The sequence below is a fragment of the Gossypium raimondii genome, chromosome 2, assembly GCF_025698545.1.
Source record: "Gossypium raimondii isolate GPD5lz chromosome 2, ASM2569854v1, whole genome shotgun sequence".
In the NCBI taxonomy this organism is placed as follows: Eukaryota; Viridiplantae; Streptophyta; class Magnoliopsida; order Malvales; family Malvaceae; genus Gossypium; species Gossypium raimondii.
Window position 1 is genome coordinate 13347514 of NC_068566.1, and position 72089 is coordinate 13419602.

General features: G+C 32.0%; 3 protein-coding genes and 2 long non-coding RNA genes across 8 annotated transcripts; 4 read left to right on the forward strand and 1 right to left on the reverse strand.

Annotated features, from left to right (window-relative positions):
- Nucleotides 1–21078: 21078 nt before the first annotated feature.
- Nucleotides 21079–24843, forward strand: LOC105777835 (nuclear pore complex protein NUP50A). 2 transcript variants are annotated; one of them, XM_012601340.2, is made up of 2 exons: nt 21079–21193; nt 23076–24843. In XM_012601340.2, exon 2 carries the CDS (start codon nt 23147–23149, stop codon nt 24470–24472), a length of 1326 nt encoding a protein of 441 aa, XP_012456794.1. In that variant the 5' UTR covers nt 21079–21193; nt 23076–23146; the 3' UTR covers nt 24473–24843. The 2 variants fall into 2 exon arrangements, with proteins under 2 accessions (XP_012456794.1, XP_012456785.1); XM_012601331.2 differs by having other exon boundaries at nt 21083–21197.
- A 19885-nt stretch (nt 24844–44728) lies between these two features.
- On the reverse strand, nt 44729–45503 carry LOC128035922 (uncharacterized). Its single transcript, XR_008192517.1, has 2 exons — nt 45358–45503; nt 44729–45273 (listed from the first exon to the last, which is right to left on the reverse strand). It is a non-coding gene; the product is annotated as an uncharacterized LOC128035922 (long non-coding RNA).
- On the forward strand, nt 45244–45962 carry LOC128035923 (uncharacterized). Its single transcript, XR_008192521.1, has 2 exons — nt 45244–45390; nt 45503–45962. It is a non-coding gene; the product is annotated as an uncharacterized LOC128035923 (long non-coding RNA).
- Nucleotides 45963–47203: 1241 nt separating this feature from the next.
- On the forward strand, nt 47204–54608 carry LOC105777801 (protein MLN51 homolog). 3 transcript variants are annotated; one of them, XM_012601298.2, is made up of 13 exons: nt 47204–48026; nt 49546–49648; nt 49766–49968; nt 50067–50893; nt 51384–51498; nt 51881–52003; nt 52647–52702; nt 52805–52862; nt 52974–53044; nt 53125–53204; nt 53680–53730; nt 53841–53929; nt 54028–54608. In XM_012601298.2, exons 1-9 carry the CDS (start codon nt 47488–47490, stop codon nt 52999–53001), a joined length of 2052 nt encoding a protein of 683 aa, XP_012456752.1. In that variant the 5' UTR covers nt 47204–47487; the 3' UTR covers nt 53002–53044; nt 53125–53204; nt 53680–53730; nt 53841–53929; nt 54028–54608. The 3 variants fall into 3 exon arrangements, with proteins under 3 accessions (XP_012456752.1, XP_012456726.1, XP_052482008.1); XM_012601272.2 differs by lacking the exon at nt 53680–53730; XM_052626048.1 differs by lacking the exon at nt 53680–53730 and having other exon boundaries at nt 53125–53200.
- Nucleotides 54609–55481: 873 nt separating this feature from the next.
- On the forward strand, nt 55482–59230 carry LOC105777784 (uncharacterized). The gene is made up of 4 exons (XM_012601249.2): nt 55482–57288; nt 57828–58606; nt 58694–58750; nt 58828–59230. Exons 1-4 carry the CDS (start codon nt 56343–56345, stop codon nt 59101–59103), a joined length of 2058 nt encoding a protein of 685 aa, XP_012456703.1. The 5' UTR covers nt 55482–56342; the 3' UTR covers nt 59104–59230.
- The last annotated feature ends 12859 nt before the right edge of the window (nt 59231–72089 follow it).

Below are 72089 nucleotides of genomic sequence, written 5' to 3' on the forward strand. Positions count from 1 at the left end.
GATGAATTAATTTTGAATCTGTTTGTAAATTAATTCACTTGTGACGTTCATGGTGTGATTTACCTAAATCCTGAGTTAGTCACTAACCATGCGTATGCAACTCATGTGCTTTGATATAATTGGAGGCTTATGCTCTAAAGATGATCGAGTCCATCGGTATGTTGGGTACGTGACTTGTTTATGACATGGCTTTACTAACAGCAGTGGAATTCATAGCTCAATTAAAGAGTTAATGATACCCTCTCATTGGCATGTGTGGATTGATAAATATGGAACGTGGCCATGAGTTGCTCGTTCTCGAACAAGCAACTCATTACAGTCATTTGTTGATAGTGATCATATTAATCATTAAGAAGACACAATGGTGACAATGAGATAAAATAGGATTGTATTGAGTGAACGGATTTAACTCAAATGAATCAAGGATATCATATGAGGGTAACACACACATGACGAGGTCACTGGATAAAGTAATTGGATGAATTGCTTTCGTAAATGGTATACAATAAGGAGTTTTCAATCATGGTACTTCTTGTGGACTGACTCCATGATTAAATAATTGAGAATTATTTGAACGATACTTCTGGACATAATTGCAATCGCAAGAGCCTAATTGTATATGTCTGATTAGTCCCTCTACTAGCTCAACAAAAGCTTGATTGGACTGCATTTGAATCAAAAGAAAATTCTATGACTTTGGAAATAATTTAATTGAGTAGATTTATTCGATATGGAATTAAATTAGGTGGTCATAAGAATTGTTCAACTAGAGAATTTAATTAAAAAATTTTCTTGAAAAATTCATTTAGAAAAACTAAGTGATTTTAAAAAAAAATTAAGTTTGATCAAGTAAAATTAAATTAATCACATCAATTAAACTTAATATGATATTTTTGGAAGTTAATTTTCAAGTCATACAATTGGCTCAATGGGTAATTGAATTTGAAAATTGGACATGAGATCATAAATTGGGTCTGAGAGCCCAAAAATGATACTAAGATCCAAAAATTGGTCGAACCGGGCCTGGTATGTGAAACCAGGCTAAAAGTCAAACCGGTGGCTAGATCGAACGACCCGACCGAACTGGCAGTAGTCGAATTGGCTCAGCATGCCGTAAGGGTGTCACACCTGCACCACCGGACATGGAGGTATCGATGGCTGCGATGGCTGCGCCCCGGTGGCCGACGGCAGTTGGTTATCGGTGGTTGAGTAATGGAAGAGTTACACCCCTACTGGGATTCTACCAGAGAATTTGATTTCAGATTAATTATTCCAAAAATAATATTATTTTAATAGTTTAAAATTTAATTTAATTTAATTTAATACTTATTTTAATAGTATTTTATTAATTTAATATTGAATTGATTATCTTAATATTAAATATTTATTTTTAGATAAAATTCTATTATTTTAATAAGATTTAATATTAAATTAATATAAAATATTCTACAAATTTAATATTGAAGTGATTAAATTTAACCATAGTTGAACTCTCTAAACTCTCCCTATATAAAGAGAGCCTTGGCTCATTATTTACATACACTTGGATTTAAGAGAAAGTTGTAGAGAGAAAACTCTCTAAAGAGATTATTTCAGAAAATTTCTAGAGATATTTTTCTGATTTACAACTTGACCTAGAAGTTTAGAGAAATTGTAAAATTACCCCACTGGTAATTTTTGTGAAAAATTTTCTAATTCGAAGCGAGCCCACACTCGACAAACGTGAGCTTGAGGATAGCGGAGAAGACTACTCGGTCGAAGCATTCATCCTAGACGAATAAAAAAGGTACAATTTTGATTAAGTGTTTATTACTTTAGATATCACAACCAAGATCTTGTTTTGAAATTTTTTTTACAACTTTGGTTTTTCCCTAAATTTATTTTCCGTTATGTTTTCAAATTCGTTTTTCCAACAAGATGCACCACGAGTTTCCCAGAACCCGTCTACTGAAATCCAAACAGTGGAGCAAAATCTCGGTGTGGATAAACCATCAATATCAGTAATCCAATTAAACTATCAGTAACGATGCGGAAAAGATTCTAGTAATGCGGACAAGCCACCAATATCAGTAATGCAGATAAACTGTTAATAACAATGCAAACAAGTTGCTAGTAAAATCTCCTTGGTACTCTAAGTGCAGTATATGACTCAATATGCATACTTTAAATGCCGTCGGTACTCCACGAAACTCTTCTGTCAACCACAAATACCCATCCATGCAAATGCAATATGTCATACAATCAATGAACAGATCATGCTTAACATTACAATTTCAGTATTATAACATGCTTAAAATGCATTTCATTAAACATAATTATGTATGCTTTGCATACTTTTCATTTAACAGTAATAGTGGCATGCATACATGCTTTCCATACAGTCATTTTCACATATGGTATGTAATTTAAATACATACAAGCTCAATGTCATTAATGGCATATTACATGCATATCAATTAGTGTTTAAAAATTCAGCATGCTATACATGTATACAGTACATACATTTTCATTAGGACTTAGTAATCAGAGATTTGACACCAATGTATGGTCAACCAATTACAGCACAAAGTCATACATCACATACAGCTCATACACAATTCATTCGGTTCCAATATCGCCTTTAACAATCGAGCTATCTATTTAAATACGTACCTCACTCAGCACCTCATCTACTAGCACCTAGGCCATTCAACCATGTCAAAACCAGTAAGTAAATTTACCATTTAAACACGTATTAGGTTTTTAGACTAATTTAGCAAAAGGAAAGATCAACACCTTAATTCGCAAGTCCACAACACTAATCCGTAAAGTTCGTGCTTCCACACTTAATCCTTAGATGTTCCTAAATCAAAATTAGAGCACTTAACATATTAAATTACAGTTAAAACCAACCTTGAAACACCCTTTCAGGGTTCGGCCAAATCAGTGCTACACTAACAATTTCTTAGATCATTTCGACAAGATAACTTACTTTGATTTGATGCGAAACGAGGGTGCAAATGAAATTCAACTTCACTGCTGATCTGGGACATCAAAATCAGTTTCTAAGTTGGAAATAACACACAAAAATCAATAAGTAAAAGTTAACCTAAAGCCTTGAGCATTCGGCCAAAACAGTAACCATTAACGAAATCAAATGACATAAGATCTTGCATAAATCCGCACTTACACTATCCAATAACCAGATCTGAGATGTCGAATGAACGTGTTCGGATACCCTATTTATTTGGAACGTTAAGGGATATTTTAAATAGAGAAAAATCAAAGAACACATTGTTGTAAGGGGTGACAAATGAAGAGAAAACAGCAGCCCAAACCATTGGTGTTCTAAGGGCGGAAACATCACAAACAACAATAGAAAAAGAGGCTAACTTAGGCAGCACAAAGAGAGATCTTAGGGCAGTAGAGGGGATGGTTTTTAGGGCTAGAAATAATAGTAAAGTGGCTGTGAAAACAATAGCAAAATTGACAAGCATAGGAAAAGAAAAGAGAAGGAAAACTGAAACTAATTGGTACCACGACAAGTGGAGGAGAGAGGCGGCTGGACAGCAAAGGGAGGCTGATTTAGGGATTAAAAATGACAATAATGCGGCTAGAAAAATGGCAGAAAAATAATAGGCAAAGAGGTGGCACAACAATGGTGAATTTCACTATGTTTGGAATGGCACAAGGGGAAAAAGAAAAAAATTAGAAGAATGGGAGAGGGAGATGAAAGGGACATCAAAAGCAGAGGAAGAACAGAGGAGAGATAGAAAAAACGATAGAAATAACATATATACCTAGGGTTTAGCTAGGTTGGGCGACATAAAACTAGGGGAGTGGGAACAAAATAGCAAAATTAATTTATTTGCTCGGGAAGGGATTCAAACTCGAGTGTCTAAGCTAATTACACGATCCAGTAGTTCATTCTTGAAATAATTTTACAAACTTTAAACTAAAAATTTGGGATGGTACAGATTGTTACTCTACCGAAAAATAGAGAAAATTTATTCTCAATGTAATGCCTAAATTTTTCCCGGCCATTAATAAATAAAAATAATAAGAGTCCAGTATTTTACAAGCCTACATGAAGCAAATAAAACGGCCCAGAATACATGACCCAATTTAAAACGAGGATCCAAATTATAGTTGGCCTATATGGCCCAGACCCAAAACCAAATAGAGGCCCAAATTAACCCCAAAGGACAATCAGAAATCCTAGGGTTTCAACAACGCCGCAACCAAGCCTCGCCCTCCAAATCTCCACGCGATCTTCACCTGCGCAGCAAGAAACAGTAAAAAAAGAAATGAAATCAAAGATTCGAAAATCAAATAAAAAGAGATTTTGTTGTTTCTTGATATCGTTTGATTTGTCTATAAAAAAGCCATGAATATACTGTAACAAGGATCGAAAAAAATTAATAAAAAAGGGAGCAAATATTTTCACAGCAAAAAACAGAGAATACCAAATAGAAGAAAAATCAATCAAATCGAAGGTTGATATTCTATTTCAAGCTCATGCTTTTGTCTCTTTTAGATTTCTTTGTATTTGTTCATGCGTGTTATGATAAATGAAATAAAATAAAATAAAAGGCAAAAAGGGGATCGAAAACAACTGGGGTCAGGACATGCGCCATCGTCGGAGGCCTCCTCCGTTCATCAAGGCCACGAAAACCCTTTAGGGTTCCCTTCCGGTTGCAATCGAAAGGACAGAGGCCGAAAGGCCATTTCTTTTGTGTTTTAAAAAATACCCCAATCGGGTTTTTTTTTAAAAAAGTATACCTGGGGACGCCTTCAATCTGCGCGAAAAGAGCCAATAAGCCCTTTTGGGATGCGACTCCGACGACCTTCCACGGTGGGATCGTCGCAGAGGAGTGGTGGCGTGGAAGCTAGGGTCAAAACCCTAGCAGAGGAATTGAGATTTTTGTATTTTTTTATTCTTCTCCTGCTGCAAATGATTTTTTTGGAGAAAACTTGGTTTAAATAGTGGTACTAAACGATACCGTTTTAGGAGCGGTTCTAAATGTTAAAAACGACGTCGTTTTGGGTAATCCGACCCGAATCCAACCCTGCTTAGGATCCGCGTGTTTTTAAGCGGAGGGGTAAATTGCGCTTTTAGCCCCTCCGCCTTTTAATATATTTCCAATTAAGTTTTTTTTCTATTTTTTAGATTTACCCTTTTATTTATTTCAATTTCAATTTGGTCCAATTTACAACGGCGCCGTTGTAGAGGAGAAGGGATAATTTCCTTTCCAGCCCCTCTGCATTCTTTGCGTGTTCAATATGGTCCTCCAGTATTCAATTATTTGCGGATTTGCCCCAGATTTTTGTCTACAGTTCAATTTAGTCCATTTTTTTATTTTCTTTATTTTTAAATTAATTGATAATGTAATTATTTTATACATATATGTAATTATTTTATCTATATATGCATATATATTTCTATTTTTTAATGAATATTTTCTACATTTTTTAAATGAATATTTTTATATTTATACGTATATATTTATGTTGTTAAAATGAGTAAATATTTACTTATTTTTATTTTATTTTATTATTATTTTATATATATACGTCTAATTATGTATTTTCTATATTTTCATAAATACATTATAGATTTTGCTATATATAAATTTTATAATTCTAGATTTTATATGTAAATCCATGTGCATTTTATAATTCTTTATTTTTACTTAGTTCTTTCATTTGTTTATTAATTTGTGTTTTCATTTATACTATTTTACTCTTTTATTTGATACTTTGCATGTCATTGTTTTTTATGTATATTAGTTTCATTTATTTATATGTATACATTATTTCTATGCCATTGTTATATTTATTATTGATGTATTTATTATTGTGGCATATATATATATTATAATATTACGTCATCTTTTTACTCGATTTTAAAATAGAACTTTTCAAAATAGGGATAATACTCGTATTTAGGATTTTCAAAAAAATTGAGCCCTAACGTATTGGGTTCCGATTTTCTTCCTAAAATCTAACAATCGAGGATTGCTCTTTAATCAAACAAAATAAAATTTGTCATCGGGAATTCAATATGTTTTGTCCTAACGTATAGGATGTGACACGTTGATTTCTCAAGACAAAGATTTTTTTTTTAAATAAAGAAAATATTGAATGTTTGGGATTTTAAGAAATTGTGCCCTAACGTATTGGGTTGTGATTTCTTCATAAATTTTAAACAATTAGATATTTTCTTAAATTTTATTACACGAGTTTTTTTTTTTGGACTAACTCATCTTGAAGAGAATAAAATGTTGTGCCCTAACGCATTGGGCGTGATATTTTTCTTTTTTTTCAAAATGAGAAAGTTTTAATAAATAATTTAATTTAATTAAGGGTCACATTTTTTTAACTCTCAACTTTAATACATTAATTAATCAATCTGGTACCAATTTTTGGGCGTTACGAGGGTGCTAATCCTTCCTCGTACGTAACTAACTCCCGAATCCGTTTTTTTGAAACTCGTAGACCAAAGTCGTTTTTTAGGTGATCCAATCACACCTTAATAAAAGATTGGTGGCGACTCCCAATTTTTGTTTTTTTAAAGTCGACACCTACTAATTTTTGTATTGTTTCTAAAAATAAAAAATGGTTTCGACACTCAACTATCAAATATATTTTTCTAGAATAACAATTCTACCGATTTTTATTAAGAAAGGAGAATATCTATTTTCACCCTAAATAAAAGAGAGAAAACTTTTTCTAGTTTTATGTTTTGATTTAATTGGTTCGAACCCACACACGAAGCAATTCGTCGTACGAGAATAGTGAAAAAGCTTATTTGGTTGAAAGCTGGGAACAACGAACATTTGCTAAGCCAAAAACACAAGTAAGAATTCGGTTAGGGTTTATTTCTATAAATATCACAAATTGGGTCGATTTCAAAAATTTAATTTTTCGCTGTGCAAGAAACCTGTTTTCAAACCGAATTTTTCCAATAGTGGCTACATAATTTCGTGATTATTTGAGGATCCAAATCAAGGTAAGTCGAAATGAGGTGATCAAGATGAACAACGTGGCAAAACATATCAAATTAAATGGCAACATAAGTACAAGTCTAGAGGACTACCTGACAAAAAGGCTAGTTGGGAATCAACCGAAGCATTGTGGCAATTTTAAGATGAGGTAAACTAGTATCATTATAAAGACGCGATTAGGGCGTTGCTAGAATTGGTAAGGAGAAATGTCGTGGCTCATGCACAAAGTGTTGGAAAAATTGATTATGAAAAACAACTTTGTTGCACAATGAAATTTTAAAAGTTTTCATAAAAACTAGACCTAGGTTGTGTTATTAACAATAATAAATTTCACCAAATCCAATACCTATGTTTCTAAGTTAGGTAAATATGTCAAATCTTGGATCTAGTGTCTAAATCCTTCTGGCTTTCAATGAATGATCTTCTTCGCTATTCTCAAATCCTCACATGTTTAGAGAGTAGGCTCTGTTTAAAAAATCATACACAATATCAAAGTCATACACAAGATTATTATTTAATTGAATGACTAATTAATTTGTTTTTTTTCACTTTGGATTTAATTATTTAATTACATTCAATTAAATAATAATCTAAAGAAATTAAATTAATTTTTAAGTCATCTCCTGTTGTTTCGAGAAAATTCATTCACCACGAATAGTAGTTCATGCAGTTTATTTCTCAAATATCGTTTTCATCCATTTATCATAATAGCTCTTATGTGCATTCCATATAGAGTTGTATTGAGCTAGCGGAGGAAACGATCAGACATATATAATTAGGGTTTAAATAATTTGTAATTAAGTTCCGACTCTTCAACTATTAATCACAAATTATTTGGTCATTGAGTCAATCCACTAAAAATATCATGATTGATCTCCCCATTATATACCATTACCAAAGCAACTTAGATTTTATCCTTTTGTCCAATGATCTTGTCATTTATGTGTTACCCTCATAGGATATCCTTGATCCCTTTAATTTAAAATATGTTCACTCAAATCAATCTTATTTTATCTTATAGTCTCCAATGCATTTCCAAATGAAAAAGATCATTGATAACAAGTAGTAATGATAATCATTTGTCTTAGACGAATGACCCATTACCACGTTCTGTTGTCATAATTCATGTTATGTTGTCAGAGGATACCATTTACTTTTTAATTGAGTTATGAATTTCACTATTATAAGTGAAGTCATGCAATACATAAGTCATGCACCCAATATATCAACTTTTGACTTCGATACCAATGGAACACAAACTTTCAATATATCGAAGTACATGAGTTAAGTATACATGGTCAACAATTTACTAAAGATTGAGGTAAGTTACATTATGAACGTCACAAGTGAATAAATCTATAAACAGATCTAGGATAAATTCTATTTGGGTCTTGTTTGATGTATTGTCAATCCAAATAATCACACCTATACCTCTATTTTTGGGAGTCAATTACTCCATTACCCAAGGCAAGGTAACACCTCAATTGAACTTATAGACAACATAATAGTCCTTATGAATCAATTGCTCATTTTGATTCTAAGGACTATAGACAATTTAGATCCTTACTAATATAAGTTGTCTTCTCGCGTCATTATCCTTCCATATGATGCAACTTAATATTAGTTAAACATTTTGGTAATTAATGAAAAAAATATTTGCTTATACATATTGTTTTTCATGCAAAAATCATTAAAGATAATTGTCCACAGATATAATAAATTAGTTATGGAATTTTATTTATCCAATTAGTTTGAAAAATTACAAGTGATGAAATCACTATAATAAGGGCACAAAATCCTAACACAAAGGGTTCAAAAAATGCAACGAAAAATAAGCTTAAGGGAAAACCAGAGTTTTAATTTTTTTTCCGAAAATAAGAACTTTGTTGTGTTATCTAAAGTAATAAATACTTAATCAAAATTGTACATTTATGATTCGTCTAGGATGACTGCTTCGACCAAGTAATCTTTTTCGCTATCCTCAAGCTCACGTCTGCCGAGTGTTGGTTCATTTCGAATTACAAAATTTTTCACAGAATTACCAGTGGGGTAATTTCATAATTTCTCTAAACTTTTGGGATCAAGTTTTAAATAACAAGAATATCTCTAGAAATTTTCTGAAATGATTTCTTCAGATAATTTTCTCTCTAAAATTTTTCTTGAATTCAAGTGTATGAGAATAATGACTCATGCTATTTTTATATAGAGAGAGTTTAGAGAGTTCAACTAGGATCGAATTAATCACATTAATATTAAATTAATAAAATATTATCTAGAGAAATATTAAATTAAATGTAATATCTCATATTAATATCTAGATAAATATTAATTTTAATTTAATATTAAATTCTTTAAAACAATATTATCTCTGGAAAAGTTAATTTAAAATCAAGTTAACTGGTAGAGCCCCACTAGGAGTCTAATTTTTCCATTGCTCTACCATCGAAAAACTGCCGCCATCGACCATCTGTCGGTTGCTGGATCGTCGTTGTTGCAATCGTTGTACCCAGCAATGCCATCACCGGTGCGACTCCCACGACATCACAAACCATTGCCATTTTGCCCGAATAGACCTGGCTGGTTTGGCTGCTACCAGTTCAGTCTAAGCCAATAACGACTCGACCGGTCCGATCTAGCCACTGGTTGGACCGTCGGTCCAGTTTCATACACAGGGCCTGGTTCAACTAGTTTTTGGATTTTGGTATTCGGGTTTAACTTTCGATCTCGGATCCCACTTTCAAGTTCAATTACCCATCGGGCCAATTATTTGACTTGAAAATTAATTTCCAAAAATATCGTATTTATTTTAATTAATTTGATTAATTTGATTTTTCTTTATCAAAATTAATTTTCCCAAAAATCATTGAGATTGTCAAAATTAAATTTTCAAGAAAATTCTTTAATCAAACTCTAAAATTGAACAATTCACACGACCACTTAATTTAATTTCGCATCGAATAAATCTACTCAATTAAATTATTTCCAAAGTCATAAAAGTTTCTTTTAATTCAAATGCAGTTTGATAAAGCTTTTATTGAGCTAACGGAGGGATAATTAGGCATATACAATTAGGCTCGAATAATTGCAATTATGTCCAGAAGCATCATTCTAATAATTCACAATTTACTTAATCATGGAATCAGTCCACAAGAAGTACAATGATTGAAAACTCCTTATTGTATACTCTTTATGAAAGTAATTCATCCAACTATTTTGTCCAATGACCTCGTCGTGTGTGTGTTACCCTCATATGATATCATTGATTCCTTTGAGTTAAATCCATTTACTCAATACGGTCATTTTTATCTCATTGTCACCGTTGTGTCTTCTTTATGATTAATATGATCATTGTCAACTAATGACTGTGATAATTTGCTCATTCGAGAACAAGAAAACCGGTGACCACGTTTCATATTTATCAATTCACACAATGTCAATGAGAGGATATCGTTAACTCTTTCATCGAGTTATATATTCCATTGTTGCTAGTAAAGTTATGTCATATACAAATCATGTACCCAACATACCAGCTATTGGCTCGATCATCTTTAGAGCATAAGCCCCCACTTATATCAAAGCACGTGAGTTATATACACATGGTTAGTGACTACCTCAGGATTTAGGTAAGTCACACCATGAATGTCACAAGTGGATTAATTCACAAACAGATTCAGAAGTAATCCAACTTGGATCATGTCCAATGAATTATTCTTCCAATGAGTACATTTATGTCTCTACCCGTGGAGTCAATTGCTCTCATAGCCAAGACTAGTCATCTCCCTAATTGGAATTATATACGACATATAATACTTCTATGTATTTGAATCAAATGCTCACTTTGATTCTTTTAAGGGATTACAAACTCATTTAGATTCTCTATTGAAGTAAGTTATCTTTCTCGCAATGTAAATGTTCTTACAGTGCCACTTATCATCAGTTCGAACTTACATAATCAATGAACTAATATTTGTTTGTCATAATTTTGCTATGTATGCAAAATATGAAAGACAAAAATACAAAATATATAATAGTGAAATGTGAAATTAACTTTATTCATTTATTCATCGTTCAAATACATAGAAAACAGTTACATGTTTACTACAATATAAGTACATTTCCCAACAAAAGGATCATGACTAAGGTTCAAAAAACAACAAACAAGGTTTGCAGAATAACCCAAGGCAATCATTCCCAATTCTTAGAACAATGCCTATCTACTTGAAGTCTAGTGTCATAGTAAAACACTTCAGTAAATTATAGTTACCAAGGCAAATTTGTGATCTTAAGGATAATATTATTGTCTGCTTAAACTCCTTAGGACTTTATTTTGTAGATAGGCTTGAATCCAGGTTGTTGATGTAATTTAATCTATATTGTTGGATGTATAGGAGCTTAACTATAAATAAAGATCTTTTTCACCTCATTTATAATCATTCAATCTTGTAATCAATACAGAGGACATTTACTCTAAAAGCCTTCTTATGCTTTCTTTCTTGTTGCGTTGCTTGTTTCGTTTGATTTCTTTTTAGCATTAATGCCTTAGAGACCTCTCTTTCATATTCTTAGTTTTCGAGGGATTAGGGTGACTTAGGTAGTGTTTGGAAAGTCACCAAGTAATTGGATTTAGGTGTAATTGCTTGTAATTGCTTGTAATTGCACAAAAGTGGCATGTTTAGGTAACCATTGTAATTAGTTGGTCTCACTAAATTAGGTGTTTAGTACACTTTCCAATTCTTAAGGGGAGGGTGAGAATTGGAGTTACTACACAGGTAATTACACTCAAATCAATTTACTCTATGGCATAGATGATTTAACTTTAAATTTTTTTATACAATTTTTAAAAATTATATTATAATCATAAACACGTATGAGTGTTTGGGATTATTATAGTTAAAATTTTAAACTTATATTATAAATTCTAAAAAGTTATAATATAAAAATAACTTATGTGTATTTATAAAATTTTAACAAAAATTATAATATTTAAATCTTAAAATTCTAAAATTATGACAAAAAGTATTTTACAAAAATAATTTACATGGTATAAAAATTGTTATAATATAATTATTTAAAAGTTGTGGCAAAAAGTATAGACATAATTTATTACATATTCATGCTATATATTATAAAAAATAATATACTTATTTATAAATAAATAAAAAGTGTTATAATTTTTTGCTTATATTATTTAAAAGAAGTGCTATGAAAGTTATTGGACACTTTACAATACTTTCTTTGTAAAGGTTATTTACTATAAAATTATATTATTTGTAACCTAATTTACATATTATAGAAAAATGGTTATAACCTAGTATAAGTATTTCTTTAAATTAAGTTTATATAAGATTTAATAATTAAAGTTATAAACTATTTGTATCGTGAGCCCAAGTCTTATGTGGTAAATGTTAGTTTTACAAATAAAAAAGGTTTTGTTGCACCATATTGTAGGGTACTGTCACAGCCTGGTTTCAACCCTAATCGGACATAGTGGTTTCGGGACCACGAATCCGAGTCTAAAAAAATATTTTAATATTATTTTCTGTGTTTATTATGTATTAATTTACATGTGTGAAAGTTTCGTAAATTAATTTTATTGTTTGTGTGCTTAATTTAATAAAAGGACTTAATCGCGTAAAATGTAAAATTGACTAATTAATGTGTAAAGTGCTAACTTGCTAATGTCTTTATAATGTGAAGTCCTTAATAGGAAATTAGGCCATTAATCATGATAGTGGACGGCATTATGCTTATAATTTATAGTTTTTATTATGTATAAAGGTTATAATAATATATTATATTATAAAGTTAATATATATTAAAAGACAAACAAATTAAAAGCCACATTTTCATCTTATTTTGACCTAAACTAGAGAAAAGAGAAAGAAAGAAACCTAAGCTAGGTTCGGCCATCTTTTGAAGCTTAATTCAAGGTTAGTTTTTGTTCGGTTTTTGATAATTTTTACGTTTTTGAGATCGTTGCTTTGAATTCTTCAAAACCCATGTCTTAATTTTGTGAATTGTTGATGATTTTGAAATGTGTCATTGATGAATGCTTGAGCTTTGTGATAGTTGAAGATGAAAAAATGAAAGATATGTGAAAGATTAGCATGTTTTGTCTTTGAAATTTTGGTGAAATTGAGTAATTAGGGCTAAATTGTGAAAATAAATTTTTGAGAGACTAAAATGTGAAATAAATGAAATTTGTGAACTTGTATGAACACTAGGAACATTTGGCCCTAGTATGGTGTGATTAAATTTTGTGTATTTTGTGTTTTGTACAAAAAGGACTTAAAAAAAAGTGTAAAATGTTAGGGGCAAAATGGTAATTTTCCCATTTATGTATTTTTGGATTTAATTGAATGATTTGATGGATAAAAAGGCTAAATTTGAATATGTTTAGATCAAGAAACGAAGAAAATGGAATTGGATTGGGGAAAAACAAAAGTAGTCGAATAGTCGAACGTCTTCGTCTATATCCGAGGTAAGTCTATTAGCTATTTAATGATATTAAATTAGTATATATGTATGTATATCGATTGTAGTTGTTGTTGAGCTTTAATTTGAAGTAATTTGATTGAATAAATTAGAATTATAAATGGTATATATATATGTGTATAAAGTGTTCGAATATATATATATGCTTATATAAATTTTTGAATTAAGTTAAAGTGGAAATGCGATAAAGCATATATATATATAAATATATAATGTATTAATATTTATATATGTATCTATATGAATATGTTCAGAATTTAATTGATTGTATGAAGGTTATATATATATATATACACGTAAGATTCAATATGAGAAAATAAATACATGTATAAATTCTTGCTTTGATTAAAGGTATATATTATACTCATATATACATGGGTTTTCGAATATACATATATATATATATATATGTAAAAGCTTTGGGTTTGATTAGTAATATGTATATTGTAATTGTATAGGTAATTTTTTAAATAAGGTGATTATATGTGAGATGGAACATTTATATATATAATTAAGTATTGATTATATTATAAGATATGAATGTTAAGCATGTATGTATAGTTTTGAATATGTTTGGATGTACATAAATATGATTTCATATTGAGCTTAGATACATATATATATATATATATATGTTATGCTCGAATAGGTGTGTATACATAAGTACATGTAAATTATTTGTATTAAATTTATTTAAGTATATTTATATATACATGAATAAGTTGTGAACTTAGGTAAAGGCAAGAATGTGTATATATATAAATTCATATAGGTTCGAATATAAATAAACATACTTGTATGGGCTTTTAATTTTATTTAAAAGGTATAAATGTTAAATATGTATACTGGAGTTTGAATATATCTATATGTACATTTGTGTACAAGTTTTAGATTGAATTAAAGCATAAAAGTTTATGTTTTTATAAATGAGGTTTGAATATATTTATATGATTATAAGTTATTAGTACTTGAATTGGATTGAAAATATGATTTGCAAACTCATTTATGTTTGAGCATAGACTACGGTGAATATGTGTTTGTTTGTTAATAAATATTTGAGGAATTATTCGTATATGAGAAATTGAAATTTTCAGGTTTTAAAACCTAGCGTGCTAAGTGCTTGGTGAACTGAATCAGCTATAAGCCTAGCGTGCTAAGTGCTTGGTGATCTAAATAAGGCTATAAGCCTAGCAGTGCTAAGTGCTTAGGTGATCTGAATCGAGGCTATAAGCCTAGCGAGGCTAAGTGCTTGGGTGAACTGAATCGGGCTATAAGCCTAGCGAGTGCTAAGTCTTGGTGATCTAAATCAGGTTATAAGCCTAGCAGGCTAAGTGTCGGTGATCTGAATCAAGCTTTAAGCCTAACAGGGCTAAGTGCCAGTGAATCTGTTTAAATTAAGTGATTATTTGAATTGGGTATATATATGATTTTGGTTATATGTAATGGATAAATATATGAACATTTGTTTCTCAAGATTTGATGAGCATATAAACGTTCGAATCTTTGTGTTTAATGAGTATATATATATGTTAGTTATCATGAAATTTTTGGATACATATATGTGTATGCACTCGACATATGTGGATTATAGTAAATATATATATGTGCATTCGCACATGTGGTTGATAAGTATAAGTATATGCTTTTGGCATATGTATTTGAACAATATATATATGCATTCGATGAAGTGCAAGCGATAAGCACATATATGCATTTAGATATATCCAGTGATAAATACATATATACATTTAGTTATAATAACTGTATATACATTTGGAGCTAATATTTGTTAAGCATATATGTATATAAGCATTCGACTATTCATGTTTATGGTGAATTTACATTCGGTTTTAAGAGTTGATAATTAAGTATGCTTTTGACTATATGTAATAGTTACCAATATAGTATTTGCGAATTCATTAAGTGTATCAAGAAATTACATAATTATTTTTATAATTTCTGTTATGCTATAGACTAACTAAGCTATAAAAGCTTACTTTGTTTGTTTATGTCTTTCTGATTTTTAGACTTAAGATCAAGCTTCAAGCTCAGGGATCGTCAGCAAGTTCATCACTCTATCTACTGCCTCGGTATTAAACTGTTTAAATTTTAACTTTGGCATGTACAGGCTAGATAAATGTTTTGGAAAGTCTTACTTTGATATATTGTATATGAAATTAATAGCCATACGAAAATGGCTTATTTTCTTATGGTTTAACGGGATCAAAATGTTATGTTTTGTTTTAAAAAGGTTAAAGTAGAATTTATAATTATACTTACTTAAAATTTGGCTAAGCTTAATATATTTCAATTTATATATATATATATATATATATATATATATATATATATATATATATATACAATGCTTATATTTTGAATTAGAAACAGTTGATTTAAACCCGTATTCAAACGAATTGCATATCAATGTTAAATTCTTGAATTCTATTGAACGTTTGTATTAAGGTGTGTTTTGTTCAATAATGCCTCGTAACCCTAGTCCGGTGACGGATACGGGTTAGGGGGTGTTACAGGTACGATACCATTTGGGAGAATAGAGTTAAATACAAGCACTAGAGATGGCTCATGAACTTTTTAATTTGAGACATTCAAAGCTTTGAAATGTGGTTGAGAGAGGACATTTGGTTTTCTAAAAAATTTCTCATATTAACATCATCACCTTAATAAAGCATTAAAAACAAGGTTAGATTGTACTAGCATGTTGCATACTTTATAACTTCATTCGCAAATGGAATTGAGTTATTCCATACTTTGAAGAGTACATGAAAGAAGGAGAATTTGATAATCTTACAAATTTGGATTTAGATGATGAAGAATTTGGTTAAGGCCAATAGATGAAGATGAGGAGTATATGTTAAATGTTAAGAAGGAATAGCCCTATAGATATAGAATGCTAGAGCAATTAGATAAAATTGCATATGATGTTTATTTTTCTTGTTATTTTTATTAGTAATAGTATGATTAGCTACTTTCTTGGACTAGCATATTACATATGATGAATTTGGTTTTAATTTTGTTACTTGTTTAGAATTTTTTATCGCACTAATAATTTTTATAGTAATTAATAATTGTACTACCAAATATAATATTTATAGAAATGTAACACCATTGTTGAAGGAGTGAAATAAGAGCAATTTGTGGGTAAAAAGAACTACAAACTTTGGAAAGAACTACAAACTTTGGTGAATGCATTGCATTGTAAGTATTGATATTGAATTTCTATATTGATCTATATATTTGTTCTTAGTTATTTATATTTAAAAATACTCTCTAAATATTAATATCTAAATAAGTAATAATTATAGATAAATTCTTGTTTTAATCATTCAATTAAAATAATAATTTGATCACCAAAGTTTTCAAAAAAATTTGTCACTTGATTGTTATGTTAATGGAAGACATCCTTTTAATTGATTTAATAACAAGTTTAGTCCTCACGTTTTATATCTTCTATAAATTTGATCCTAAAATTATAAAAGAATCAAAATTAAATTTTAAAAATAATAAAAATCTAAATATATATAAAAAAGTTTTGAGAATGAGGATTCAAGTGTTGTAAAGACTGCTCCTCTATGATGAAATTATAAGATTGCTTGCATAACTCAATAAAAAAACTGGTTGAATCAACCATGTTCGCCTTATCAACATTAGCTTTGAAGCTCAGAATTGAACAACATCAAAGATGTAAAAAAGAGGAGAACAAAGGCTTCATTTTTACTTAATCTTAAAATGCAAGCTTCATACATTGCTTTCACCGCTATTTAGATACAAAATCAACCTCTTTCCAGACTCCTCACCATCCTTGAACAGCAAAAGGCTTCCCATTTTGCACTACACCTCAATGCAAAAAGGGAGAAAATTTGACTTAAAGAACAAAGAAACTGACAAAGATTTAAGCAAAATTTTTATTTTTAACTTCTATTTATGCTACCTTAGAAGGTTAGTTTTATCTCACTCAAAAGTCAATTAGGCATTGAGCACAATTAGAAACTCATCCAAGAATTGGAAGCATCCATCACAATCTCACTGGAAGTATAGGGTGCATCAAAGTAGCAAGTGGCTCAGATGTTGTTAAGGAGAGCAAAGAATTTGGGCAAGAGGTTATTCACAGGGAAAGTTTGGGAAGAGAAAAAGGACGAGTCGGTGGAAGAAGAAAAACTAGATGCGATGGAGAGTGAGACGGAGGAGAAGGGAAGAAGGGGAAAAGAAAACTAGATGCGATAGTGAATTACAATAATAGGGCAAAACTTGAACAACAAACACGACTAATGCGATTCGAACTAAGACTACACTTGAGACAGAGAATACCCTTAGCCATCAAGCCATCATATGGGATTGTAATTGAAATAACACTTTCGTTAGCACTTATTGAAAGAACACTTTCGTTAGCACTTATGACATATTTTTGTATAAGAAAATGTAAGAAAATAAATTAAGACATATTTTTAGAATTCGAAATTCGAAATACTTTTTTGAAGTATGGTACAAGTATGATAGGAATCGAAATGCTTTTTATATAATGTAACGTGTACAACCCAATATCTAATTAGTTTTGATAAATCCTTAAAACAAATAGATAGGAATTGTGATCTCTAAAATAATATTTTTCATGACAACTAGTTAGTTTAGTTACAATAAAAGAGTTCTCTTTAGGAAACCACAAACTAAAAAATCTCTATTGACGACCTAATTAAATAGAAATGATAATTAAATAAATAAAATGATACAATAAATACTAAAGATTCCTTTTGAACCTTAAAATTGCTATTTCAACGCGTTTTTATTTATCAATAAAAATTAAATGCTTCCTAACAAATTTGACATTTTACATTGAATTGACCCATTCACCTTCAATCTCGACGATTGACTAAAAAATATGTTATTATGATTTCAAGCAAGCCACTACGGTGAAATCGGTAGACACGCTGCTCTTAGGAAGCAGTGCTAGAGCATCTCGATTTGAGTCCGAGTGGTGGCATAGTATCTTCTAAAAGAGATATAATAAGTCCTATAATGAAAATGGATTTCATTCCTGATTTACATTCCATAAAATCTAGAAACCCTCGTTTTTTTTTCATAATTTTTATGATTTTTTTAACTTTAGAGCATATATTAACTTATATCCTTTTTAGTCATTTCAGTTGTAATTACAATTCATTTTTTAACGTTATTCTTATTAGTAGATGAAGTCGTAAGACTATATGATTCATCAGAAAATGGCATGATAGTCACATTTTTCTGTATAACAGGATTATTAGTCACTCGTTGGATTTATTTTGGACATTCTGATTAAGTGATTTATATGAATCATTAGTCTTTCTTTCATGGGCTTTCTCCCTTATTCATATGGTTTCCTATTTAAAATTTAAAAAGCGCAAAAATAATTTAAGTGCAATAACCACACCAAGTGCTATTTTTACCCAAGGCTTTGCCACTTCGAGTCTTTTAACCAAAATGCATCAATCCGAAATATTAACACATGCTCTCCAATCCCAGTGGTTAATGATGCACGTAAGTATTAGGCTATGCAACTCTTTTATGTGGGTCATTATTATCAGTAGCTCTTCTAGTCATTACATTTTGAAAGGCTATAAAGATTATTGGTGAAAACAATAATTTTTCATTTTCGTTTGGGAAAATCCAATACATGAATGAAAGAAGCAATGTTTTACTAAACACTTATTTTCTCTTCTAAAAGTTATTACAGATATCAATTGACTCAACAATTGGATCGTTGAAGTTATTGTATTATTAGTCTCGGGTTTATCTTTTTAACCATAGGAATTCATTCGGGAGCCGTATGGGCTAATGAGGTGTGGGGATCATATTGGAATTGGGATCCAAAGGAAACCTGGGCGTTTATTACTTGGACTGTATTCACAATTTATTTTCATACCTGAACAAATACAAATTTGGAAGGTGCAAATTTCGCACTTGTGGCTTCTATGGGATTTCTTATAGTTTGGATATGCTATTTCAAAGATGTTTTTTTACTTAACTTAAACGTAAGAGAAGGAAAAAGACTTCTTCTTTTTTTCTTTTTCATTGTACAACGAACAATTTTAAAAACCATAGGATTACTTTTTGATTTTTTATTCATGAAAATTATCTATAAAAATAATTATATAGAATAGTTTCAACATTCTCACCTGATAATGAAAGGACAAAATCCGGATAAGTACCAATACTTATTACTAGTAAAAAGATAAAGATCGAAATAAATAACTCTCGTGGTCCAAAATAAAAAAATAAGAATTTGGAGCATTAAATAGCTTGTGTCCATAGAACATTTGATGTGACATAGATAATGAATAAATAGGAGTTAATATCATTCCATTTGCCATTACGAAAGTAATTAGTATTTTTAGCATTGAAAAATATTTTTGGCTCGTAATTATTCCAAAAAAGACTATCAATTCTGCAACAAAACCACTCATGCTCAGTAATGCAAGAGAAGCCATGGATAAGATACTGAACATCGTAAATATTTCGGGAATCGAAATGGTCATTTCGCCCATTTCGTCGAGATAAATAAGACGCATTCTATCATAACTCGTTCATGCCAAGGAAAAAAAAGGTTGAGTGATCAACAAGTACACTTTTGAAAGCGTTGGCGACCAAATTGTTATATTCTTTTAGTAGAATGACCAAAACAAAAATTTATCCATAATTAGGTGACTAATGTTGTAGTTTACCCAATAAGAGACAATAACTAAATGAAGAGAGCTAAAGGTTTGAAGCAAACCCTAACGTAAGATAAAGCCTCGGAATTATCATTTTGAAAAAGAATAAATCTATATAGAATTTTTTAGAATGTTTTGAATATTTTATATATTTTGAATTTGTTTTAATTTTATAGATTTTGGAAAAAATATATTTTTTTAAAAAAATTCAAAATTATTTTAAATTATTTATAATTTTTTAGAATATTTCAATCTATTCATTTTCAAAACTAGAAACTTAAAAGAAATATATCTACACAAATTTATCAATTTATTTTTAGGATACTCGAGTTGTGCAAAGAAATGATATATTGATACAATAATTTAAATACTCTAAATTTATTTGAGTAGACGCTTACATAAATAGGTTGTCCACTCAACCTTTTAATTACCAAATTTAATTTGATATTTAATCTCAAACATGAATTTTAATTTTTGTAATTATATACATTAAATTTTGAATTTAGTTTAAATATATGTAAAATTTTAATTTAATTTAATTATACATTTAAAAAATAAGCACATCAATATATTTTTATATTAAATACATTTAAATATGTGTGTATGTAATACATAAATATAAAATAATATTTTATTAATTATAATATCAATCATTATATATAAAATTACAAAATTAACATATAGGATTATGTATTCAACAAAGATTATATAAATTTGAACCCTATGTGATGGTCTAATGGTTGAGAGTATTTATTATTGTGTTCGGGTTTTATCTTATTATTGTAATTAAAAATATAGAGAGAGATTTATCCATTTAAAAAAAAAAAAAAGCCGAAAGTAAATTAAACTGTGGGAGGGGTGCCTGCGATTTCCATATCCAAGCCCATTAATGATTAACCTCAATATATAATACAGAAAAGACACCCTTCCTTTTTAATATTCATTTGGATCTCTCTCCACTCCTCTCCTCTCGTCTCTCTATCACTAGGGTTTTGCGTCTGCTCATTTGTAAGTAAGTCCCCATCCGTTAGCTCTTCTTTACTATCTAACTCTATAATCTTAATCTCTTTTACGTTTATATTTTACTCTATTTCTTCTTTTTTGTAATATATATCTTTCTTAATTTCCTCTTTTTTCTAGCTTTACAAAATGAGGTTTGCGTAGGGTTTTTTTGGTCCCCTTTTCTCGGTGATTTTTTTTTTTCATTTTTTTCTTGAATATCCATATCCTACCAAACGTCAGGTTCCTGCTTCGCTAGCTTTCTGAACGCGAGAATGTTAATTCATTTTAGTTCTATTTTGTCTCGGCTTTATCTCAAACAGGTCATTTTAATAGTGGGTATTGATGTTTAAACAGAGAAAAAAAAAAAGAAAGAGTTTCTTGATTTTAAGTTTACATATAGTTATGGTAAAACCCTTGGTTCTGGGCTTTACACACGCACATATTGTCATAGCAGTGCTAGTTCAAGGAGCAGCTTTCATTTTTTTTTTTATTATCTTTTAAGGTGCCCCCTTTGATTATTATATCATATGGATTCCATCCTGTTGTCTTTTCCATTTTATTTTATTATATTGTCGGGTGTTTTTAAAGATACTAAGTAGTTGGAGGCAAAATGTAATTCTTACCTCTAAGCTAAGGAAGAAGAAGAAACATGCTTAGAAAATGTCATCTGTTGTGGGTGTTTTCTAATAAGTTGAAAAGAAGACTGCTTGATGAACCTGAACCTAGGGGTTTTTTTTTTCCTTTTTTTTTTGTTTTTGTATGCATGTAAGTAAAGAAAGGCTGCTTAGCTATTTTTTTAGATAAGTTGACTTGGCTATTAATTTGGAGATTACTGCTTTTTTCATAAGAGTTTCTTGTGCTGACAGTTTCATTAGTCTGGTAATGGGGAAGATGCAATTTGTTATTAAAATGGGAATTCAAGTTTTAGCAGACATCTTCTCTTTCCTTTATTTTCTTTTTAATTTCTCCCTTTCATTGTCTTATTATGGTACCTTCTTAATTTCTGGTTCATGTTGAAGTCAGCTTGCACAGTTTTTTGCTGTCACTGATGTGTATTTGATGCATGTGATGTTAGAAAAAAACCATTGAGATTAAGTTGTAGAAAGAATGTATTAGCTATATTTGAATTATGTTCAAGTGTCCTTCCCTTCAGGAATGACATTGGTTTTAATTGCACTAATCAGCCTGCCTTATAAGTAAACCTTATAACATCTTTTCCAAGTTAATATAGTTGAAACTCTACTAATGAGTATCCGTGGGGTTTACAGGTTATTTGACTAGTATGCTATTAGTCCTTCTCTTCTTCATTGTCTGTGCTCAATAATGCTTCTGTATGTTTAATATGATCAAGTAGGATACTTACAGTTATATTTGTATTTACTTAGTAACTTTTTCCAATCCAAACATTTATTGGATTGATGCAGACTCTTCTACTTTTACTCTACACCCACTGAGTTTATGGAGCTGTTCTCATGTATATTTCCCATAGCACAGTCATTTGCTCGTTATAATTTGAAGACGGGTTGTTAATTAGCTGAATGCCTGAACATATCCTTTCTGTTTGATTGGTGACTGTTCCATTAATAGTAACATTTTTGGTGGTTACTGTGAATGTATGTTTGTCTTAATGTGCTATTTTCCAATTGGGCAATGTTTAATAAGATTTTTTTTATTAAAATCTGGGCATGGTGTTTGTTGGTAAATATCTGTTTCTGTCACATAAGTTTTGGTGACTAGTGTCTGCCTCTTGGGCATCAATTTTTTTGTTTATATATTGTGTTCTTGCTACTATTCCTACGCACATTTTTGCTGTTTAGCTTAGTGGTCTAGTGAGAAACTATAATTTGTTTTCTGATAATTTCTTTGAATTTACCACTTCTGTTAATAGGCAGATATCCTAGTTTTCACAAAAAGAGAAAAAAACTCAAAAGAGTTATTGTTTCTTGGCTTCTTGCTACAATGGGAGATGCAGAAAATGCCCTTCCACCTTCAAAGAAGAGGGCTGCTGGAAGAGAAATTTCTCGGGATAACCCTGGACTCGATGATGAGGAAGATTCTTCTGAACAAGAGACTGGAACTTTTAAGAGGGCTAGTGAAGAAGTGTTGGCAAATAGAAGAATTGTCAAAGTTCGGAGAAATCAAACCACTTCAACTGCCTCAGCGAATCCCTTCTCTGGGATTCGCTTGGTCCCCCTTACTGAACCAACTGCTACTCCTGCTGCACCTAGTTCAGCCCCTGAATCTGGCACAATCACCACTCAGGTTACAGCTGATGCACCAATTTCTAGTGAGAAAGAAGTTTCAGAAGATGGGAAAAATAATGTTAACAAATCTGAAAAGAGTGAGGAAGGAAATGACCTGGAGCCGGAGAAAAATAGTGATGAAACTGAGCCTGATAATGCAAAGAGTGAAAGTGAGAGTATTAAGCAGTCTGAAAGTAAGAAGGATGAGCCAGTTTCTGATGCTGTTGCTGATAAGGAAAGTGCTGAGCATAAGAGCAGTGTTGCTGTAAATGAAGAAACTCAAAAGGAGGCCAATCATGAAAAACTGGCGGGAGTTGAGGCCAAGGATGAAGATAAGAAAGGTGACGAGACTGCAAATGCTGATAACAAAGATAAGAGTAGTGAAAATGCCGATTCAACTGCAGAAGGTGCATCATTGAGTTCATTCCAACAGCTTTCAAGTAGCCAGAATGCCTTCACAGGACTCGCTGGCACTGGATTTTCTACTTCTTCATTCTCCTTTGGATCTACAACAAAGGATGGTCCTACAGGTGCTTTTGGTTTTGGTCTTTCAACAAATGGAAATTCATCCCTCTTCAACACATCAGGGACTTCAATTGTTTCTAAGAGTGAGGGAAGTGGTTTTCCTGCCATGCAGGAGGTTCCAGTTGAGACAGGAGAAGAGAACGAGAAAGTTGTATTCTCTGCTGATTCTGTGCTGTTTGAATTCATAGATGGGGGTTGGAAAGAGCGTGGGAAGGGAGAACTTAAGGTGAATGTCTCAACAGCTGGGGCTGAAAGAGCCAGGTTGCTCATGAGAGCTAGAGGAAATTACAGGTTGATTCTGAACGCAAGTCTTTACCCAGATATGAAGCTGACAAATATGGACAAGAGAGGTATCACTTTTGCCTGCATGAATAGTACTGGTGAAGAGAAAGAGGGTCTGTCTACATTCGCTTTGAAGTTCAAGGACGCTTCCATAGTCGAAGAGTTCCGTGTTGCTGTAATGGCACACAAAGGTAACACAGCTACTGTTCTGAAGACACCTGAAAATTCCCCTTAAGCTGCAGAAGCTTGAAAAGGTATCTCCGTTAGATCTGATCTATCCTGAACTTGCCATTTCCAGTAGTCCTCTTTCGTTATTGAGGAAGTATCGTTGCTTGGGCATATGCTTTTATAATACCTATGCTCTTGTATGTAGCAGAGTCCGAGTCAACCGAGACCAGTTCAATCTGTTTTTGATTGTTATAAATCGTGTATGTAGGAGAGTCGGTCAATAGAGACCAATCAAATCTTTTATCGGTTTGTTATAAACTATGTAGCCTGCGGGAGAATGTTTCAACCTCTCTTGTTTTTCATGGTTCCCGTCATGGAATTAAACAACTTCATGAGCTGCCAAGCTATCAAGATATGCAATATTTACTGTTTACTATAGCTGTGCCATTGGTATGGGATTAATATGTGGAATTTCAGTGTCATTTATTTGGGGGGTGGGAGGTTTATGGTATGATAGGATTAAGTATGGTTATGTTGCTATGATGATATTTCAATTTTTTCGACTCATTCGGTCATTGGTTTCGGTGTGTAATTTTTTCGACGTATTTGAAACTTGGTCGAGTAGTTTGGGAGTGTAATTTAGTTTTTGAATTTTTACTCGATTTCGAGTACAAATAATACAACTTATTGCTTTAAAGTTGAAATTGAGATTTATTATTTTCATTGGACACATTAGTTTAATCAAACAAGCTGTTGGACGTTTAAGGTGAAAATTAATCAAATTTGTAACTAAGGATTTATAAGTAGATTGTAATTGATTGACTAAGTAACATAAAAACCATGAAGAAATTATGTTGATCTTTTGAAAGTGAATTTACGTTTAAATTCATTTTTCTCTTAACATAACATAATTATTTTTTTTAAGGGAAAATATATCATCAGTCACTTAATTTTCAATTTAATCTTTCATCTTTTAAAAAATAATAAATCAATCCTACTAACCATTTTTAGTTAATGACATTATTGACTCCTTGCTGTCATTTAACCGGCCAATTGGAGGGTTTGTTGTTATTTAAACAGCCCTATTTAAGAACCCTAGTTGGGCAGTAGAAGAAGAAGAAAAGAAGAAATGGAGACATCGACCGTGATTCCGGTGTGCTATTGTGGAAATCTAGCCAATTTAAAGACTTTTTGGTCCAATGACAACCTAGGTAGGAGGTTTTTTGGGTGTAAAAAGTATGGGAGTGGGTTTCAAAATCCATGTCGTTTTCTCGCCTAGTTTGATCCACCATTGACAATTCACGAAGTCTGTTGTTGGATGTTTTGAAACAAGTTAGAACATTGAAGGATGCAAGGAGGGAGAGAAAAAAATGGTGTTTGGTGCTATTATTTGTAATATTGTCGTTGTTGTTTAAATGAAAAATCAACTTATATGATAGTTGGTATTATTGTTGTTGTTGTTGAAATGGAAAACCAGCTTATGTGACTGTCAGTATTGAGGTTTTTGAAATGGAAAATAGTATTATGGTGTTGTTATTTGCTTTTGGGTTTTAGATTAAATTCTTTACAGTTTCTCTAATCAAATTGATTAGATAAGAGTTGTATAAATAAAGCAAGTGTTTACAACAAGAGAAAAAAAAAGGCCAAACAGAGCAAGTGTTTATATACTAACCAAGGCAAGAGCAAATGTATAGCAATATGTATGTATGCATGCGGGCGCGCGTGTGTGTGTGAATGTGAAGAACCATAAACATCAACTTTGCATCATTTGAGAGATTATATTTCATGGTGAGTGGAAGCTTATAGACCTAAATGTCATGGGCTGGAAAGGGTATCAGCTTGCTTGTATGTTTTAGCTGAGACTTGAAAGTTGAAAGACTAATGTCAATCTCAAACATTTGTATTTTTTTTCATTTGATTTTTTGAATACCCTATGGGATGTTTAATCTTCTTTTAAGACTTGAAAGAGTATTTGGTTATTGATTTTCATTTTCTTACATTGCATAGATCAATGCTCCCCTTTATCAAATCCTCAACTGAAAATAACATTTTTCATCATCTTTTTGTAGACTTTGCATCAAATGGAGGAAGAGACAAAACAGATGAAAGAAAAAGCATAAAACATTGGTAGAAATTATACTTCATTCATTAATTAAGGCCAAATTGTTTACAAAATGAAGGGCAAACTATTGCCAAATTTGCCTACAATTTAGTACAATTCAACTCATTTAATTGCAAACAAATTTTTAAAAAAATATTCAGTAACTATTTGCCTAAGTTAAAATATCAGTAGCAATAATAGACAAATTTACAAAAGATAATTTGCCTAAGTTAATAAATCAGTAGCAGTAATAGGCAAATTTGCACAATAAGCTCAAAAAGTTAACAAAATAAACTTTCGGTTCACAATGTATCAATGGGTTTGAGATAGATGACTCTTGAGTAGAAGGCATCCATCTAACAATGGTTGGTTCTCTAGCTGGTTTCCTCTTGAATGAAAGCTTTTCTCTTGGGACAGCTTCTTGGTAAGTTGGGGATATTTCTTAGTGAGTTGGTGTAACACTCCTAATCCGTCTCCGTTGCAAGCTTTTCTCTTGGGACAACTTCTTGGTAAGTTGGGGCTATTTCCTGGTGAGTTGGTGTAACACCCCTAACCCGTCTCTGTTGCCGGAATAGGGTCATGGGATATTACGAGAATTAACATATTCGATAATATTTAAACACAATTCAAAAATCAATGTAAAAATCATAAATCAATGTCCAATCAATAATCATAGCATTCATACAAAAACGGAACTTAAATCGGGCCTTCGGAACTTAAAAATTAATTTAGAAACAAGTAAGGACAAATCTGAAACAAAACAAAAAAATGTGAAAAATAATATAAACAGGGGTCACATGGCTGTGTGACAAAGCCCAAACCGTGTGAACATGCAAAGTTGGGACACACGGCCGTGTCCCAACCCATTTATCCGCCTGTGTGGGTATTCAAAATAAGGCCACACGGCCTTGTCACAGGCCATGTAACATACTAACTTGAAACACATAGCCATGTGGGGTGACCATGTGTGGCACATGGCCCTGTGACAACTCGTGTCCCAGGTTGTGCAACATAATTTGCCCTAAAACAAGCAAAAACATTAACCTTTTATTGTACAACAAACTACACCATTTCCAAACATTTTCATATGATCAAAACACTTTAAAACATACCAAAAACATATCAAATCAATCATCCTATGAGCCTAACTAATATGCCACCAAAAGGCACCACAATTCATACACCAAAATCAATCCAACCAACATCTCAAGTTCATTAATTAAGCACATATCAAACATACCAAAACTATTTCAAACATACATGCCATTCAACATGGTTTACCTATCATAAGCATTCAACAACATATCAATTGATACCCTTATTTACAATCCAATAACTATAAACATTAAGGCATACATAAGCTTGACACCACTCAAACATACCAAATTGCCAAACTACAATCAAGCCCTATTACATGCCAAAATACACATATATTATTTAATCTAAATGTCTATCCAATGTACCCTCATTGGTACCACAAGTTAACATACAAATAAACTCAAACTCAATGCCATAAATTCATACTTTAAACTTACATCACACACCTACCATTTAACCACTTTATTCACACTTCAATGAACCAAATGCCATCCAAATCACAAGGCTTTCATAAGTGACCAAAACCCATACTTACATATATACATTTTTAGGCCAACATCAAGGCATATAGGCAAATAAACTTAAACCATATCACAATGGAAAATAGCATAAAATAAACTCTTATTACATGTCATTTATGACCATTAACCAAAACAATCAAAACTACCAATATGACGAATGGATAGTGTGATGGTGCTCCGATGAGATTCCAACAAATCGAGCTTTTCGATGATCTACAGGAAAAGAAAACAACTAACGTAAGCAATAATGCCTAGTAAGCTTGTATAAATCTTAAACATAAACTTACCGAATAGGCTCAATTTATGTATTTCATAAATAGTTTCTTTGACATGCTTAAGAGATTATCCATTTCCTATTACAACACCAATCTCGCAAGTTAGGGAGTTCAATAAGGAAACATCAAACATCCATCCATATCAAGGAACATATACTAAAAGCAAATCCATATACATAATATTCATCATATCTTTAATATGTAGCATTCATACCTTCAAAGCTCTTATGCCAAAACATTTCATTCCATCTATTATAGTTTCTTAACATTTTATATAATTAAGTTCATTCGTTTAAGCCTTTATTACCCATTGAACCAAATGAAACAAGGTTGGATACTCAGGAACCATGCTCACACAAAGTGTGCCTGTACATGTAAGTTATGGGTCAGGATATTAAGCTACACGATATTACTCACACGAGCTGTAAAGAATCTACAACAAATGCAGGACCTCAGTCATCGGTAGGACATCCAAGACCAGTATCCAAAATTGTAAAACCCCTAATGACATGTCATTTGTATCCTAGGTCTTCACAAGGTTCAGATAGGACACGTTACATCCTTTGATTCCTTTTTTGACATAACATTTCATATACATATTCATGAAATTTACATTTTTCCACAATTCGGCAATTGATCACCATAATCATTTAATCTCATTAAACATATAACACATAATAATCATTTAAGTATAACTAGCATAATTATTCATTAACATTTAAAAAAATTTACAAATAATGAATTAACCATTATACGAACTTACCTCAACAAAAACAATTGTAAAAACGAAGCCGACGACTAACCCAACACATTAGCTTTTCCTCGGTTTAGATTCGTATGATTCGTTTCTTGGTCTAAATAATAATTTTCATTCAATTAAACTATTCAAATAACTTAATATAATTAATACAATTTTTAACCCTATCAATGGGAAATTTACAAAATTACCCCTAATATTTTACCTTTTATGCAATTTAGTCCCTAAACCTGAAAATTGCAATTTAACCACTTTTAATTAAAATTCATGCTAGCCGATTTTCCCTTAGTCTTATAACAGCCCATATTTTTCCTCATTTCACACAATTTACAATGAAATTTACTATTTTAACAATTCAATCCCTAAACATTAAAATAATCAAAATCACTTAACAAAATACTTATATTTAACAACCAAGCTTAATAATCTATCAATTAAATTCACAAATACACTTAAAACATTCATGGAAAGTCCCTAAACTTTTAACAATTTTACGAATTGACCCCCGGGTTAGTTAGATTAAGCTAAAACGATTACAAAAACATAAAAATTACTAAAAATTGGGGAAAAAGTTACTCACATGCAAGTTAGAATAGGATCCGAAATTCTCCAAGCTTTTGCTTCCATGGTGATTCTGCCAGTTCAGGTGAAAATGGGGAAGATGAGCACTTAATTGTTTTTTTTTTTGTTTATGTTATCTTATTTACTATTTTACCCTTACAATATTAATTAAAACTTCATTCAAACCTTGTCCATAATTTTCCACTAACTTTATATATGGTATAATTACCATATAAGTCCTCCCTCATTTAATAATTAAGCCATCTCATCATTATAATTCAATAGTGATTAGATTTTACATCTTTTACAATTTAGCCCTTTTAATTAATTAATCTGTTTAAACATTAAAATTTCTTAACCAAATTTTAATAAGACCCTAATAATATTCCGTAAATATTTAATCACTTGACTTTACTGAAACGAGGTCCCGATACCTCCTTTTCTAAAACCACTTGACTTTAGGGATATACCACTTGAATCTAATTATTCTTTTAATTAAAAAAATTATTAAACCAAAATTTCAATAATATTATACTTGACTCATAAATATTAATAATAATATATTCTAACTCTCTCGTCAGATTTGTGGTCTCGAAACCATTATTTCTGACATCAATAAAAATAGGCTGTTACAATTGGGGTAGTTTCTTGATGAGTTGGGGCAACCACTTGGTTATGAACACCAACTTTGCGTCTTGTGACCTACACGAACAAGTGAAACCCATCAAACACATTGCATATATAAGTAAACTAATGAAGCCAAGGCAGATGACTTACTAGAATGTTTTGGCTGACTTCCCCTCTGTAACTTTTCTTATCATGGCCTAATTTATTGCATTTACTACACTTCATTTCCACCCCTTTCTTAGTTAGCTTTGTTGTTGTTTGTGGTTCATCAGGTTCTTTCCTTCTCACCTTAGTAGGTCTGCCAAGTGGCTTTCTTAGTGTAAGAGGTAATACTGGCAGCATGTCTGGCACAGATTCTCATTGTTTGGGACCCTTTACTAGCCTGATGAAGTTGGAGAAAATGGCAAGTTGAGTTTGCTGGTGTGCCAAGTTTGTACATAAGTTTTAGGGTATTCATCTTTTAGATGAATGACAACCACCACATGCATTCAAGGGATGCTAGTAAGATACCAATTCTTGTAGGAGTAGGAATTCTCAACTAAGCCCACCACATGCTGACAGCCTTAACCATATTTAACCTAATATCCGTCCCCACTAACATTTGGTGGAACACACCTAAAAACAATCACTAAAACATATTATACTTAAGTAAAGGCAGCATGTGATGAGCCCCACCAATATGTGATGGCAGAATAAAGACATACATATATTTGAAAATGATCTATTTACCTTAATGAATCTTTCATTTTGACATCCAGTTTTTTCTTAATCTTTAGACACAAGTGTCCTTAAAATTTTTCAGCTTCTTCTTTCTTCTTAACAATCAACATCATAATCTTAGTCCTAATTGTTTCCATCTGTTGAGAAATGTGCCCATATTTAGTAAACATGTAATTATTTTCTATATCTTTGAACGATGAATAAATAAATAAAGTTAATTTCACATTCCACTGTTATATCTTTTGGCTTTCATCTTTAATATTTTGCATACATAACAAAATTGTGACAATCAAATATTATCTCATTAATTGTCTAAATTCAAACTGATGATAGTGGAATTGTAAGAACGTTTACATTACAATAAAGACAACTTACTTCAGTAGATAATCTAAAAGATTCTGTAATCCCATAAAAGAATCAAAATGATCATTTGATTTAAAAACTTAGAAAGATTATCATGTTATCTACAATTCCAACTGGGAAGATGACTAGTCTTAGCTATCGAAGCAATTAACTCCATAGGTAGAAACATATATGCATTCATTAGAAGAATGATACATTGGATTGGACCCAAGATGAATAAATTATGAACTCGTTTGTGAATTAATTCACTTGTGATGTTTATGGTGTGATTTACCTAAATCTTGAGTCAGTCACTGACCATGCGTATGCAACTCATATGCTTTGATATAAGTGAAGGCTTATGCTCCAAAGACGATCGAGCCCATAGCCAGTATGTTGGGTACATGACTTGTGTATGGCTTGACTTTACTAGCAACAATAGCGCTCATACATTGATTAAAGAGTTAACGATATCCTCTCATTGGCATTGTGTGGATTGATAAATATGGAACATGGCCATGGGTTGTTTGTTTTCGAACAAGCAATTTATCAGTCATTTATTGACAGTGATCATATTAATCATTAAGAAGACACAATGGTGACAATGAGATAAAATAGGATTATACTGAGTGAGTGTGTAATGGCCCAAATTTAAGGTCATCGGAATAGTGGCTTCGTAACCACAAATCCGATTTAAAGAGAAAATTATTATTAATTTTTATGATTTATCGAGTGATTAGATATAAGTATTAGAGTATTGATAAGAAATTTTATTGATTGCATGCCTAAATTGCCTATTAGGACTTAATTGCAAAAGTGGGTAGATATGAATTTTAGATGATAAAGGATTTATTTGAAGTGCATAATCAAATTAGAGGTCCTTAAATAGTAATTAGACCATAAAATTTCCATGGACAAAAATAGGCATGCATGGATAAAAATAACTAAAGTTTTCATGAAGGGTATTTTAGTAAATGAATAATAAAAAGAATAAAAAAGGAAAAAGATGGAAAAAAATATCATCTTCTCCATAGCTTGCTGCCAAATTTGGAAAGACACCATAGCTAGGGTTTTCACACTTTTTCAAGCTCATAGTAAGTGATTCTAAGCCCTGTTTTTAATGCTTTTTACGTTTTTGAGATCCTGGTAGTTTAATTTAGCTTATTCTAGCAATAATTTAACCTAGGGTTTATATTTGGAAAAGTACCCATATGTGAAAAGTGTTTATTTTGATGTTTTATGATAGATTATAAAGCTATAAATTATGTTAAACAACTTTTGCTAGCTGGTTTTAAGCGAAAACGAGTAAGTTGACATAATCGGTAAAAATCCCTAATGTACATAAGTAAGTGTTAGAGTGAGAATTTGATGTTGTCATAGAAGAGAAAAATGTTCAGCATGTTATATAACATAAGAATATGAGATGAAGTTTAATTTCCGAACTTTGGGGCAAAAGCATAATTATGTAAAAGTTTAAGGGCAAAATTGTAATTTTGCCAAAGTTAGAGTCGAGGGCTGTTTTAATGAATGTCAGTATCAAATAAGTTAAATTTGTTATTATAGATCAAGAAGAACGGAATTCAAGGTTAGATCGAGGAAAGAATAAAGTTGAAGACTAAATTGATAAGTTTGGCTATATTTGCTACCGAAGTAAGTTTACGGTAAATAAATGCAATATTTCAATATTTATTATTAATGTTGTTATTTTCCAGCTATTATATATTTATTTCATGAATTTATTTGATGTTGACTCTAGTATGAGACGATAGAGAATTCGTATTAAAAAGTCTCGTTGAAACTTTTGGAATGTATCGAATACAAATGTCATGACATTAAGAGGATGAGGTCCTATGTAAGACCATGCCTGGGACATGGCGTTGGCACCGAGATGAGAGGTCCCATGTAAGACCATGTCTAGGACATGGCGTTGGCATCGAGATGAGGTCCCCCGTAAGACCATGTCTGGGACATGGCATGGGCACAGATATGAGAACTCCCATGTAAAACCATATCTGGGATATGGCATTGGCAGTACATGAAACATCCATGTAAGACCATGTCTGGGACATGGCTTTGGCATGTTATTATCAAAAAGAGACCCAAGTATCCTTATTATTCCAATGTGGTTCAACGAGCTAGTAAATAATTTATGTCCATGAAAGTTCAGTTAAAAGCATAAATGGCAAGTTCAAGTGAGTTATAAGAGTTAAGAGTATATTACGTTACCCATTGAGAATCAACATTTCAGCAAGAGAAAAGTAAGTCATAATTATGAGTTATCTAAGTAAACAAGTAAGTGAATGAGTAAGAGATCAAGTAAAGAGGAAATTAAAGATTATGTTACTTGGTTATTATTATTTGTGTTTAATGTTGCTATTTATTTACTTGTAAACTTACTAAGCATTATGCTTACTTTATTTATTTTCTTTTTATATAGCATTATTAATCAAAGTCGAGGATCCTTAAGACGTCGGAGATCGTCCACACTATCAACCACAACGACTCGGTATTTTATGATGAACTATGTTTGAACTATGGCATGTATAGGGACTTGCTTATTTTGAATGTTGTATTATGATTTTGCTAAAGAATGTTGTGTAAATATCTAATGATGAATGGTTGTCAAAACGGCTAAGTATGAAGGTGTTTGTTGTTATACATGTCTATGTGATAAATTATGCATAGAAATCATGAATGAGTAATAATTTGCAAAGAAACAGATTTCAAACAGCAGCAGTGACGTGATTTTGAAAAATCACTTAGGATAGTATAAAATGAATTAGAGGGTGTATGATATATAGAATGAAATCTTGAGTCTATTTTCATGGAAAAATAACGGTTTAGCAAAAGGAATTTTATATTTTGAGATATGTGAATTTTGGTGAGACTGGGTCAGAACTATTTTTGGAGTCCCCTGTTTTGAGTTTAGAAAATCACTAAAAGTTGTACAAAAATATTTATGATTTGTAATTTATATTTCTAGATTCCTTATTGAGTCTATTTTCTGTAGAAACAAGTGAGAACACCATATGAAAATCCTACTATGAGAAAACTTATTTTTAGTGGCAAGAGGTCAGGACAGTCAAGTGGTGAAACAGGGGAGACTTTAACTAATAAACTGTACTAATTGGCTGAACCAAAAATTCTAAAAAATTGATGGTAAGAAGATATATGACTCTAGTTTCAGGGAAAATTTACATATTTAAATTTCAATTTCTGTAGCTCGAGTTATAAATGATTTAGTGACTGCTGCGTGAGTGGACAGCTTTATCATAAATAGTGAGATAAGTTTTAAAAGCAAATTTTTATGCCCCAAATTAATAAGTTAAGTAAAGTAATGCCTCGAGCTCGACTCCGGCAACAGTCTCGGGTAAGGGGTGTTACAGAGTGAATTTAACTCAAAGGAATCAAGGATATCATATGAGGGTAACACACACATGACAAGGTAATTGGACAAAACAATTGGATGAATATCTTTCGTAAAAAGTATAAAATAATGAGTTTTCAATCATGTTACTTCTTATGAACTGACTCCATGATTAAGTAAATTGTGAATTATTGGAACGATGCTTCTGGACATAATTGCGATTACTCGAGCCTATATATCCAATTGGTCCATTTGTTAGCTCAACAAAAGCTTGATCGGACTACATTTGAATTAGAAAGAAATTCTACGACTTCGAAAATAATTTAATTAAGTCAATTTATTTGATGTGGAATTAAATTAGGTAGTTGTTAGAATTGTTCAACTAGAAATTTTAATTAAAGAATTTTCTTGAAAAATTAATTTAGAAAATCTTAATGATTTTTGGGAAAAGTAATTTTGATTAAGCAAAATTAGACAAATCAAATTAATTAAAATAAATATGATATTTTTGAAAATTAATTTTCAAGTCAGACAATTGGCCCAATGGATAATTGAACTTGAGATAAAAAATTGGGTTTGAGAACCCAAAACCGAGACTGCGGCCCAAAAATTGGTTGAACTAGACCTAACATTAGAAATTAGGTCGACGGTCCAATCGATGCCTAGACTGAACCTGTCGAGCCGTCATTGGCCTAGACCGAACCAGCAATAGCTGAATCGATTCGGGGTACTATGAGGGTGTTGCACCTACAATGGCATCATTGGACACGACGGTGCCAACGACGACGATGGTGGCATTCTGATGGTCAGCGAGTGGTCTTTCAGCGATTGAGCAATGGAGGAATCATACTACTACTGAGACTTTACCAAATAATTTGATTTCGAATTAACCATTCCAAAAATAATAATATTTTAATAGATTTAATATTAAATTAAAATTAATATTTATCTTGATAGTATTTTATTAATTTAATATTAAAGTGATTATCTTAATATTAAATTTAATTTAATATTTATCTTATAGATAAATATTCTATTAATTTAATAGATCTAATATTTATCTTGATAAGTGTTATATTAATTTAATGTTAAAGTGATTAATTTTAATCATATTTGAACTCTCTAAACTCTCCCTGTATAAAGAGAGTCACGGGTTATCATTTTTCACACTCGAATTCAAGAGAAAGTTGTAGAGAGAAAATTCTCTAAAGAAATTATTTTAGAAAATTTCTAGATAAAATTTTCTTATTTACAACTTGACCCAGAAGTTTAGAGAAATTGTGAAATTACCCCATTAGTAATTTTTGTGAATTTTTTTTTGATTCGAAGCGAGCCCACACTCAATAGATGTGAGCTTGAAGATAGTGGAGAAGACTACTCGGTCGAAGCGTTCATCCTAGACAAATCAAAAGGTACGATTTTGATTAAGTGTTTATTACTTTAGATAACACAATCAAGTTCTTGTTTTGGAAAATTTTTAAAACTCTTGTTTTTCCTAAAACATATTTTCCGCTGCGTTTTCCAAAGCTGATTTTCCAACAATCATCATAGTCAGAATGGGTTTCCTTCTTTCTTCCATTATCACCTACTAGTATGTAATATAAATGATTATGAAACTTGCTCCTTAATAAACTTCATATAGAAAATAAATATGGGTATACCTTGTTAAAACATTCACAAAAATTATTCACCAATATGTCAGACTGGCTCCTAAATGAGAAGTGGGACCTTGACCAGTGAGCAGGGCTCTTTCCCTTCAACCAATCATAAGCATGTTGATTGGCATTCTTCAGTTTAGCCATGACATCCTCAAAATCCCTTAGAGTGCTTTCTCTAGCAGCTTTCTAAAGCACATCTTTTAATTCATTTGTTTTGATAGCTATAACAGCCCAATTTTGGCCCTAATCGGACAAAGTGGTTTCGGGACCACAAATCTGAATTAGAAAAATATTTTAATATCATTTTTAGTATTTTCAGTATGTGAATCAATATGTGTGAAAATTTCGTATGAAAATTTGATCGTTTGAGTGCTTAATTTGATAAAATGACTTAATCGCGTAAAATAAAAATTTAGGGGTCTAATCTAAAAGCACTCAATTGTTGTTGTCTTTTAAAAATAGGGGTCTTAAATGGCAATTAGGTCATTTAAATTATAGTGGGTGACTATGGACAACTTTATCCTTATGTTATATGAAATATAAATTATTTAATAAAGGTTAATAAGGTAAATAAATAAAATACTAATATATGTTAATTAAAAACAAAGTAAAAATTCAATTTTTATCATCCATGTTTAGCCGAAACTAGAGAAAAGAAAGAAGATAAAAACACAAGCATAGATTCGGCCATATTCAAGCTTGATTTAAGGTTCGTTTTAGCTCAGTTTTTGATAATTTTTACGTTTTTGAGATCGTTGCTTTGAATACTTCAAAACCCATGTCTTAATTTTGTGAATTGTTGATGATTTTGAAATGTGCCATTGATGAATGCTTGAGCTTTGTGATAGTTGGTGATGAAAAATGAAAGATATGTGAAAGATTAACATGTTTTGTCTTTGAATTTTTGGTGAAATTGAGTAATTAGGGCTAAATTGTGAAATTAAATTTTTGAGGGACTAAAATATGAAATAAATGAAATTTTTGGACTTGTATAAGCACTAGGTACATTTGGCCCTTGTATAATGTGGACAAATTTTGTGTATTTTGTGTTTTATGCAATAGGGACTAAATTGTAAAAAGTGTAAATGTTAGGGGCAAAATGGTAATTTATCCATTTATGTGTTTTTGGACTAAATTGAATGTGATAATATTTAAAATAGTTCATTTTGAATATATTTAGATCAAGAAGCAAAGAAATCGGAGTTGGATTGGGGAAAAGCTAAAGTCGTCAATTAATTGTCCGGTTTAGATTTTACACTATCCGAGGTAAGTCTATTAGCAATTAAAAGTTGTTAAGTTAATATTTATACATGTATACTAATTGTATTTTGTGTTGAGCTATAATTAAAAGTATACTGATTGAATAAATTTTGAAGTGTGGATGATATTTATATATGTAGCATGTTCAAATATACAAGTATAATCTTGTATAGATTTATGGGTTGAAATAAAGGTAAGAAATGTATATAAGTATAGTTGATATTCGAATAAGCATGTATATATATATATGTAAATTTCTTGTATTGAATTTAGGTAAGAAAGTTATATATGCATATGTTAGATTCAATATATATGTAAATACATGAACAAGTCTTGAATTTAGATAAAGGTATGAGTATGTATATATGTATATGTATATATATATGTATATAATGCTCAAATATATATAAATATATATAAGTTCTTGAATTTAGTTAAAGTATGAATGTTGTATATGTATAAATTCTTGATTTTAATCAAAGGTATGTATAACATATATATATTAGGTTCAATATATATATATATATATAGGTATATACATGTACAAACTCTTGGATTTTATTAAAGATATGTAACTCATGATTGTATATGTAGTTTCGAATAGATATGTATATGTGAGTTGTAATTTATATGTATATGCTATATTCGAATGAGCATGCTTACATATATGTATATGTTGTTTTAGTGAATATAGGAAGGACATTTATGTAAGTTTATACGAGATTCGATTATGTCGGTATACATGTATATGTTCTTGTAATGAATTTTAAGTATGAAATTTATATATGTATATGGAAGATTCGATTATGTATATATATTCATGTAAAAGTTTTTGAATGGAATTAAAGGTATGAAATTATTAGTTTGGATCATTATAAGGTGATCGAATGTTTCAGAATTTACGTCTAGCAGGTTTGATGCCGGTGAAATATTTCAGGCTTTATGTCTAGCAGGCTTAATGCCGGTGAAACAATTCGGACTATAAGTCTAGCAGGCTAAAAGCCGATGTACTGAATCAGGTTTTAAAACCTAGCAGGCTAAGTGCCAGTGAATCTGTTTGTATTATGTGTTTAAATATGATGGATATGCATATGAATTATGTCATATGTATTTGAAGAACATGTATTTACATTCAGTGATAATACTTGTTAGGCATATGTATATATGCATTCAGCTATTCATGTTTAAAGTGTATATACATTCGGTGATAATATTTGTTATGTGTATAAGCATTCGGCTATTCATGTTTAAAGTGTATATACATTCGATGATAATATTTGTTAAGCATATATGTATATACACATTCTGCTATTCATATTTTAAATTGTATATGCATTCGGTTTTAAGTGTTGATAATTATGTATCCATTTGACTATATGTAAATGATATGTAAATGTATTTGGTTATAAGATTTTGATGAGTATTTATATATACAATTGGTTGTATGCATGTTGTTTATATATATATGTACTCATTGATATGAATTCTATGAGTTCGTATATTTGGTTATAAATAAGATGATTATGAATAGCAATTATTCAAATGATAACATATATGGTATATTGCTAATTCATTAAGTGTACTAGGAAATTATATAATTATTTATATATATTTTAGTTATGCTATAGACTTACTAAGCTATAAAAGCTTACTTTATTTGTTTATGTCTTTTTGGTTTTTTTTAGACTTAAAGATCAAGCTTCAAGTTCGGGGATCGTCATCAAGATCATCACTCTATCTACTGTGTTGGTATTAAAATGTTTAAATTTTAACTTATGGCATGTACAGGCTAGATAATGTTTTGAAGGTCGTACTTCTATATATATTGTATATGAGATTAATAGCCATACGAAAATGACTTATTTTCTTATGGTTTATTTGTATTGTAATGTCTTTGTTTTGTTCAAAATGGTCAAAAGAAAAGCTTAAAATTTTGCATGTTTAATATTAAAAAAAGTTGAACTTTAATGAATGTCTGTTTTGATTTGTGTTTTGATTAGTAAAGCCTCTTAACCCTAATTCGGCGATGGTTACAGGTTAGGGGTGTTACAAAACCAACTTTCTAGAACATGTAGGTGTCTAACATAGTGTTTTGTTTCTGCATTAGGAAACAAGATATATATTGCTTCTAGAAGTCCCTATAAAGAGAAGAGAAACAATTTAATTCTTTGGCATACATCCTAAACAAAAAAAAAGCATAAAAAGCAAACAAATGGAATTTTACCTTCTGGTTATCAGACATGAAATATATCTGATAGGAGTTCAAAATTTCCAAGTACAGCAATATATGCAATAGGATAGATGCCATTTTTTGCATCTATCACAACAGCTGCCAGTAGGTAACCACCAAAGTAGCCCTTCAAGAAACATTCATCTAAACCTATTATCCTCCTACAACTAGCCTTATACCCATCTTTGCATGCTTGCAAACAGACATACATACTTTGAAACAACCTGTTATTCAGATAATAGATTGTTGTTGTTCCAACATTTTGGGTCCTAACCTCCAACAGATACTTATATATCTTCTCATATTGTGCCTCATAACCCTCTTCAAGTAATTCCACTGCCCTAAGTTTAGTCTTCCTACATTTGGTTAGTGAGGCAAGGCAAAAGAAATCTCCTTTAACATCTTGTTGCAATGATGTCAAAGAAGAATTAGGATCAACAATGAACTTGTCTTTATAATGTTGAGCTAGCCAAGCTGAGGTTATATTTTTATTTTTGTAGACTTTAGAGCAAATATAGTTAGGGTTTAAACTCTTAATTTTCTAAGTCTGGTTATTAAGGTTATTAAGGTGTAGTCTAGAGGCCCATATGTACCAAGAACAATTTGAATTGCAAACTGCCTTTAACCTCTTTTGATCGTTTTTTGGGAACTTAATAAAATAACTATTCAACCTATCATACTGCCTGACAGCTTTTTTTAGACTGTCTTTGGTCGAAAATAACATTCCAACCTCAAATTTTGGATTATTCATGTCACTGTCAGAGTTGAACTCAGGCCAATTTTGGCCATCTCAAATTCATGTGCACTATTTAACCTATCAGAATCATCACTATCAGATAGTTCCCCTACTTCTATATCATTCATGTTTAAGCCATCTAGATTAACCCTAACCCTATTAGACACATCACTATTAGACACATAAAATTCAAACAGTTCTTATTCACTCTCATTAAATTCATCATCAAGCTAACCTGCCAAACAAATTTAACATCAATAAAGGCAGCGACAGACAATAACCAATACAAAAAATAATTTAACACAAACAAATTCATTTCTGTCATGCACATGCCATACACTTTAATACAAAGAAATCCATTTTTGTCAAGTTCAATAACCAAACAATTTAATACAAATAAATTCATTTCTGTCATGCATATGACAGACAATAAAATACAAAGAAATCCATTTATGTCATGTACAATAACCAAACAATTTAATACAAACAAATTTGTTTTTGTCATACATATGGTAGACAATAAAATACAAAGAAATTCATTTATGTCATGTACAATAACCAAACAATTTAATACAAACAAATTTGTTTCTGTCATGCACATGGCAGACAATAACCAAATAAATCTAAACATGCCATACACTTTGATACAAACACTAATCATAGTTGAATCAACATTTAAAAAATATTCTTAACAACTAGGATCTGATTTGTCATATTTGATTCATATTTAAATCATATTTGAATCCAAAGAAGCTTGATATTGATAGTCATAAAAATAAGAACTGATTTGTCTCTTTCCTAAGGCTATTTGTATGCACATGGCAGACAATAACCAAAGAAATCTAAACCCACCATACACTTTGATACAAATAATAATCATATTTGAATCAACATTTAGAAAATGCATAATTGCAAAAAAGACCCTCAACGTTTATGGATTTTTGGGTTTGAGCCATTGACCTTTTTTTATTGACGCCCTCAACATTATGATTTTTCTATAAATCAGCTTAATTTTAACGGAAGACGTTAGTTGAGCGTCAGTCAAACTGCAACGAACATAAGCTCTAAAAAAACAGAGCCCCCTCTCTTGTTTTTTCTCACAAATTTTCTTCTAAATTCATAACTTCCCCTCAACACTCTTGTAACACCCTTATACCCGGTTCGACCCAAGGAACCTGATATAGGAATATTACATTTGGTGCCAAAGTGATTTTGGCTAATCACTAATATATTTGAACATTAAAAAAAAATTTATAACTTATATTTTAGTCCCTACTACTTGGAACACACTTAATCTTCCTAAGTACATGTCATTCTATTCAAAATTTTGAAACATACCTTCTTGGCACTTGGAGATGTGATGAGATGGATGCTCACAACCTCGGTTATAACTCTTCAAAATCACTGTACCTAATCTGCACACAGAAAACAAAACCATACGCTGAGTAAAACTCAGTGGTATTTCTATAATCCGAATATTTAAATATAAGAAATTACAAATATACAATTGAAATATAAGCACATATTAATATTTAAATATTACAACAACCATATCATATTTAATTTGTTTCACAAATATCTCATTTCTTATACTTGCTATATAAATAGTTTGTCACAATTTATTTCACATTTCATTATACAATTGCATTATCCATTTCATGAGTATATAACTCATATATTCCATAAATTTGCAATATATTTCACATTCTATTTTCACTTCCATTTCTCATACCATGCCATTTCAATATCAATTATAAAACTTTATTATTCATTTACCCCTATTAACATGACTCGGACGGGTACACGGATCCAACCAAAACACACCAGTTTGGCACCCAATGCCTCATCGGATAATTCGAAGTAATAAATTGACACACAATGTCTCATCGGCTAAACTGAAGTAAATTGGCACCCAGTGCCTCATCGAATTAATCTGAAGTAGTAAATTGGCATCCAGTGTTTCATCGACTCAAAGTCAAAGAAATCTTTGAACTCTTCCAATCCTATGGCATGCCATCTATATCTGACTCAGCCTGATACAGTTAATAGGGTTTAATTTCACTTTTCAAATACAACCAATATTTAATTATCATATTTGCACATATATATTCATTTCAATTCAAATAATCAATATATTCATAACATATATATCAATTTAATCCATTCAATCAACTTTTAATTCAATTCAATGTCAAAGTGCCAAATACTCACCTCAACACTTACCATATGCATTAAATAAAAAAATACAACAATTAATAACTAGTTCCGGATTATAGAAATACAAACCAGAAATTCCGAGCTATTCGATGTCGACTTTATCTTTCCCCTTTTTAGTTAAGGATTCTGGTACGACTTTAGCTACGGAATTAAAACAATTAAAATTCATCAATATAACACAATTCAATTTCATATTGAATATTTCAATTTTTTGACTCAATATTTGCTTAATTTTCAATTTAGTCCCTAAACCGAGACTAACTTTATTTCTTTACAATTAATTCTATATTTTCACACAAATTTTACTTTAAACTAAATTTAACTCCCTATTTTCACTTAAATCCCTAAATTTCAAAATTTTCACAATTTAATCCCTATTATTCAAAATTTACAATTTATTCTACAATTCAATCCTTTTTCATTTCTAGCTTAAAATCTATCAATTTAGTCCCTAATACTAAAATTATTCAACATTAATAACACTTAAAAGCTCAATAATTTCTAAAATTTCGACATGGGTAGGGTGGTATTTAACACCGGAATTCTAAAAACATAAAAATTACAAGAAAAATAGACTAAATTGACTAACTAATTAAACTTTGAACAATTGAAACCCCTAAGGCACTGGCTTTCTTTCTTCTTTTCTCTTTTCTTTCCTTTTCTTTTCTTTCTTTCTTTCTTTCCTGTTTCGTTTTTGCTTTGTTGCTATTTCTATTTCTTTTATTTGTTTGTTTTATTATTATATAATATATTATACATACTTAAATATTAATTTTTATTTACAATATATAAAATAAATTTATAAATATCTATCTTATGCCACCTCATTATAAGACAATGGTATAATTCCTTCTTTAGTCCCTTTAATTTTTAATATATAATTCAATTTCCACCTTTTATACAATTTAGTCCTTCTACCTAATTATTCTTAATTCATACAAATTCACTTAACTGAACCCTAATTAACTACACATCTAGTTTTATAAATATTTTAATAAATATTTATGAATCCAATTTATAAAAACGAAATCCCAAAAATATATTTTTCAGAAAAAATTTTCGGTCCGCCTCCTAGGCCCGGGCCCGGCCCGGCCCGAAATATGGGCCTGAAATTTTGCCTAGGCCCGGCCTGGGAAAAATATCATAAGCCCGAGCCCGGCCCGGCCCATTTTTAAAATAAACATTAAAAATTTATTTTAAAAATAAAAAATAAAAAAAATTTATTTTAAAAGTATTTTAAAATTAAAAAATAAAAATAAAAATATATATTTATTATATTCGGGCCGGGCCAGACCCGGGTCAAAAAAGTGGTGCCCGAGGCCCGGCCTGTTTTTTAAACGGGCCTCGTTTTTTTGCCCAAGCCCATATTTCAGACCTATATTTTTACCCGAACCCTCCCATATGTTAGACGGAAGGTCTACCCATAACTATCGGGTCGTTACAACTCTAGTCCAAAAACCTCCATAAATTGCTTCATCAAACAAAAACAAAAAACCAACCCCTTCAACACCCGTTTTGGATTTGCTCGTTGCATAATCGAAGTAAAAAAAGCTCGCTCTCTCTATTTTTGGAATGAGGTCAAAGATTATGAATTCGAATCCGATTCTTTTCGATAGATTCCATATTTATTAGTTGTTGAATTCAATTTCCAGATTCTAACTTTGGTCTTTCTATTTTTTTGAAACTTGACCTTATTTCAATTTGGGTTGTTTGATTTTGAAAGTTTTTGTGTTTTTAGATAGATAGAGCCAGTGGTTTTCAGTGGTTGTTTAAAGTATATATTTTATCAATGGTCGCTGCTAAAAATAGTGGTGAATCCAACAAGGGTGTTGGTGATGTGCAAGATTGGGAGGTTGAGAAAGGGAACGAGCTTTATTTTGGGTTCAAGAAGCGATAATGGAAGCCGATTTTTGGTGAAGCTTCCATGTCGCAACGACCTAATAAGAAGATTACTCAATGTCAAGAATCTGTTCGATCAATTGCTTCAATGGCGGACCAGTCGTCTTCGTTACCTTCTAGTTCGCCTTCTTTAACTCTTTCTTTGAATGCTTCTTTGCCTTCTTCGAGAATGGTTTTCCCTTTCGCTTTCGACGCAATTCAGAATCCAGTTTACTTTCCTCATTCGATGTTCCAGTTGTTGCCATAAAGTCAGCACCAAATGACTTCATTTTGTCCCCAACAACAGCATCACCACCACTACCAGTAACATGGTTTTGTTTACCGGCTGTTTTTCGCTGGAGAATCATCATCTATGATGTCATCTATGACTTCGTGCTTATGTGGCACGCCATTGGGAAAAGTTCTGCATCTGGTTGTATTTTGATTTCACCATGTTCTTCCTTGAGGAAAAACCGTCTTCCTTTACATACTCTTTGAAGCTCCATGCTTGTTGCTGCTCCTGCAAATTGGGGAAAAAAAACTCAATGAAAATCCTTTCCCTTATATTTTCAAAGATCAAGGATAATACTTTGAGTTGAATTACACAGTCTGATTTGTGTTGGTTGATGATTGAAAGGTTTGGAAAGAGAAATCAGTGTAACTTTTGTCTTCTCGTTTGACGTTTTGCTGGTTAATACCAGAACTGGGTTTCTAATTGAAAGCTTGAGCTGGAAATGTTCTAATTGTAGGAGATGGCAGAACCTGTACGTAAAAAAGGAAACACCCATCATCGGGCAACGACAATCCACCACCGCGTTTACCATAGTTGACGGCGGAAGAAGTGTTATCATCGTCGGTGGTGCTGGAAGCGAGAAGATCGACGTAAACCAGATGAAAATGAAAGCCCAAAGGGAAGGAGAAGGTACAGTCGAGATTGATGCTTCCAACTTAGGATAATTCGTTGACGGGTTGATTGAAGGTCACCTAACATTTCCCGTTAAGCTGAGTGGAAAAATCGTTATGTTGAGAGCCTTAATAAAAAAAAGTTTAGGGCACAAAACCAAAAAACCTAAACGGTGAGGTATTTTTTTTACTATTATGCCTTTAAAAAATGTTGTTAACAATTAGGAACTGATTTGTCATATTTGAATCATATGTAACCTAAATAAAAAATTTTAAATAATTTAATGAATATATAATTTTGAATCATAGGTAACCTAAACTTTTGAAGTGATTTGTCAAATAGGAACTAATTTGTCTCTTTTCTAAGACTATATGTATGCACATGGTAAAACATAATTTTAGAAAAATCCAAACCTGCCATACACTTTAATAACAAAAGAAATCAAAATTTGGCATACACTTTAATACAAACAATAAACATACATAGTGCATAAACTCGTGCGAATGCAACATTTTTCAACAAAGAAATCTAGAAAACCCTAAACCCAAATCCCTCTAAATCCAAAAAATCATAAACTAAATATAGAAGCTTACCTGTTACAGTGGATGCTACAACATTGTCTGCTTCTCTTCTATTAACGGTTGTGGCCCTAAACCCTACCCATTGATATCTTTTGTTGTCTTCTTTCCTCCCTAAACTTGAAATCCAAAATATCAATTCTTCAACCTTAAATCGTTCAATCTTACCCTTATCCTGAAAGCTTCAATCATCCAACAGTAAACCCTAAAATGTTAATCCCAATCAATTTTCTTTTTATTCTCCCTAATCCCAATTGATCCTTTTTTTCCTTTCCTTAATCCCTAATCCATGTTTTATTTTTTTCCTTCTAAACCTGTCCAAACCTTAGATCCTTTGACTCCTCATCCAACTTAGCAAGTTAACTAGCCATATCACTTATCCCGTTAGGCCTGTAACAAAAAAATGTTAATGGGTGACTAATTTGTCACTTTTCGATAACATTAGTGATTGATTTGTTATTTCTTGAAAGTTGAGTGATTGTTTTATTATTGAGATCAAAGTTGAGTGACTGTTAGTGTACTTTATTCTTTTTTAATTTTATTTAAAAAATCCCAAACTTGCTTAATTTTCTGTTTGAATTTAACTTGACAGAGCATTGGTGGTTTGGGTTGAACTCATTACCAAAACGCCGAAATCTGTATTCTCAAATACCCTATGACCATGGTAAATTATTATTACAACAAAATACAACAATTTTCCTGGAGGGGTAGTTCAGTTGACACTTGCTGCCAACTTAGAAACAGAGTAGATAACTCAATTTCATATGCAAACGTGGCAAAACCCGGTTGGTTCCTAATCATCAATCTTCCTTTTAACAAACACCTCACGTCCGTATCAGAATCCAACTCCAATCTTACCACTCACTTTTAATTAATTTCCTAAAATATCCCTACCGGTCCCTTCCCCTGACCCAAAAATTAGAAAATAAAGTTTCATATTTCAAAGCAAACTCCTTGCTCCATTCAATTTTATTATGCAAAAATCCCCATATTTTACAACAACAACAATAATAATAATATATAACTATCTAGGGTTTTTCTTCTTCCTAAATACCGCTGGCCCTATCCCATGAAAATAAATAACCCTAATATTTTTCCCTTCAATTTCAAGGCTCCAGGGTTTTGATTGTCTTCTATTTTTTAGACTATTGGCTTTGAATTGTTTTTTTGCTTCGTTGCAAAGATTGCTTCTTTTTTTTTTTGAATATTTTTTGAAGTTTTAGCGACTTGGTCTTTGTTTTCCGATAAAGTGATGGCTACCACGGGAGTAGAGGAGGTGGAATACGAGAGTGATCCAGAGGAGGTGAAGCGTTCTCTGGCAATGCGGAGGAGGGAGGCGGCCAGTGACGATGAGGAAGGAGAAAGGGAAGAAGAGAATAATGCTGAGGCGAGGATGGATCGAAGGGCTTTGATTCGTTCCGATGAATCCGACGGTCAGGGCGGTGCTGCAGATTACGATGATGACGAAGAAGAATTGGACTTAGAAGAAGTCGAAGAAGAAGTTTATGATGAATACGAGGAAGAGGAAGAAGAAATTGATGAAGAGGAGATAGATGAAGTTGGTAAAGTAGAAGTGCGAGGCAATGTGAAGATAACTGGAGAAGATGTGAAGGAAGCGGTTGTGGATAATGGGAATGGGGATGTGGATGAAGGACTGGGCATTGATAATAATCACATTGGAGAGGAACATGAAGAGGAAAAGAAGGAGAATGAGCCCTTTGCTGTGCCCACTGCTGGGGTGTTTTATATGCACGATGATAGATTTCGAGACAATGTTGGCGGTCGTCATAGGTATTAAATTTCATTTTTTCTCTTTATGGGTTCCAATTTTCTTTGGTTTTTTTATAGCTGTTTAACTAATTAAGTAGTAAATATCAATTTACGGAAAGGTATATGGTGAATTTTCTATATGGATTGTCTGTTATGCCTATTGTAGCTTCTTCTGTTTAATGATTGAAATTGGAATGCTCACTTGCCCTACCTTCCCTATGCGGATAATGGAAATTAAAATTTTTATACTCTTGAACTAGTGTTACATTTTGATAACTAATGTGCTAATATTAGGTTTTTGACACCTATGATGTTTATGCTCTTATGCTGTTTTTCTTATGTTCTGTTATCTTGAATTTTGATTTGGTTTATGATTAGTCAGGTTTAAGAAAATCGAAGGTTGTAGCCTGCATGGGAGCTGCTGCTTACCTGCACTTCTTAGCATGCATGAATGGTGATAAAACTTTAGTTCGTAGTTTTAACATTTGGGTTGAGGAGTGAGGACTTGAATGTGGCAATCTAGATGCCCTTGAATCTTTTTTTTTTTGGCTTTAATTGTTCATTCACTTTAAGAGCTTAAAAGGTACCTGTTTTGATCTGGGAATGGGGTAGTTGATCTGGACCTCTGTTATAAAAAACTGAGCAGCCCAATATTATAGCAAATATAACATTATGTGGTCAGAACTTAGGCTCAGATTGTTACCTTGTTATTTGATGACATTATAACTTATGACTGCTTATGACTACTATATGAAGTTGCTAGTAATTCTGAACATATATTTTTTCTTTTTCTATATTGTCAGTACTATGACAACTATATGAGGTTTTAAGAACATAAGCTTTTATGGTCTAAATCTGTATTTATATCCATTTTTCTAATTTGTTTACCATTGATATATGAGGTTGTGAGTGTAAAGGCTGACTGCATGCATAGTCTATGTGCATATTTTGTAAAGACTTGGTGTATAATTTAACTGTTGGCCTTGTTAATAGGACTGTTTGTATTGGTACATATAAATGCTGCTTTATTTCAGGTTTTCCAATGTTATTTAATATTTTTAATAAAATATATAAACATACAAATACACTTCCATTACATGCATCTATATGTTTATATGCAAATATAGATTTTAAAAATGATAAACATTTAACATCTGAAAATTTAAAACCTCAAATAAATATAAAAATTATTAATTATTGTGATCTAATGAACATGTATTATTTTGGATGAAATTATGAAAATAATAGAACTGAACATGAAAGGGAAAGCATTAGGAGTTGATAAAAAGAATACAATAAGAGAAAAGATTAAAAGAAAATTTAAAAGAAAAATCTTGTACCAATCAGTATGAGCAGTACAGGTTGGTACTAATGGTGGAAAGGTACATAGATTTAGGACTCTGCTTTCATTGCTAAATACGCATTATGGTATATCTTTAAGCGTCAAGGTTTGTATTACCATGTCCTTGTCCTGCCCATTTCCTTCAAGTTGCTATAAATGTTAATAAAGTTGTGTATCAACTTGATTTGTCCAATTTAGGCGAACACGTGGTGGAAGGAATTTGTGGGAATCCAAAGATGATAGGAAATGGGGACATGACAAGTTTGAGGAGATGACTTTGCAAGAAAAGCATTATGAGGAGGTAATGGTTTTGTAGATTTGTTGATAATCTACTTGCCTTGATTGGTGTTTCTTTTCCTTGTTAATCTCGTTTAATCTTATTTTTTTCCCTTACTGATGTTTTTTCTTCTGCACTCAGGGAAGATCATCTAGAGGCAGGTATCGAGCTCAGAGTAAAAATCGTGGACCAGGTCGTGGTTATCGTAGGGGAAGTGGGTCCAAAGCATTTGGGAAAAACAACCACCAGAACATGGCTCCAAAGGTGGTGAGAGGGAGAGGACCTAGGAGGTATGAACCTAATATGAAAATCAGCGGTCAAGCACCTCCAAAACAGGGCAGACTGTGAGTATTCATAATCATATGCTCTTTCCCCCCTTCAATTTTCCATCTCTTCCTACCATGGCAGGTTTGAATGACATTGAATGAGTTAAATGTTTCAGGTCTGGAAAGCCTTGTGAGAAAACATCACAAGCCAATTCAGGTAGAGCTTCCACCCTTGCAACAAATGCCCATACTGTATCAGATCCTAATCTGAAACATATATTTGCGTCAAGCTTGAGTTCTGCTTCCCCACCTTTTTATCCATCGGGGTCTTCCAACAAAGACACTGCTTTAACTCAGAAGAAAGATGTGCATGCTGAAAGTGTGAGCAGGAATCTTTGCCCTTCTGTTACGGATGAGAATTTTTCTGCTTCACAATCTAGTTCATTACGAGGGAAGAACGTGCTTGATTCTCTCAGCATGGCAAAGCTTTATATTGATGATCCCAGCATGTCAGCTTCTGCGAAGCCTTTGACCAATGTGCAGATGGTACCTTCTGGATCTTCATTGGGTAATACTAGCCAACCCACTCAGTCCAGGGTACAGGGTAGAGGTGTAGCTATCCCAGGATTGAAGGCTTATCAGCCAGCTCCTCATCAGAACCAAGCCAATAGAGTTTCTTCACCAACACAGATCATTCCTGTTCAGAGAAATCCTGTTCTAGGTAGGGCTCAGTACTCTGTGCAAGGAGCAGCTCAGCAGCTGGGCCAGCATACTGGTATGCCTCAAGCTTTGTCTCCACCCAAAACAGCTATGTCAGTCAATTCCTATGAATCTGGAGAGGTTGAATCTTCAGAAACAAGTAAACCCTTGGTGAGCAAGGGAAAAAGCAGTATTCAAGGGGCTGGAAGAGGCTCTTTTCTGTACAGTGGAGCTCAGGTTATGGGACCAACAGGGACTATGGCTGTTGGCCATGGTGATAAAAACTTTCCTGCCTTTTTGCCAGGTAAAGCTTTTCATATTTTTAGTTTTTTAATTTATCTGGATAAACTAATCTACTGTAATAGGTAACTTGTAATATGGGGAAATTGTCTTACTTGGAAAAGTGCATGCTAAATCCTGGGCACCCTTTTTCTTGAATTTTTGTAAGGATTAAATAAAATGCTTTAGTAAATATCAGAGTAGTTTTCATCCCATTATTTTTAATGGCCTTTTGGCTAAATAACAAATGAACTTTTACCTCCTGATCATAGTTTGTTTTGGTTAGGGATTTCTGGGTTTGTGAGAGGTTGGAGTTTGTTTGACTTCATTTGTCTCCATTGTTAATTTATGGGGTGGGTGCTAGAGAATAGCTTTTATCTACTGAGTTGATTAGATTTAATTCTATTATTTTATAGTTTCTCTTGGCTATGCTTTCGTAGTTCCTTGTATTAATTTTTTTATAAGCTGAACTTCTCAATGTTTCTTGTTTCTTCTTCTAAATCATTGTTATGCAGTTATGCAATTTGGGGGTCAGCACCCTGGTGGCCTCAGTGTTCCTGCTGTTGGCATGGCATTTCCTGGATATGTTGCCCAGCCACAACTTGGTTTGGGAAATTCAGAAATGACGTGGTACAACAACACTCTAGCCCTGTATATATATTCTGTGTGTGTGTGTGTGTGTGGATTACATCTGGTTTTCTTTGAGAAATGAGGTGTTGGCTAATTCAGTATCTGGCTAATTGGTTTTCTCATGGAGGAAGTTACCTCTCCATAATGAAACATTACTTAGACATTGTAAAGCTGCTTTTACACTCACCACATTTCATGTAAAGCCTTTTGCGGCTATAATGATTTTGACTAGTGAAAGGGTAAGGTTGGAATTGGTTTGATCATGGACATAATACCAAAGCAGTGCTATCTCTCTCTCTCAATTTGTTGCTTTCATTCTTGTAATTCTTATATATTTACCTGTTTATCTAAAAGCATTAACTACTCTTGTGTTCTTGTTTAGGTTACCGGTACTTACAAGTGCTGCTGGGCCTTTAGGGGCAACATTTTGTTCACCTTATATCACTGTTGATGGGGCTTATCATGCTCGTACCTCTGGACAGACATCTTCAACAGGATCCTCAAGGTTAGTAGTATGATTTTGGTTTTCCCCAGCTTGATTTTAATAGCCTTGACTGTTATGTTTTCCTCGGGTTGCCAGAATGGGAGGGAAATATTAAGTATCCTAATTAGTATTGGGATCTAGGAGCATTGAACATTTTCCTTTTTGTCGTCAGTGTTGAATGGGAGGGAAATATTAAGTATCCTAATTAGTATTGGAATCTAGTGGGAATGTCTTTGCAGGAATCTAGTTGGAATCTAGTGGGAATGTCTTTGCAGGAAATATTAAGACATGATTAAATTGAGTTGAATTTGTATGGTTCTGTATATTAAATCTTGGTTGTATCATTGCACTGTCAGCTTTTTTTTACATAGATTAACTGCAAAACAGAAAATAATTTTTGAAAGATGTCTAAAAGAGTCTGTTGGCTTGATGTTATTATTTTATCTCTTTAATGGCCTACTGATGTATTTACCTTTATTTTGTTATGTTTTATGGTATATTTGATGATAAATGTATCACATTTTCTACATGATTGGGGGGAGGGTTTGAGGGAGTTGAGGTGACAGACAATATTGCTTATTGTGTTTTATTCTATTAACAAGTCACATGTGGTTATTCTTGTTGCTTACGGACTGTTTTGATAATATTTAATCTCCTTTTGCAGCAAAGAAGAAAATTCTAACAAACCAAATAATGAATGGAAGCCATCACAAAGACCTGGTAAGCAGTCCTCTTTTGTTTATCTTAGGTTTGATGGATCTTTTAACATTTGCTTTTTCCGTTCCTTATTTTAGTAGTTAATCAAGAATGTCTCTTATGCAGAGGCTGTGAGTGATGAATTTGGGCAACAACAAAATAACCCAAATAAGCAGCCTCGCAGGCAAGTTGAAACTCTTAAGCTTTTACCGTGGATTGGTGAAAAACAATTTCACTCTGTTTCTATCTTCTAATATATAAACGTTTTAATGTCTTATCCCTCATTTACATGCAGATACTCCGAGATGAGCTTTAGCAAGTGATTTACTCATTTAAGATGGAGCCTGTCGCAGTAAACTGATAAAGGTTAAAAATTTTGTGATTAAAGTCTTTTATATCTTTGTGGATGTTTGGAATTTCTTATTCGTGAATTACTTGGTGGGCAGGCCTTTCTTTCGGGTCCTTTGTGATCTCTAGCTTTTGACCTGGACCACTTTGGGCCACAATTTGTTCCAGGATATTGTAGGTAATCAGACTTCATCCCTAGTTAGTGCTGCTTATTCTGTTTTGGATTTAAAAGTTCATTTTCTTTAGAAGAAAGTCATTATTAGTTCTTGGGTAATTGTTTCACGTCATAAATAGGCATGTGGCAAGTTGTAATAATTCTTCCATTATTCCAACTAGACCTTTTATGAAACAACTTAAGTTATAGAACAACTTAATGGTTGTTCCTTTTGGACCTTTTTAATTAATTTAAAATTTTACAGTTGTAATTACAGAAAAATAAAAGATTTATAATCTTATGTGCACATTAAAAAGATTGGAGGCTTAATTCCATTTGTTATTGAAGTTGAGGGTGTATTTGGTTATTAAGCCTTAAAAAGAGACCATATCTTCGGTAATTGGCAAAGGTCAAGGTCTTAAGCAATAAAGACAATCTATGGATATGTTGGTGGCATTTTAGAGAACTTGGCCTTGATTACATGGCCCATTGTTTTCAGGCACTTTGGACGTTTTTTCTAGGCATTTGATCTTAAAGGAGTTCAAATTCAGTATGTTATTATTCATAATATTTAATTTTCACCCATTGATTGTACATGTCCTTGTTCGGTGGTTCTAATAAGCTAAAATAACACACACTCTTGCAATTTCTTTCTGGCAGTTATATTTGACAAACGCCTGGTCATGCTACATTCAGTTTAAGAATCTTATTGTGGCTTGACGGGTAGCATTCCCTCGTTTAAATTTGCGGTATGAATATATATGATATATTAGTAAAAAGAATGTATTTTTCTGCTCTTAGTTACAGTGCAAATATTACTAAAATTGCCGTTAATGTTTCTCAACAGGTTTTTCTTGTGGCTTGATTTTTCTAGTGAAGCTTGTGAGAAATTTAGGCTGGCTTCTCCATAAAAGTATGAACAGGAATTATTGTGCAGCAGGTGTTTGGTTGGCGAATTTTAGATTATTATTGTTATTTGCATAGATGGTGTTGATATTTGTGTTTGGTGAAGCTTACTTGGCTGCTTGTTGATGAGTTAAGTCTGGTGTTGGTGAAGCATAGATGGTTTTGGTATTTGTGTTTCTTACTTTTTATGATTTGAGCAGTGGATTCTTTAATTTAATCAGTTAAATGGGGGTGCTAAGTTGGTTTTGAAGCATTATTTTCAAAGCTCCTTGCTTGTTGTTTTTCTGTATTGAGTTTGGTTGTACATACGTAACAGGGCAAGCTTAGCTGATGATATCTCTTGGATGTTGTGAAATGTGATTAGCATTATAGCATATAGCTTTAGATTGAGTCATAAAGTGGTTGATGAGTGAGTCACCTGATCTCTTGTGCTCTCCCTCCTGTATTGGATTTGCTTCAAGTAATCTCCCTTTTTCAAACTTGTTTAAAATAATTTTAAAATATAGAAATGGTTTATGTTGACGTTTTGTTCTATTAAATTATATCCGTCAGTTAGCTCGAATGTTGATTCCATTGTATCTACATTTTATAGAGGTATTGGTAGTTATTTTCATTTTATTGATAATATTAGATGACATATTCGGCTTAAATTATTTTATTTCTCATTATAAAAGGTTGTTACATTTTAAATTATACAAATCTAATTCACATTTTTAATTTTATACAACATTATAAAACATCAAAGAAATCTTAATAAAAATTTAATGAATTGTAAAAAGTAAAAATGATCATGGAACCAAAAGAGGGAGGAAGTAAATAAAAAAGCGTAATTGTTTATTTGTTGCCACCCAAGTCAAACATCTTTTTTCATCGAACGCTCTCCTAAAATTGCCTTTAAATAGATTTAATCTGACGATGCACAACACAATGGAGCATACAGCTGTTTACACTTGAACAATCCCCATCCTACCCGCCAACGGCCAATCTTCAAAAGTTTTTGTTTACAAAACCCGTTTAGCAGGTCCGATCCGTTAAAAAAAATATAAAATAAAATTCCAACCATTTTCGCTCTTCCACTCTCTAATATTTTCTTTAATGCAAGCTGAGATCAATCAAGAACAGAGATCAAAATCGAGAAAAAAAGAAAGGATATTCTCTGCATTACCTTTGAATCTTGTATCGTAAGCATGTTTTTTTTGTTTTACGTTTATGTTTAAGAGATATTAAGGATATTCTCTGCATTACCTTTGAATCTTGTATCGTAAGCATGCTTTTTTTTTGTTTTACGTTTATGTTTAAGAGATGTGATCATTAGCTATAGTGCTCTGTTTTTGCTGGTCTTAAACTCCTATCATAGTTAAAAGTTTGATTTGTTGGTTTCTTGATTTTCCTTTACTAGGTTTTGTTATACTACCAAGTTCGTTACAAAGATGTGTTTGGTTGTCAAGACGATGTGAACGTTATGCAAGTTGAAGACCTTTCCTTTTTCTTCGGTTTTTGCACTTCTTTTGTTTCCTAAGAACTGTTTGGTTGCTGAGTAAATATATGAAATATTCTGATCATCCAAAGAATGTAGTCTTGTGATCTTCTTTGGTTGTATCTAAACTTGAGGTTTCCTTCGAACCTGAGGGTATTTTTGAAAGTTTTGACGTGGCTTTTTATTAGTTTAATTGTTTAGTTGTTGATAAATGCTAGGGAAAAAAAAAAAATCAAACGAACCCAAATTTTGCTTTCCAATCTTCTGGTAGTATTAATTAAATGTAGTCTCAGACGGCTTTAATTTGCTAAACTAATCCCAGGCTGTTGGTTTATGTATCTTTTTCCTTTCTGTTTTTTTACCTGCCTATACATTGCTTAGATTCTTCATTATTTTTGAAAGGGTACCTGTGTGTAACGCATGTACGGACATCGGATATAAGCCTTTATAGATCTTCCGTATAATAGGACTACAGAAAAAAATTGAACATACTGGTTTCGGATATATACCATATTCGATGCTCTTAGAGTAAAATTGATGCAACCATATTTTTTACTTTCACGCGTTATTAGATGTTGATGCTGTTGTCTGAAGAATATCAAACCTGGAGTTTATTCATTAATGCAGGTTTTAGTTTAGAAAGTTGTAGAAGAAGGTGCTTTGAGCATTTGGAGCTAGAAGGACAGTATTGGCCTTTAGGTGCTGTGTGTTTTTGGTATTAGCTAATAGTTGAAGAATGTTGATTTACCTTTTCAGCAATTTACTATTGTCGTAAGCTCATGGAGGAAAGTGTCAGCAAGGGAGCATCGTCATTAAGGCAAGGTGGTTTTAAGTCCAGTTTATCAGGAAGATCAACCCCAAGGAATTTTCCTACATTTCGGAGATTGATTTCAAGCTGGACTCCAAGAAAAGAAGCTAGAAATGGTACTGGTGGCATTCAGTGGTTTAGGAGCAACCGCTCAGTGTATTTGCTGCTTTTGATTTCCTTTTGGGCTTATCTTGGGTTTTATTTCCAATCCTGGTGGGCTCACGGTCATAGCAAAGAGGAATTTTTGGGTTTCAGTGGTGATCCAAGGAATAAGCTTGTGGATGCTGAACTGAACACACGACGAGATTTGCTTGCTGATGACAGTTTGGTAGCAGTGAGAAATGGAACTAATAAACCTCAGGTCTATAGTGACAGAAAGTTTGATGTGATTTTGGCAAAGGGAAATAACATTTCATCTAGGAAGAAAAGGAGTCAAAGAGCAAGATTTAGTTTGCACAAGATGCATGGTAAACCAAAGGCAACAATCAACATGGAAAATGGTGACGCCGAGGGGCAAGAACAGGCATTTCTGCTGAAAAATTCTACTTATGGATCACTTGTTGGTCCATTTGGGTCATTGGAGGACAGGGTTTTGGAGTGGAGCCCTGAAAAGCGGTTTGGAACATGTGATAGGAAGGGGGACTTTGCTCGCCTTGTTAGGTATAGAAGATTAGTGTTGGTATTTCACGAACTATCCATGACCGGGGCTCCCATTTCAATGATGGAGCTGGCAACAGAGCTTTTGAGCTGTGGAGCCACTATATCTGCTGTGGTTCTAAGTAAGAAGGGAGGACTGATGTCTGAGCTTGCAAGGAGAAGGATCAAAGTCATTGAAGATAGAGCAGATCTTAGCTTCAAAACTGCTATGAAGGCAGACCTTGTGATTGCAGGATCAGCAGTCTGTGCTTCATGGATTGGTGAGAGTTATTATTGGAAAATTGTTTATATTTTTCCTTCAAAACCAAGTAATTGCTTTTGCAGATATGAAGATCAGCTATAATTGATTACAAGGTCGCATCATTTTACTTTTTAGCTGCATAGTGCCTTCTCATTTAACAAGAAAGTTGATTTATTATGCCATATCTTGTGTGTAATAATGCTTCCATTATGATGAATGATTCATCTTTATACTAAATTTGCATATGATAACATAATCCAAAAGGAAAATCGATTTCTGTCTCAATAATTTTGCAATATTGCTGTTTATTTTCGATAGCCATATGCCTTGTTCAGGCCTTCCTAGAAAAGGTGATCATCTTTTATTTCTTAGAAAATATAGTAAACAATACGCATGCCTTCAGTTAGATGATCCGGTATGCCATGTTTCTAATGCTTGAGATGATACTCTTCCATGGACTTTTTCATTGGTTTTTGTCGGTCTCTTGAACTTATGTTTTATTGTCATTTCCCTTATACCTAAGAGTGGTGTAATGTAGATGCAATGTGTTGGTTTCAGATCAATATATAGCTCATTTCCCAGCTGGAGGAAGTCAAATTGCTTGGTGGATTATGGAAAACAGAAGGGAATACTTTGACCGGTCAAAGCATGTTCTACACCGGGTGAAAATGCTCATGTTCTTATCTGAATTGCAGAGTAAACAGTGGCTTAACTGGTGTCAAGAAGAAAATATCAAGTTGAGATCTCAACCTTCTATTGTTCCACTTGCTGTTAATGATGAGCTGGCTTTTGTTGCTGGAATCCCTTGTTCTCTAAACACGCCATTGGCTAGCCCAGAAAAGATGATTGAGAAAAGGCGGTTATTTCGAGATGCAGTAAGAAAAGAGATGGGTTTGAAAGATAGTGATATGCTTGTGATGTCTCTAAGTAGCATAAATGCTGGAAAGGGCCAACTCTTGCTTCTTGAGTCAGTAAACCTTATGATTGATCAAGATCCTCTTGGAACTGGTTCTCAAGTTAAAAAAACATCGGATATAAGGCTAGATGAGTCAGCCTTGGCTAGAAAACATCATTTAAGAGGTTTGGTTAAAAAGTCATGCAATGCTGATGCATCTTGTACAAATTTGGTGTTTGACAGCAGAAGAAAACAGGAACAAGCTGTAAAAATACTTATCGGTTCTGTTGGATCTAAAAGCAACAAGGTACCTTATGTTGAAGCAATTCTACGGTTCTTGTCTCAGCATCCAAAGGTGTCAGAGTCCGTACTCTGGACTCAAGCAACTACACGTGTCTCATCACTATATGCAGCAGCAGATGTTTACGTGATGAACTCCCAGGTGGATAGCTTGTTGATGGATTTTTTAGTGTTGGAAGTAAATTAGTATAGATGTGCGCTCAATTCTTTTTATGTTAATAACGTGCAGGGAGTAGGGGAAACGTTTGGCAGAGTGACTGTTGAAGCAATGGCATTTGGTGTTCCGGTAAGGAAATTATGTCTGATTTCGTTGTTTATTTTAGGGGACAAATTGAAACACATAGTATTAATTTATGAGAACAGGTGTTAGGCACGGATGGTGGGGGCACAAAAGAGATAGTGGAGCAGAACGTGAGTGGGCTATTTCATCCAATGGGCCGTGCAGGGAACTGGGTCCTTGCTGAAAATCTGAGGTATATGCTGAAAAACCCGACAGCAAGGAAGCAAATGGGGAAGAACGGACGTAAAAAGGTAGGAAAACAGTATCTGAAGCGGCATATGTACGGGAGATTGGTAGAGGTTTTAACCAGGTGTATGAGACGCCAAGTTGCTTCCTCTCGTTCTTTAATTGGTTTTTGAATCAATGCAAAATACTGAAGATTCCCCAATCTAATTCATTTGATTGATTTCTCTAATTTCTCCCTTTTTGTATTGGAATTGAAAATGGTTTCATTCAACCAGGATTCATTTTTAATATAGTTTTAAAGTGGAAGAGAAAAAATAACATTATTTTTAATACAATTTTTGTAAAAACTTTTGGTTTGTTAAGTGTCTCCAATAGAGGTTTTAAACATAAGTTAAACGGGGAGAAATAGATTAAGACTCGATATTTGTTAACGCAATTAAGATATAACAATCGTACTTTGTGGAACCTTACGTGAATGAATTTATTCAACAATTGATCCGGATAACTTATTAGTTAAAACTCAACTTACCCTTACAACGATGAATAATTGTAGCCAATTACAATCATTCACTCAAAAATCCTCACAAATAAAATAAATTAAGAAACGTCTAACACAAGTGCAAAAATACAAAACAAAGATAAGTAAATACTCGACTTAAAGCACTCAACAAGCACACAACATAGTGCAATAGAATATCCGAAATTGACTTTATCTACAAAAACATCTCTATTTTTAATTTTTGAAATCTAGCTTCAACACCAAAGAATTTTAAACTAATTCAAAACTTTATGAATAAGGATAAGATTTTAAACCATTTAAAATTGCTCATTCACTCTAGAAAATTCGACCAATGGATAAGAATAAATCACCAAATATAAGGTTACTTTGTTGCACGAACCATCAATCATTTGTTGTTTAGATACCATTCAAAAAAATCATGGAAGTCACAAATGCCAATAAACAAAGACACACTTTATTTGTCCTGAACTGCTATTCTATTTGATGTTTGAACAAATAATGAAACATGGGGATAGCCGGTTAAAGTTCCTAACAATCTCTCCCTTTGACATTTTGACAAATCCCTTTAACAAATGATTATCATAAAACTATTGCAAAGTTATCATAGTACAAAATTGGTAAATGTCTCCCCCCTAATCATACCACCATGCTTCAAATAGAAACTCCTCCATTCAACATGCATACTTTCAGTATCACATTATCACAAAAGTGTTCATATTATCGTAAGCATGGAGTATAACTGAATTCATAAGTAAATTATCAATCTCATCCACCAAAGCAAGAAAAAGAGTGTTTGAAATATCAACATGAGAAAATAAATTAAAAACTACCTAAGAAATAATAAATCAACAACCATCATCGTCATGTAGCAACAACCATAAAATAATCAATAACTAGATACTATCTTCCCTTTTTAGGCAAATTGTCAAATGGGCTACCCTTACTAAGGCGTCTTATATTAACATGCTTAGTTTGTGAGTGCAACACTAGATTTTAAGAAATGTTGATTGCGTTGGTATTGTCACAATATACTATCAGAACATTAGTTGGAACACCATAATTAGACAACATTCATTTCATCCGAAGTAGTTGTGCGCAACAGCTTCTGGGTGTGATTGTTGAAAAAATAAACTACTGCAAAACAAACTCATTAGCACTGACTAAAAAATAAACCAAGATTAAATGAATAAAGTATTACTGTGCCATGGAAGAACCACTGCCTTAGAAACGAATTTGCCCTGTTTGGTGTAATCGTATAGTGGACGTCGTCCCCAAGGTTAATATAGTTCTTCAATATTCGTACACTCGAATAATGAAGGTAGAACTCAATTGATATTGCTCTTCTGAAATAATTTGAAAATAAAATTAATCGAAGAAACCACACTAGGATCAATTTCCAGGAAAGTTTGGAGGGTCACAGGCGGTCTCGCTTAAAACCCAAACCCCTAGACATAATTTTCCCTAATGCAATTTAAGAAAAATTCTAAAATTTTAGAAAGAATGAGAGAGAGTCGAGAGAGAGTAGAAAAAAACTTTATTTTTTAGTTGTATATCAACTAAAGGAAAAATGCCTCCTATTTATAGAATTTTAGAAAGGGCAAAAATGTATTTAGAAAGGGCAAAATGATAATATTTCTATGTAACAGTCAGAAAAATATTTAATATTTTTGTAATAGTAAAAAACGGTTTGTAACTGTTGGAAATAATGGTTTGTAATTGCTGAAAATAAATTTACATTACTAACATTACCCCACTAATGCAAAATAATTGGAAATTTTGTAAACACAAGAAAATATATGAGAAGAGCAACAACGAAATTAGCCGCTTAAGCATTAGTATCTTGTGGATTTGAGCTAGTACATAGTGAAATGAGTGATTCTTCTCTTTAACAAGTGAATGAATCTTGAACTTGTTAATATATGGGTTAACTCATAACATACAATTAATCTCAGATCCAATTGATGTTCCGCAATAGATCAACAAGTTTTAGCCAATACACATCGGGATGTTGGTAAGTGCTTTAGAAAGACTACCCAATGTCTTTCATAGAAAGTGGCTAGTTCTTCACGCTTACGTAGGTGATTTCAACAAGTCTATATGAATATAAACCATTTCACTCAGAACTATGAAATCATTAAAAACATTTATTAAGCTCATCCTCTCAAATTTAAATTTGGTGAATTCATAAATTCCGTTTCACTAGGACCACCCAAACTCTGGGATATGAACTCATTAAGATTAATAAACTCAACCTCACATGTTGGTGAATTCATCAAGTCAGTCTCAATAGGACCACCCAAACCCTGGGCTAGAATCCATTAAGAGTAAGAATTCAACTTTATGCATGTACATCGTTCACCATAGGGATAGATAAAATGTACACTATGAGTCTTCCCATCGTTGTGTTTGACCTCATTGAACTTAGAGAACTAAGTTGGGTATCCACCATGAATTTCTCAACCACTGGGCTTAAGACCCATTCCCCTCGACGAATCAAAAACCATTTTCCTACTTAATCATTTGGTTAGTAGATCAAATAGGTTCCTTTTCAACCTCATGTATTCCATAGAAAGTACTCTATTCTTTATTAACTGTCTTACACATTCATGTCTTATACATAATAAAAATACAGGAGTTGGCAATTTTCCCATAAAGGAATATCTATAAGTAGATTCCTAAGCCACTCAGCCTTTTGCCCGACTAAGTCAAGAGCTATAAACTCTGACTCCTTTCTGGAGCGAGCAATACAAGTCTGTTTAGTAGACTTCCAAGAAATAATTGCTCCCCCAAAAGTAAAAACATACCCACTTGTAGAGCTCACTTCATCATTATCAATTACCCAGTTTGCATCAAAATAGCCTTTTAGGGCTACAAGGCATCCGATAAAATCCAATTTTTAAGTTATTGTACCTTTAAGATAGTTAAGCAATCGCTTTAGAGCATTCCAATGCTCATTGCTAGGATTATGGGTATATCTACTTAGTCTACTAACTGCATGAGCAATATCAAATCGACTGTAGTTCATCAAGTTCATAAGACTTCTAATAATTTTAGCATACTCTAATTGAGAAACACTATTTCTTTTATTTTTTAACAGTTGTGTACTAGAATCATAAGGAGTTCTCACAGGGATTACATCAAATCTATTAAATTTTTTTAGCACTTTCACCATATAGTGAGACTGGTTTAAAGTAAATCCCTTTTTATGATTTAGTAACTTTAACACATAAGATTACATCTATCTGTCCCAAATCAGTCATTTCAAATTTCGTAGATAAGAATTTTTTGGTTTTATTAATGACTTCTACATTGGAACTGAAAATTAACATTTCATCCACATACAGACTTATGATGACACAATTAGAACCAAAAATCTTAGAATACACACATGTATCTGCACCATTAACAATAAAACCAAAACTGAGAATAGTCTTATGAAATTTCTCATATCATTGTTTTGGAGCTTGTTTGAGACTACACAAAGATTTTTTAAGTCCGCAAACTTCATCTTCCATACCAGGTGCCACAAACCTCGAAGGTTACTCTATGTAGATCTCTTCATCCAAATCTTCATTTAAGAAAGTTGTCTTCACATTCATCTGATGTACCAGTAAATTGTGAATGGAAGCTAAGGAAAACAAACACGAATGGTTGAGATCTTAGTCATAGGAGAGTATGTATCAAAATAACCTATTCGAAATTTTCGAGTGAATCCTTTAACAGCTAGTCTTGCCTTATACTTTTGAATTGACCCATCTGGTCTAAGTTTCTTTATAAAGACCCCTTTGTTACTAATAGGTTTAAAACCTTTAGGCAAGTCTACTAGTTCCCAAGTATAATTAGACATAATAGATTCTAGCTCATTATTCATAGCATCTCTTCAAAAAATCGCATCTATTGATTTTATAGCTTAATCATAGATTTTTATATCTTTATCTATCAAAAATGCATGAGCAATAGAATCACTTATTAAGTCTAAATCACTAAACTCAATTACAAAAGAAGTAAGGAATTCAGGTCTGAAACTAGTGACAGTCCTTTGTCTTTTACTTCTCCTAGGTTCCATGTCATCATTAAAAGTATTTCTATTTTGTGTACTAGAAGAAGAAACATATTCATCTAACTGTATATCAATATTTATGCTAGATTTCTTTAAAGAAAAATTATTCTCAAACAAAACAACATCTCTAGATTCACTTATGGAATGATCATACAAAGACATGAATCTATATGCAACACTATTTAAAACATATCCAACAAATATAGTATCAACAGTTTTAGATCCAATAGTTTTTTTTTCAAAGGCAACCTAATTTTGCTAAACACCCCCACACTCTCAAGTATTGTAGATTATGGGCATAACCTTTCCATAATTCATGTGAGGTACAATCTAAATTTTTATGAAACACTCTATTAGGAATATGGTTTGCAGAAAGTACGACCTCCCTCTGCATACTGTCAGGTAAACCATAACTTAGAAGTAAAGCATTCATCATTTCTTTTAGAGTTATGTTTTTCCTTTCAGCTATGCCATTTTGTTGTGGGAAATAAAGAGCATGTATAATATCATCTTTTATTCTCCTATTAAGCTGGTTTTCTACTTCTGATTTATAAAGAAGAAAAGTTTTATCAACTTCATCTTTTGATCTTAGGAGATAAACTTTTGTGTATCTAAAGTAATCATTTACAAAGGTGATATAGTAATGTTTTCCATTTTACTTTTTATGTTTAAAAATTTGCTAGATTAGTATGGATTAATTCTAATGATTCGGTCTTCCTATCATTAACAATTTTAAGGAAGGTCTAGCATGCTTGGCTTCAACAAAGATTTTGCATTTATTAAAGCTACTATCATCTAAATTAGAGATTAAATTCATTTTATGAATTTTTTTAAGAGAATGAATATTCACATTACCTAATCTACCATGCCACATGTCAAAAGATTAAAAAATATAAGCAGAAGTGGTGGTTTTATTATTATTATTATAAAAAATAGTATCAATCACAAATAACCCTCCATTCAGATAACCTTTTCCAATATAATCTCCATTACAGGAAAGTACGAGCTTATCAAATTCAAAGACTAGTTTAATGCCTGCCTTATTCAATAATCTACCAGTAGTTAAATTCCTACATAAGGCAGGCACATAAAGGACATTATTTAATGCTAATGTTTTGCCTGAAGTAAGTTTTAGAAAAATCTTTCCTTTACCGAGTACTTCTGAGCTACTAGAGTTACCCATATAGACTTGTTCACCTTTAGCTACACTTTCAAACTCGGTGAACATTTCTCTATTAGCGCAAAAATGTTTGGAGGCACTTGTGTCTACAATCCACTCAACATTATTCTTGACCAGGTTTACTTCAGAAACCACAACAGCTACCACCTGATCTGGAGTTTCAACTAGATTTGCTTGTGGTTGTTTTCATTTTGGCAGTTAGAGCATTGATAGCATTGATATGCTTTGTGTTTAGCTCTACCACACACATAAAATTTCATAAGATTATGGGGTTTTTTTTATTCTTTCTTAGTTTCTTGAAGTTGACAGCCTTCTTGTTTTAGTGTTTTACTATCTTCTTTGAACTCCTAGCATTGTTAAACTTGTTCAATTTGGGACCAAAACCAGAACTAGATTCCACAATGTTAGCTTTTAAAGGAAATTGACTTGAGGTTATTAAGGCATTATCTTTGAGACGATTGGCTTCCTTAATCTTCATATGGATAATAAGTTCTTCTAGAAGAATGTCCCACTTCTTACGCTTAAGAAGGTTACGGTAGTCGGACTAGGATTTTGATATTTTTTCAATCAGGACGTTTGCTTGGAGAATTTCACACATTTTTATCCCTTCAACTACGATGTTAGAGATTAACTTCTCATAGATGTGTACTTGATCCATAATTGGCTTATCATCGGTCATTTAAAATTTGAGCCACTTTTCAATGTCATATTTCTTGACCCCAGCATCACCGACTCCATATTTCTTTTCCAATGTATCCTAGATGGACTTAGTTGACTTGTTTTTGACAAATAGGTCAAAGAGGTTGTTAGCCATGTGGCTTAACATGTGACCTCTGACCATTTTTTTCCTTTTCAAACTTGATCCTTGTGGCGTCAACATCTGAGTCTCTGGGAATGATGACAGAATCTCTAGGTTCTTTGGTGACAGGTGGATTTAAAAGGACTAAGTCAACTTCAAGCTGTTCGAAGAATATGACCATCCTTTGGGGCCAACGACGGGTGTTAGTTCCATCAAGAGGCTCGAGCTTGGAGAGATCAGAAATATATTTGTTGATTGAGGCAAACATATTAACAATAGTAGGAATTCATTTCTAAATTGTTGGAAAAATATACTACTACAAAACAAACTCGTTAGCACTGACTGGAAAATAAACCAAGATTAAATGAATAAAATATTATTGTGCCGTGGAATAACCACTACTTTAGAAATAAATTCGCCCTGATTGGTGTAATCAAATAGTGGACACCATTCCCCAAGGTTAACACAGTTCTTCAATATTCGTACAGCCAAATAAGGAAGGTAAAACTCAATTGGTATTACTCTTCTGAAATAATCTGAAAATATAATTAATCAAAGAAACCACACTATAACCAATTCCCAGGAAAGTTTAGAGGGGTCACAGACGGTCCTACTTAAAACTCAAACTCTTAGACAAAATTTCCTCTCATGCAATTTAAGAAAAATTCTAAAGTTTTAGAAAGAATGAGAGAGAGTCGAAAGAGAGTAGAAGAAGCTTTGTTTTTTAGTTGTGTATTAAATGAAGGAAAAATGCCTCCTATTTATAGGATTTTAGAAGGGGAAAAAACGTAATTTAGTAGGGACAAATGGTAATATTTCCATGTAACAGACAAAAATATTTAATATTTTTGTAATAGTAAAAAATGGTTTGTAATTGTTGGAAATAATGATTTGTAATTGCTAAAAATAAATTTACATTACTAAAAGTGATATATTTGACTTTAACAGTAGACAATGAAATGGATTTTTTTCTTCTTGTCGTGCCATGAAACAAGGTTGTTCTCCAAGTAGAAACAAGCATCTTAAGTACTTTTTTAGTCATCAATATTTCCTACCCAATTCGTGTTGCTATAACAACCAAGAGCCAAATTAGTATCCTTAGAAAACTATAGACCAAAATTAGATGTACCTTTCATGTATTTGATGACTCGCTTGGCTGCCTTAAGATGAGACTTTTTTGGATTAACTTGATAATGAGAACAAACTCCAACTCTCTAACAGATATCTAGACATCTAGCTATTAGGTAAAGTAGGTTTCCAATAATACTTCTATATGTTGAATTGTTAATTGAAACACCATCTTTGTCGAGGCTCAGATTCTCACTTGAACTCATAGTTTTTCGAGCATCCTTAGCTTGCTCAAGACCAAAATTTGTAACCATGTTCAACATATTTTTCTTAGTTTATGAAAATGTCATCTTTAAATTGTTTAACTTGAAAAACCAAGAAAATAAACAATCTCATCAACCATGCTCATCTCAAACTCTGATTGCATAAACTAAATCATCTTTTGTGTTATTGGATGTGGATCCAAAAATTATCTCATCAATGCTAATCTGCACCATGGTGATGCTGCTTTTGGTCTTCTTCAAAAATAAGGTTTTGTGTACACTTCCTTATTTGTACCCTTGTTGCAATAAAAACTAGAATAGATGTTCATACCAGGCTCTTGGTGCCTATTTCAACCCATACAAAGCCTTGGACAACTTATAAACATAATCAAGTTTAAGAGGATCCGCAAATCCTTTCATTTTTTCAATATGCACTTTCTCATTAAGAAATCCATTTAAAAGCACACTTAACATCCATCTAGAAAAGTTTGATGTTAAGGTGACACGCAACAAGAAGTAAAAGATGAATGGAATTTGACTTGGCTATTGGTATGAAGATTTCATCGAAGTCATTACCTTTAACTTGAGTATACCCTTGTACAACCAACTAATGTTTGTTTTAAGTGATATTCTCATGTCCACCACTTTTGTTTTTGAAGATCCAATTGGTCCCTATTATATTGTATTCTTGCGGACGAGGACCAAATGTCTAGACTTCATTTTTGAAAAATTTTTGAAGTTCTTCTTGCATTACATTTAACCAATTTTCATCTTGCAATCCTCTTTAACTTTTTTCGATTAAATAGTTGAGACATAACAAGCCATCTTGATCATGTCCTGATAACGAATCTCCTTTTCCTTTTGTTTGTCTTCCACTAGTAATACTACCAATAATATTCTCAGGGGGATGATTCTTGCAAATTCTTGCTTAAGGTTTTAGCTTTGAAGCATCAATAACTTATCTAACTCTATTTTATCAACTCGACAATTTTCTTCAATTCATGAAGAATCATCAATGATCACATTAATGGACTTTATGATTGTTTTGGTATGAGTGTTATTCACTCGATATAAACAATATTTTGAAGAGTATACTGTGAATATCCCATCACCACTTTGATTGTAATGCCCAAATTTTTTTGTACAACGACATTGTTCTAGTACTTACTATGGTAAAATTTCAAGAAAAAAAATTCAAAATGATACCAATAAAGAGATATTTTAAATAAATTATAATTATTTATGGTTGAAAATTAATAAACAAATTGATAGATGTGAAAATGTAGAAAAGGACTAAATTGAAAAGTTAAAAAGTATGATGATTAAAGTGTAAAGTGACCCATTTGAGAAATTATAGATTGATAATGATTTGTAGATATTAAGATGGCAGGGATACATATTGATATCAAGAAAAGCGAGTTTAGACTAAATTGAATAAAATGAAAAGTATATGGACCAAATTGAAAATTTCCTATGTTTGGCTTAGAATGGGTTAAACATGCAATTTTGCATGGTTGGATAGTATTATTATGAGCCTTTATGGTGTTATGTGAAGTTTAAATGTACCAATTTTCATATTTGGTATTAATAAAGTGAAGTGATGAGAGAAATAGACTAAAAGTACAAATTATTCATTAAAGAATATTATGATAAGAAATTTAGAATTTATTAAACATGTATTGTTATGAGAAAATTTATGGCCATGGGATTTGGAGTTCTTAAATCATATAAAATTGTAAGCCATTCATTTAAATATGGTTTGACTTTGACTAGATTTTTAAGGTTAATAAAAGAAAGAAAAGATGAAAATTGTTCATCTTTTCCCCTTGCATTGAAGAAGATAAAGTTTTCTCTTCTTCTTTTTTTATTCTCTCTCTCAAACCGAATAAAAAATATTCACTACCCAAGCTATTTTCTTGCAAAAATCTCACAAAAAACTCATTTTCTAAACTTAGTTTCACCATCATCTTCATCATTTGAATAAAGGGTTTTCATGAGCTAGCAAGAGAGCTCGAGTTAGTGTGAGAAAGTGAAGAGCAAGGTAAGAAAGTGCATTTTTACCATCTTTAATTTGATTATTTAAAGTTTCTTAGTATAATTTCTTCATGAATATGATTTTGGTATTATTTTTATTGTGCGTTTTGAAGAGAAATAGACAATATGTGGGTGGTAGAGCCTTGAGCAAGAAAAGAGAGGTATTAAGTTAGTAAATTAGTGAAATTTGATTAATTTTCTCTTCCAAAGGAAGGTAAGTACTCAAGGAACCATCCTTACCTTGTTTGAATTAAAATTGATAATCCTTACTGTTTAAATGGTTAAATGTTAATATGAGATTAAATGTTATTGTTCATAAATGAAGGAAAAGTTTAATGAAAATTAAAGCAGAGACAAGTATGAATATGCCATAGTTTTTGGCTAAAATATGAATATGGAGTTCTGTTGTGCTTGATAAGCATTGAGATGAAAAATTACCTTAAATGGTGGAAAATAGAAATCTTTAATGAAGTTGAATAATTTGTGAAGAAAAGATTAAATTATATGACATTTAATAAACCATTAAATAAATTGGTGTGCAAATTTGATAAAGAGGGGTATTAATGCATTGATTTTTGTATAATAAGAATTTGAAAATGTTATATTGTATGAAATATAAAGTATAATGACAAAATTCAACAAGGAAATTAGTAGCTCATGGAGCTTTTATGAATTTATATTATGAGATGTTGAACATGTGTGAAATTATGATTAACGAGGAATAATTATAAATATTGAGAATCACTTGTTGAACATAAGAGTAAAAGAGTGTAAAATCTTCAAATACAATGTGAATGGTTTCCAATGAATCCTTATTTATGAACATGAAATGTGGATACGACCTTGAGATGTATCGTGAAATATGTATGTATAAGTGCCTTAATGAATGTGTGAATTTGTATGTAATGATATATATGTGGATAATATTGTGTGATAATGATATTAAATTGCTAATTAAAGTTTTCCCTTGTAAACCTAGGAGATTAGTTAGGATGTGATTGACATACCAATATGGATTGTATATGGAGTTTCATTTTTTTTCCTGAAGTTTTCTTTTAACTTGAAACTCTATTTTGACTTGGATTTATGTACTTATTGGTGTTATGTAGGGGTTTTAGGGCTTCATGATGATACATAGAGTTCTAACGTGTTACCCCCTTGGTCGGGCATGCCATGCAAACCACTGAGGTAGACACTACCTCTTCAGAGGCCCTCGTTATATTTGGAATTCTGTTGCCTTCGAGCTTTGCTCATATTATGGGCATTTCCTATTAGCCTTGGGTCCCTGCATTAACGTGTATTTTTTGAAGCCTTCAGGCTTAGCACTTTGGTACTTGGATGAATCTTGTGTATCCCAATTTTCTTTTACTAGTTTTTACTAAATGCTGAATGTTATAAAAAGAATGGAAATTTTAATAGGTGATACACCTAAACTAAACATGAGTATGAAATGAATTCTAGGCGTTACAAGTGACTCACTATAATTCTTCTAATAGCTTTGATGTCCCAAGATTTTGACATAACAACATTTAAGATAATTTTTTATTTATATTTCCTAAGTCATTTGGTGAAAATAATTATTGAAAATTTTGTTAAACAGTTTCAAAGCATTTCAAAGACTTGTAAAAGTACCCAAAAACATGTTTTAAATGTGGTTTAATTTATCTAAACGTTTTTGAGTCAATTTAAAATGTTTTTAAGTGTTTTAAACTCATTTTATATAAGACTAGGAATTTGTATCGATACTTGGAGGAAGTTCTACCGGTAGAAGTAAGTCAGAGAGCAGTTCAAGCATACCTCCCAACTTCTACCGATACAAGTAAGTCATTAAGCAATTTCTGAATTCCTATGTACTTTATGTTGATACAACTACCGGTACAAGTCTGAACCCTTGAAACCCTCAGACTTTTATTGATACATCAGGCTCCAACGACCATAATTTTGAAGACTTCTACTGGAACAAGTCCCCTTGTACCGATACAAGTATATCTGCAACTACAAACAAGCTTAAATTTAATGCTTCTAACGACTATAATTTATCCCCAACGGCCATAAATGTCTACAAATTTATTTCTTGATATAAATACAATTTTAAGACACATTAAGACATAAGAGAGACATATCCAAGCATCTAACACAAGAGAATCAACTTAAAATCTTTATTTTATTAATTTCTTTTGTACATATTATAATATCTCATTGTAATATCTTTTCTCACTCTCAAGTCTTTGTATTAGAGCTGCAATTTGCAAACAGACACATATTAGAGGTTCATTGTTAGTTTGTTCATCTTCTCATTGTTGTAAAGAGCATACTTAAGTTTTATACCTCAAAAACATTAAGTATATTGTAAAATGGTTTTAGTTGAGCTAAAAAAACAAGGAAGGGTTCTAGTTTAGCCATAAAGGCTAGGGGGAAAGGTTCTATCTTAGTCTTGTGAAAAAGATGGGGATTGTAAAGGTATCCATTGTATGATTTTATTGCTATATTATTGAATGCATATCTTTACCATGTCATTTGCTTTATATATTTATCTTTATTGAGCATGGTGAAAATGTGTAATGCTAAGTATGCTTATTGAATGAAACGCTTCTTGCTCATATGTTTTTATTCATTCAATGAAGTATATTTTTGCATATTTGTTTCTCCTTCTTATGCTCTTCATAATTGGTATCATTGTAGCTTTGATGAGCTTTTGATATCCACATTGTTGATGCCATTATGTCTTTTCATGCTTTATTTTGTTTAATAACAATTGGTATCTAGAAAAGAAGAGAATGATTAAGATATGCATCAAGTAAGGAGAGTATTAGAAATAGGAATTGCTTGTGATTTTATTGAATTATCCTTAACAAGTAATGGGGTATTAGAAATAGGAATTGCTTGTGATTTTATTGAATTATCCTTAGCATGTAATTCTTTTATTTTTAATTCATGCCTGGTTCACATTTCTTGTTAACAATTGGTATATTTGTTTAAGTATCAATTGTATATTTCATTAGATATGAATTTAGGTGAACTTTTATGCAATTAGGACATATTTGTATGATACTTAGAATTTTGTAAAAATGTTCTTTATAAATGGATTTCAAGTATACTTCTTTTCATATTATTGCTTCTTGAATTTCATTTTTACTTGTGAGAATACAGTTGACATGATCTTTATATGAATATATTATGACTCATTGTGTTTGTAACAACCCAATAATCAGTGGTGTCGGAAAAGCAGTTTTAG

Coding starts and splice junctions, on each gene's coding strand:
- LOC105777835 (XM_012601340.2), top strand. CDS start 23,147: ATGGGAGATGCAGAAAATGCCCTTCCACCTTCAAAGAAGAGGGCTGCT.
- LOC105777784 (XM_012601249.2), top strand. CDS start 56,343: ATGGAGGAAAGTGTCAGCAAGGGAGCATCGTCATTAAGGCAAGGTGGT. Junction 57,289..57,827: donor AGTCTGTGCTTCATGGATTG/GTGAGAGTTATT, acceptor TGTTGGTTTCAG/ATCAATATATAGCTCATTTC. Junction 58,607..58,693: donor TTTACGTGATGAACTCCCAG/GTGGATAGCTTG, acceptor AATAACGTGCAG/GGAGTAGGGGAAACGTTTGG.
- LOC105777801 (XM_012601298.2), top strand. CDS start 47,488: ATGGCTACCACGGGAGTAGAGGAGGTGGAATACGAGAGTGATCCAGAG. Junction 49,969..50,066: donor CCTCCAAAACAGGGCAGACT/GTGAGTATTCAT, acceptor TAAATGTTTCAG/GTCTGGAAAGCCTTGTGAGA. Junction 50,894..51,383: donor CTTTCCTGCCTTTTTGCCAG/GTAAAGCTTTTC, acceptor ATTGTTATGCAG/TTATGCAATTTGGGGGTCAG.